The sequence below is a fragment of the Heteronotia binoei genome, chromosome 9 (genome assembly GCF_032191835.1).
Source record: "Heteronotia binoei isolate CCM8104 ecotype False Entrance Well chromosome 9, APGP_CSIRO_Hbin_v1, whole genome shotgun sequence".
NCBI lineage: Eukaryota > Metazoa > Chordata > Lepidosauria > Squamata > Gekkonidae > Heteronotia > Heteronotia binoei.
In genome coordinates this window covers 60,452,130-60,524,218 of record NC_083231.1, presented here as the reverse complement: position 1 = coordinate 60,524,218, position 72,089 = coordinate 60,452,130, and the positions used below count along the sequence as shown (strand labels likewise).

Here is a 72,089-nt window from a genome sequence, read left to right as displayed (position 1 = left end):
GGTTGCCAATCCCCAGGTGGGGGCAGGGGATTCCCCGGTTTGGAGACCCTCCCCCCGCTTCAGCGTCGTCAGAAAGCGGGGAGAGGGGAGGGAAATGTCTGCTGGGAACTCTATTATTCCCTAGGGAGATTTATTCCCATAGAAAATAATGGAGAATTGATCTGCGGGTATCTGGGGCTCTGGGGGGACTTTTATTTGAGGTAGAGGCACCAAATTTTCACTATAGCATCTAGTGCCTCTCCCCAAAATACCCCCCAAGTTTCAAAAATATTGGACCAGGGGGTCCAATTCTATGAGCCCCAAAAGAAGGTGCCCCTATCCTTCATTATTTCCTGTGGAAGGAAGGCATTGAAAAGGTGTGCCATCCCTTTAAATGTGATGGCCAGAACTCCCTTTGGAGTTCAATTATGCTTGTCACAGCCTTGATCTTGGCTCCACCCCTAATGTATCCTGGCTCCACCCCCAAAGTCTCCTGGCTCCACCCCCCAGGTCCCTAGATATTTCTTAAATTGGACTTGGCAACCCTACTTAGTCCTTCATTCGTTTCAGACTAAAGTCTGGGTGGTGATCTTCATTTGAGAGTCTTTTTCCTTCAGGTCACTCCCTGTCCCCAAGATCTTTGGCACTGATTATGTAGGCCGAGCATGGGGCTCTGAAGATAATTTAGCTATCTGGCTGGTATACCAGTGGCCTTGCACACCAGCAGATACCCTATTGAACCTCTTGGAGGTGGTGGTGGCGACCTGGACCTTGGAATACCCCAGATTAATAATCTTGGGGGACTTCAATGTCCACATTGATAATACTGCCTCCTCACAGGCTTCAGACCTGGTGTCTTCCATGGCAACACTGGGACTTTCTCAGTTTACATCAGGCCTCACACATCAAGCGAATCACATGCTGGATCTTTGGGATAGGGATGGATGTGGTCTGGAATGCCATTGATGCAGTACCATTGTGAGAACACTTTGTCTGAAGGCCCGGTCGAGTACCCCAGCCCCTCCCTGCTTAGGGAATGAGCTGATTTTTGCTCACCCGTGGAGACTAATGGTTTCCAGAATGCTCTGCAAGATCCAGCGCCACCTGGTGACTCATTAGATATGCTGTTAGAAGATTGGCATAGCCATCTTTCTAAAGTCATTGATGAAATCACTCCCCAGTGTTCTCCTTGCCCACCCCAAATTAGCACCTTGGTATACCTTGGATCTCTGGATGACGAAGCGGGAACTTAGATGGCTAGAGCAACTCTGGTAATGGACTTGTGACAAAGCTACAAGTACACTTTATAGGACCAGGGCTTTTTTTTTGTGCAAGAACACACAGGAATGCAGTTCCAGCTGGCTTGGTGTCAGGGGGTGTGGCCTAATATGCAAATGAGTTCTTGTTGGGCTTTTTCTACCAAAAAAGTCCTGTATAGGACATTTATGAAATCCTATGAGATGACAGTGAAAATCACAAAAAAAAGGAATTTTATGCAGCCTCCATTGCAACTGCTAGCTCTTGCCTAGCACAATTATATAGGGCAGGGATGGCCAACAGTAACTCTCCAGATGTTTTTTGCATACAACTCCCATCATCCCCAGCCATTGGCCATGCTGGCCGGGGCTGATGGGAGTTGTAGGCAAAAAAACATCTGGAGAGCTACCGTTGGCCACCCCTGATATAGGGTAATTAGGTCATTAGCCTCCCTCTCAGAAGGATACCAACAAATTGAAAATTCTGCAATTATCTGTGAGGCTTTTGCAAGCTATTTTGTGGGTAAAATCCTGTCACTCCACCAAGGCCTGCCTACAAACATCGATATAGTACAAGAGCTGGAGGCCTCTTGGCTGTCTTTGGATCCAGTAATGGACAAATGCTGCCAACTCTTTCAGGACAATGAGGATAGGATCCTGTGAGCTGTAAAGCCCACCACCTGCTTCCTTGACCTTGTCAATCATGTCTGGTGAAAGCCAGTATGGTGGCTCCTCTGGCTGATGTTATAAATCTATCCCTGAGCTCAGGGATATTTCCAGAGACTTTGAAGGAGGTGGTAGTGAGACTGCTCTTAAAGAAACCATCTCTGGATCCCATAGATCCATTCAACTATTGCCCAATTTCAAATCTTCCATTCCTGGGCAAAGTAGTTGAGAGAGCCATAGCTGAACAGCTCCAGGTGTTCCTGGATGACCCATTTCAGTCTGGCTTCTGCCCTGGCTATGGGATGGAGACAGCTCTGGTCATCCTTACAGATGACCTATGTAGACACCTGGATCAAGGTGAGTCAGTGCTGCTGGTTCGTCCCAATCTCACAGCAGCTTTTGACATTGGACCTGATGACCCATCACCTTGCCAATGTGGGTATTCGTGGGACAACCTTGTCTCATTCCCGCATGACCGGGGACAGCAGGTGGCACTTGGGGAGAGGGTTTCACCACAGTACACTTTGGTATGTGGTGTCCCACAGGGGACAATTATCTCCCCAATACTATTTAGCATTTATATGTGGCCTCTCACCCAACTGGTATGTAGGCTTGGGCTGGGTTGTCACCAGTATGCAGATGACAGCCAGCTTTATCTGTTAACGGATGGCCAGCTGAACATCACCCCAGATATTTTAGCTGAGGGTTTGGAGGCCATGGTTTGCTAGCTGAAACAGAATCAACTGAAATGAAATACTTCAAAAATGGAGGTCCTGGCCTCAACTTGATCTAGGGCCTTCTCAGCTTTAGTCCCAGCCTGGTGAAATGTTCTTCCAGATGAGATCCAAGCCCCACAAGACCTAATGCAGTTCTAGGCCTGTAAAACTGAAATGTTCTGCCAGGTGTATGGCAGAGGCAATGATAGCTTTTAGGTTAGCACCTTCCTTTCTTTCCAGCCACACAATGCACAACCCTTCCTGATGTGCAGTGGAGGGAGGGCTAGAAATCAGACAGACAGATTAGATAGATAGATGATAGATAGATAGATAGATAGATAGATAGATAGATAGATAGATAGATAGATAGATAGATAGATAGATAGATAGATAGATAGATAGATAGATAGATATTATGGTATCAGTAATGCTGTAGTGGTAATTCACAACTGCATGCTTGTCCACACAGGGTAATCCAGATACAAAAGACTGCTATAGTGCAATGACAGTGCCATAATGTGCAGATGCAGCTTTAGTGCTAAAATCCTAGAACAGATAAAGGAATTGCTGTGGTAACATGTGGGAGCTCCAGAGTGTCTATGGAAGAGCACAGTTCCACTATGCATATAGCCTCAGAGACCTTTGAATCATGCCAATTCAGTTTTTCTTGAACTAACTATAGAAGTTGCAATGTTATCCTGTGCAGATTTCTGCATTACAAGAGGCAGGGATGTTAACTTAAAAATGAAATAGATTCACTAGCAGCTTCGTGAGTAGTTTCTCTAAATATAATGGAAGCTGTTGGCTGAGGCAAAGTTAAGTGGATTGTATTTCCTACAAAAATATGTCACAAGCTCACATTTGTAAAATCACACAACTCATCGGTTTCCATTTTCTCCATTGACAGAATGCTGTTATATATCTATGCATGCATGATTAACTCAATCTTTTAAGTGGCAAAATTGGGAGCAAAAAATCAAATTCTTCTTTCTCCCCCCGCCCAGCTCAAGACCCTCAATTTCCAGACAAGACCCACAGTTTCTAATATTACAGGATTCCCTATTTTACAAACCTCAGTGATCACAAATCGTTTCTGTCACATGCACATACACATTGGTGTAATACTTTCTGGTTTATCCAAACATGTAGTCTGTATTTATTTATTTATTGAATGTTTGCTAGTTAGTTAAATACATGGGTTATCTGTCCTCATTTTTGTTGAAAAATTAACACTGGGGAAAATCGGAAAATCTGAACTCAGATCCAAAATTCAGTAGCACTATTCTTTGAGAATCTTTAGCCAACAATCTATGAAATATAACATCTGATCATTAGGTTTTTATGAGTTTTAGATTAATATATATTTTGGATCTAGATCCAGCTACCGAATGGTACAAGATAATCTGTATCTCAAGATGTTTCTCTTCCCAGAATAATCAGCAAGGCTGTCTCTTAAATAAAGTTTATGCAATGGAAGTCATTTATTGACTTGTGTAAAAGAAGCAATGTATTATTTGCAACCAAGCATACAGCTTGAAATTGGGTATTGATATGGAACAGAACAAAGCACCTCTCTCAGAGGATCTTCTGAAGGATGGTCTAAGTCAAAAACAGCCCATTTAGATGTATAGTTTTCTGAATTACAGACCAAAGCTGTACAAGCAAATACTTCAGTCAATATTTTGAATTAACCAAATATACAGTAAAATTGGTTTACCACCAAGCAATTATATTAAAAGCAGGTCTAAAAAGGAGTTGTTACATTTTTCATTGGCCTGTTTGTACAGGATCCAAAAGCAAAGATTTTCTACTAACAAGGCCTACTTTGTGATATAAAACAGTAGTTTGTCTCTGTCTTGAGCTCCTCTTAATATTGATAGTTATGCTTGGATGGCATTAATCAGAATGGATTTCAGGCTGAACACACCACCAAAGTTTTAATGGAAGACAGGCTTCTACTGTACTTTCTGCCAGTCACACTGTGCCTTGCAGGCAGTTAAAAGGCACTTTCCTGTTGGCTATGAATGATTAAGAAAGATATCTGAAATACAGCTGTCACTGTTGGGATTGTGTGGACAGGCATCTTTGTAATGCTTTGTAACACAACTCTCTTTTAAGCAGGGCTTTTTTTGTAGCAGGAACTTCTTTGTATATTAGGCCACACACCCATGATGTAGCCAATCCTCTTAGTACAGGGCCTACTGTAAGCTCCAGGAGAATTGGCTACATCAAGGGTGCGTGGCCTAATATGCAAAGGAGTTCCTGCTTCAAAAAATCCCTGCTTTTAAGTAGACGCAATCCTAGCACTACAGATAATAAGAAGCAATTAGAATCAGTTGCTGACCACCAAAAAAGACATAATGACTAGCTAACTGCTAGTCTCACTTGACTATTGGTATACTAAAAGGACTACCATTTGGTGGGAAAAGCAAGTAAGGGACCATCCTGCAACACTAGATTTCTCTCTATTTTTACTGAATTTCAAATATAATGTTGTGGCTATATATCATTTTAAGATTATACTTGGGCACAGTTATATCTATGAAAATAATACAAATTCTATTTTGCCTTTTTATCATTACTTTTACTGGACAAAATTAATATTATTAACATTTAGATTTAATTGCACTGAATTAAAGAATGTAGATTTAATTAAAGGATATGACTTTTTTTGAGCAGGAATGCACAGGAACACAGTTCTGGTTGGCTTGATGTCAGGGGTGTGGCCTAATATGCAAATGAGTTCCTGCTGGGCTTTTTCTACACACACACACATACCGTATTTTTCGGACCATAAGATGCACTTTTCTCCCCAAAAAAGTGTGGGGGGGGAAGTGTGTGCATCTTATGGTCCGAAGGTACGTACCTTCGGGGGGCAAGGGGGCGATCCGCTGCCTCTTCCTCCGATCCGGCGCTTCCCCCGCGCCTGCTTGCCTGGCTCCATCTTCTTCAGCAAGTGCTGGGATCGCTCCATGTGGCCCCAGCGCTTTGCAAGCACCGGCTGCGGAGGGGGCAGCGTGCTTCCTCCTTGCCTGGCTTCAGCTGTGATGTTTAAAGCAAGCGCTGGGATCGGAGGGGGGAGGGAGCGATCCCAGCGCTTGCTTTAAACATCACAGCTGAAGGCAGGCACACAGGCAAGGAGAAAGCACGCTGCCCTCTCCACAGCCAGCGCTCGCAAAGCGCTGCGTTTGCAGAGGGGACGAGTGCTTCCTACTTGCCTGTATTCCTGCCTTCAGCTGTGATGTTTAAAGCAAGCACTGGGATCGCTCCCTCCCCCCTCCGATCCCAGCGCTTGCTTTAAACATTGCGAGCGCTGGCTGTGGAGAGGGCAGCGTGCTTTCTCCTTGCCTGTGTGCCTGCCTTCAGCTGTGATGTTTAAAGCAAGCGCTGGGATCGCTCCCTCCCCCCTCCGATCCCAGCGCTTGCTTTAAACATCACAGCTGAAGCCAGGCAAGGAGGAAGCATGCTGCCCCCTCCGCAGCCGGCACTTGCGAAGCGCTGGGGCCACGTGGAGCGATCCCAGCGCTTGCTGAAAAAGATGGAGCCAGGCAAGCAGGCGCGGGGGAAGCGCCGGATTGGAGAAAGAGGCAGCGGATCGCCCCCCAGGAGGAAGGTGCGTCCTATCCTCCGGAGCGCCTTATGGTGCGAAAAATGCAGTAATTTTTTCATATGTGTGTGTGTATAAAATCATTCTAACTCATTGTTTGTAAGCCGAAATGCCCTCCAAACGAGGTTGGGGAATTAGTTAGGTGGGCACCTGGCTCACTAGGGATCTTTTCACCTATGTATACAAGATTAACCGAACCAGAGAGTGTTGCTTGAATAATGGGACTCTAATTTAGTAAAAACAATTATAATTTATTAAGAAAAATATAGTCTTCCATACAAGATAAAAATACACATCCAATCACACATATAGTCCTAGAAATATAGATAGATCGATAGGGGAACATAAAGGGGAGACACACAGGGTAATATTACCTATCGTAGTCTTCAAGGAAGGCTCCAATGGCGACAGAGAGGAAGTGGGTAAGGGACCCGAAACTGATCAGGAATCAGGGATGGATCTATGCAGCGGAAGGTGGGTTACTGCTAGAAGCACACCTGTGGGTAGCTAGTCCACAGGTTATAAGGACTCCCTTGAGCCCTCAGGGGATGGGAGGTATGAGGGAGGAGAAAGGGGAGGCTCTGCAGTGACCATGAGGGATGGACTATTGCAGAGCCAATAGAAAGTTCCTTGGTGGCACCTAATTGGGTACCTGCTCTTGACCAATGAACTTTGCCTGGGTTCTGTGTACCTGAAAGAACTTCCAGATTGCAACAGGCCCTGGGGCGGCTCCAAGGTGTCAGTCGGGAAGAAGAATGGAAGTGGCTACTGGGTGGGGAAATACTTAAGATTAGATTGACTTATCTGGGAAGGTGATAATAGGGAATCAAATATTGACCTAGGTATCCCCCGGTTTACACAAAAGACTTGGCTCTAGCAGGAGATGGTCTTCCTCTTTTCCTATCTTCTTCTGGGTAGGAGCCTTTGTCCAGGGTTTCGCTAGACAAAAGGAGCGACAGTTGAGTTGTTAATCCATTCATGGGGCAGACGGGCTGCTTGCAGGCTAAAGGTGACATCTGGTGGGTACGTGAGCCTTCCACTATGATGAGATGGAGTTCAGCCTGGCAGGAAGATGGCTACGAGTGGTGTTAGCGTTACACTGTGGATTCCATGTTCAGCGCTTCATAACCGATCGCCTGGATAGCTCCGTGGCGGCGCAGACTCTTCCGCTCCATGGCTGGCCCATGGGATGACGGGGAAATGTCCGTTTGTGTTAGCAGGCACTCTGTACCGGTTTAGAGTGCCTGGATAACTCATGGCGGCTTGTACCTATAAGTCCCTTATATTCCTGGATAGTTTTGTCCACACTCTCTGGCCAGACGTGTGCGAGCTCACTTCTCCAGGCGCCCTGGCAACCATACTGGTGATTACGATGTTCGGAAAAGGGGGCTTTTCCTCACATGTTAGAACCTAACACATGGTTGCCATGTCTGGTCAGATGTTCAGTGAGACCAATTAAGAGGCACTTTCTTGGCCCTGACTGATGGGCTTGTGCTGCTTAAGCCTGAAAGAGGGTTATGCATGTCTACATATGTGCTATACTCTCTGTTTATTGTCAGAATATACATAACAAAGTGTTATTGAAAATCAAATAGCTTAAATAGCATTGTATAACAGTTCAACATGCCATAGTAATGAGCTACTGCCATAGAAACGTTGCCTCAGTGTCAGACGTTGGAGCTCAAAGTAAACGGACCATCTTTTGTTGCAAAAGTAGTAGCGTTTATTTGATATCTCAAAGTTCTGAATAGGCAGTCATTGGAACTGATAGCAACCATTGAAACATACATGGGTTTTAAGGCCTTACATCAAAGCATTCATAAACAATCCTACATTCTCACACTCTAATGTTGCAAGTAACACTTTCCCTACTTCTTTCTCACGAAGGAGCCCTGCTGGCTCTCCTTGAGGCTTGCTATCTTCAAAGAGCTATTGCTTTGTTAGTGTTATGCAGAGGAATTCACAGCATGGGTTAGTAACATTTCTAAGACCATTTGATATGCAAGGTCTTCTGCTTTATAGTTAGTAATAGGAATTCAAAATGGAGTTAGTCATGTCGAGGAACAAGTTACAGAATACATTCAGCATAATGACACAGTAATATTCTTCAATGTCTGAAACTCAGTTCCATTGCTTGTACATAAGAACATAAGAGAAGCCATGTTAGATCAGGCCAATGGCCCATCCAGTCCAACACTCTGTGTCACACAGTGGCCCCCCAAAAATTTATACACACACACACACACACACACACATACACACTGTGGCTAATAGCCACTGATGGACCTCTGCTCCATATTTTTATCTAACCCCCTCTTGAAGGTGGCTATGCTTGTGGCCGCCACCACCTCCTGTGGCAGTGAATTCCACATGTTAATCACCCTTTGGGTGACGAAGTACTTCCTTTTATCCATTTTAACCTGTCTGCTCAGCAATTTCATTGAATGCCCACAAGTTCTTATAGCTGCAGCTGCCTCCTCATGAACCCCTCTTTACCTATGTTTGCATACGTACAGGGCATTAACCCATTACATCAGTAATCTTATAAAGTCAGAGGGAGCAAGTGTGCATGAGCACACCCATATGTACATACAACCCACATGGGCCCAGTGGGAGAGAACCATGTTACAAGAGAGATTAAAATAATAAGGAAAAGTTACTGATAGCTGAGATGCAAGGGATGATGTGATCAATTTAAATCATCAATAACCAATTATTTAATCAATGAGTATGCTGATATGAATAGTATCAAAGCACAGTTCACCCCAGCAAATGTGATCCCTTGGCCTGAACGCATTGCTTGATTTCCTTACTATAAACAACAATTATCCCAGATGTGCTGAGGCCATGCAGAGTGTCTGCCAGAGTTTGGCCATATCTGTAAGGGGCTGCTGACCTTTCAGTCCCCATTGTAAAACATTTTCCCCTGCACTAGTGCAGTGCATTTATTTATTTTTCTTTGTTAACCCAACCCTGTCTTTTCAAATCCTCATTATATGGTCATGTGCTCTAGAATGGTAATCCAATGTAAATCTATTTTAGATTAAGAATTTGGTAGAACTTCATTTCTCTGCAAACATATATAGGATTGGACTGGCAGGAAATTCAAAGGCCAGAGAAGGGAACAGAATAGAAATCAAATTATTCTTTATGATATAGTGCTGAGCTTGTCTAGCCTATTGCAGTTCATATATGCCCCCTGACATAATCAGATAGTAAAGGTTACATTACTCTTCTGCTTGGAATAGGCCTGTCAGAGCAGCCTGATCACTCATTAGAGGGGACGAGCATGACCTAGTGCTAAGGTTAATGCTAATATGTTCTTCTGGAGCCATGTCTATGGTTTCTCATTACTATCTTCTTCTGAAGATATATATATATACCACAGTTGTTGAGTACATCCTCCATTTTTGCCCCAGCACAGCCCTGTGAAATAGTGAGGCTGCAAGTGAGTGACTGGCTGAAAGTTACACAGTAGGGATTTGAACTCAGATCTCCCAGATCTTAATCTGATTTTCTACCCACTGAAGCACAATGGCTTCACTCAGCCAGCTTTCAGTCATGCATGCCAGGTCTGACTGCAAATTAGTGGCATGGAAGGTCATTAATGAGGTAATATGGTATGGTGATTAAATGTTGAATTTGAATATAAGAGGTCTAGGGTGGAATCAAGAAGGTCACAGGGTAACCTTGGTCTAGTTCTTTCATATCCTAATCTGCCTCAGATAATTGTGATGAAAGGAATGAAATGACTCATTCATGTGTGATGGTCTAAGATCCTTGGAGGAGGAGTGATATACAAATGTAAGGAATAAATGAATTATTTTATAGAGAGTTAGCAATTTACAGTACAGAGTTACACCCTAATAAATCTAACTGGATTTATGCACAAATTAAATTACATTTTAGAGATTCATATTGTTTTATTTATTTACTTCATTTACACACTGCCTTTCTCCCCAATGGACCTAAACTGATGTATCTTTTTCCTCTCCTCTCCTCACAACAATCCTGTGAAGCAGGTTAGGCTGTGACTGGCCCAAGGTCATCCAACAAAGTTCTATGGCAGAGTAGGGATTGTGAGGGATGTATAAATAAGGCCAGTTGTGAGGGAAAATACAATGGGCTGTAGAAAGAGGGTCTGGGCAATTGCCCCCCACCCTTGCTGTCTTCCCACCCAAGTGAAAGCATTCACTCCCCCCTCACCTCCAGGAGGGGTGATATCTGCCATCTGGAAAGCAATTGTAATTCTGAGTTCTCCAGCTCTCACCTGGAGATTGGCAACAGTGGTTCCCCAATAAATGGCTGGTTTGGAGAGTGAAGTTTATGACATTGTACCTGTCTGAAGTCCCACTCCTCCTCAAACCCACCCTGTCCAGGCTCCATTTCTCAAATCTCCAGGAATTTCCCAACCTGAAGTTGGCAATGGCTGTCACACTAATGTCATAGGGGACTGCTGCTGAAGAGCAGCAAGTAGCCAGGCCTACTTAAGTCATGCCAGTCAGGTGGCATCATATCACTCAGAGGGTGTTGACAGGCCTAGGTTAGCCAACCTCCAGGTGGAGTCTGAATATCTCGGGTATCACAACTGAACTCCAGATAACAGATATCTCTCCTCCTGGAGGAAATAATTGCTTTGGAGCATGGACTCTATGGCATTATATTCAGCCAAGGCCTCTCCTCTTCCCAAAGTGTGGCTTCTGTAGACTCCACCACAAAATCTCTAGGAATTTTCTATCAACTTGGAGCTGGCAACAGGCAACCATATACAGGAGTGGCCCCAATGGGTTCTTCCTCAAAGGCCAAAACAGGACTTGAAAGGGCCTCCCTCCCACCTTTTACCGTCAGAACCAAGTTGGTTGGCTAGCCACAGGCACTGAAGGGAAAGTTTGGTTTGGAATTTTTTTGTGAAAATGATAAAGAATATTGCTCTGCCTCATTTTATAACAAAACAATGCATGCTTGTCAATTACTAACTAGTGAGAACTCCTTTCCAATAACAAGTGTAATCCATGACAGTCATCATGTGAAAGATTGTTAGGTCCCTCTACTGTGACCCCCGCACTCCTGGTTAACATGTGCACATGAACACACACAAAACATAAGAACATAAGAGAAGCCATGTTGGATCAGGCCAATGGCCCATCCAGTCCAACACTCTGTGTCACACAGTGGCCAAAAAAATTAATAATGGCATTATATATATACACACACACACACATATATATATACACACTGTGGCTAATAGCCACTGATGGACCTCTGCTCCATATTTTTATCTAGCCCCCTCTTGAAGCTGGCTATGCTTGTAGCCGCCACCACCTCCTGTGGCAGTGAATTCCACATGTTAATCATCCTTTGGGTGAAGAAGTACCTCCTTTTATCCGTTTTAACCCGACTGCTCAGCAATTTCATTGAATGCCCACGAGTTCTTGTACTGTGAAAAGGGAGAAAAGTACTTCTTTCTCTGCTTTCTCCATCCCATGCATAATCTTGTAAACCTCTGTCATGTCACCCTGCAGTCGACGTTTCTCCAAGCTAAAGAGCCCCAAGCGTTTTAACCTTTCTTCATAGGGAAAGTATTCCAACCCTTTAATCATTCTAGTTGCCCTTTTCTGGACTTTTTCCAATGCTATAATATCCTTTTTGAGGTGCAGTGACCAGAATTGTACACAGTATTCCAAATGAGACCGCACCATCGATTTATACAGGGGCATTATGATACTGGCTGATTTGTTTTCAATTCCCTTCCTAATAATTCCCAGCATGGCGTTGGCCTTTTTTATTGCAATCGCACACTGTCTTGACATTTTCAGTGAGTTATCTACCACGACCCCAAGATCTCTCTCTTGGTCAGCCTCTGCCAGTTCACACCCCATCAACTTGTATTTGTAGCTGGGATTTTTGTCCCCAATGTGCATTACTTTGCACTTGGCCGCAATGAACCTCATCTGCCATGTTGACGCCCACTCACCCAGCCTCAACAGATCCCTTTGGAGTTCCTCACAATCCTCTCTGGTTCTCACCACCCTGAACAATTTAGTGTCATCTGCAAACTTGGCCACTTCACTGCTTATTCCCAACTCCAAATCATTTATGAACAAGTTAAAGAGCATGGGACCCAGTACTGGGCCCTGTGGCACCTCACTGCTTACCGTCCTCCACTGTGAAGACTGCCCATTTATACTCACTCTCTGCTTCCTATTAATTAGCCAGTTTTTGATCCACAAGAGGACCTGTCCTTTTACTCCATGACTCTCGAGCTTACTAAGGAGCCTTTGATGAAGAACTTTATCAAAAGCTTTCTGGAAGTCAAGGTAAACAACATCTATTGGGTCCCCTTTGTCCACATGTTTGTTCACCCCCTCAAAGAAATGTAACAGGTTAGTGAGGCAAGATCTTCCCTTACAGAACCCTTGCTGAGTCTTCCTCAGTAACTCGTGTTCATCAATGAGCCTACTCATTCTGTCCTTGATAATGGTTTCTACCAACTTTCCCGGTATTGAAGTCAGACTGATTGACCTGTAATTTTCCGGATCTCCTCTGGAACCCTTTTTAAAGATGGGGGTGACATTTGCTACCTTCCAGTCCTCAGGAACGGAGGCAGATTTCAATGAAAGATTACATATTTTTGTCAGAAGATCCACAAGTTCAACTTTGAGTTCTTTCAGAATTCTTGGATGTATGCCATCCGGACCTGGTGACTTATTAGTTTTTAATTTGTCTATCAGATGTAGGACCTCCTCTCTTGTCACCTCAATCTGACTCTGGTCTTTCAACACCCCTTCCAAAATAAGTGGTTCTGGAGCAGGCAAACACTTCTCATCTTCCACAGTGAAGACGGAGGCAAAAAATGCATTCAGCTTCTCAGCCATTTCCCTATTCTCCTTCAGTAAACCTTTTATCCCTTGGTCATCCAAGGGTCCGACTGCCTCCCAGGCTGGTTTCCTGCTTCTAATATATTTGAATAAATTTTTATTGTTGGTCTTTATGTTTTTTGCAATATGCTCCTCATAGTCCCTTTTTGCCTGCCTGATCACAGTCTTGCATTTGATTTGCCACAGCCTGTGTTCCCTTTTATTAATCTCACTTGGACTACCTTTCCACCGCTTAAAGAAGTCCTTCTTTCCTTTTACAGCTTCCATTACTTTGTTTGTTAACCATGCAGGCCTTTTTCTATACCTGTTTGTGCCTTTCCTAACTTGTGGTATATATTTTATTTGAGCTTCTAGGATTGTAGTTTTAAATAGCCTCCTAGCTTCCCCAAGGTTTTTGACTGTATTTACCTTTCCTTTCAGTTTCCTCTTCACATGCCTCCTCATCTCAGAGAATTTACCCCTTTTAAAGTTAAATGTGGTTGTGCTGGTCTTTTGGGGCAACTCTCTATTTATACAAATGGTGAAATCAATAACATTATGGTCACTGCTCCCAAACAGTACGATCACTTTTACATCTCTCACCAAGTCTTGGGCATTACTTAGGACCAAATCCAGGATCGCCCTGCCCCTGGTAGGTTCTGTTACCATCTGCTCCACAGCACAGTCATTGAGAGCATCTAGAAACTCAATCTCTTTCTCTCGACCTGAACACATATTGACCCAATCAATCTGCGGGTAGTTAAAATCACCTATTACAACACAGTTTTTACGTTTAGCCGGCATCTTTAATCCTTCCATCATATTATAATCGTCCTCCATCTTTTGATTTGGTGGGCGATAACAACTCCCATAGTTAAATTTCCTTTTGGGCCCTCTATTTCGACCCAAAGCATTTCTAGAAGGGAATCTAATTCTTTGACTTAAGTCTTACTGGACTGTATACCCTCTCTGACATACAGAGCCATCCCACCTCCAACCCTTCCCTCCCTATCCTTCCGATATAACTTATATCCAGGAATCACCATGTCCCACTGATTCTCCTCATTCCAAGTTTCTGAAATTCCCACAATGTCTATGTTTTCCTCCAACAATAAACATTCCAACTCACCAATTTTACTTCGAACACTTCTAGCATTTGTAGACAAACATCTATAATTTCCCAGGCAAGTTAGGCCCTCAGCCTTCCTCCTGCCGCTTCGAGACTTTGGCAGACATTCCATACTGTTTGTCACCATCTCAGTGGACAACTCTGATTCATTACCTGGTAGAAAAGTAGCTAACCCTTCATCTCTTTGAGATGAGTCCTCCTGAACCAGAGACATTTCATCTCCTGTCGGCTTTCCCCCAAGATTTAGTTTAAAATCGCTGTCAGCTTTTTGATTTTAAGCGCCAGTAGCCTGGTTCCATCTGGGGACAAGTGGAGACCGTCTCTTTTGTACAGCTCCTGCTTGTTCCAGGAAGCATCCCAGTGCCTAACAACTTAAACCCTTCCTCCTTAAACCATTGTCTCATCCACACATTGAGACTTCCAATTTGTGCCTGTCTCTCCAGCCCTGCACGTGGAACAGGTAGCACTTCTGAGAAGGCTACCTTGGAGGTCCTGGCCTTAAATCTCCCACCTAGCAGCCTAAATTTTTCCTCCAGGACCTCACGACTGCATTTCCCCACATCGTTGGTGCCAACATGCACCACGACCACTGGCTCCTCCCCAGCATTGTTCATCAGCCTATCTACTACATGCATAATGTCCGCTACCTTCGCACCAGGCAGGCAAATCACCATACGGTCAGTACACGGTTTTGCCACCCAGCTGTCTACTTGCCTAAGGTTTGAATCACCAACTACCAAGACCCCCCCTCTCTCCCTGCCCAGAGATGGTTCCTTGGCGCGAAACGATTCCCGCTCACCAACTGAAGAAGAGGTCCCTTCTGAGGGTGCATTCCCCTTATCCTCAGCACGGTACCGTGTTCCCTCTCGACCCTCATGCTCCCTGGCAGCAACGGGGCTGCCATGTTCAGAACAGGGCTCATCTAATTCGTCCCCGAGAGTTCCCCGAGTGCCTAACTGCTTCTTCAGGTCAGTCACCTCGGCTTCAAGGGTATGAACTTGTTCCCTGAGGACCAGGAGCTCCTTGCATCGAGAACACGCCCAAGACTTCTGTCCTGTGAGCAGATAGTCATACGTGTGACACTCAGTGCAAAACACTGGAAAGCCCCCACCCCCCTGCTGGCATTCTATCTTCATGATAGCTTTTTAAAAAATATATACAGTTCCCTTTAAATCCTGTTTGTTTATGTGGCTCCCCTTCTGGAGGGTCAACTTACCTTATTGGGAGCACAAGGAAATTAGGGATCTGGGTTCCTGGCCCTTACACAGCCCCAGGCTAAGAGCCACAGGCCAAGAGCCCTTTAGCTCTCACCCTTTGGCTCGCACCTCTGGCAAGGCTCAGCTTAATAATGCAAAGAGGGTGCGGAACAAAGCCACTCCTAATCAATCAGCAACAAACACCTTCAGTCTCCTTCACCTTCAGCCCACTCAAACCAAACAGACAGCAGATCCCCAGCAACCACAAACTCAGAATTTTCAGCAGTCACACAAACTCAGAAATTCTCAGCAGCTTCCCCAGCTGCTTAGCCAAACCTTATATCACTTATTCTCTGCTCTCTCTCAGAGCTTCTTTGCTCTCTCTCAGAACTCTCTGAAATGTGCTCAGCCTCTGGCAAGGCTCAGCTTAATAATGCAAAGAGGGTGGGGAACACAGTCACTCCTAATCAATCAGCAACAATCACCTTCACCTTCAGCTCACTCAAACCAAACAGACAGCAGTTCCTCAGCAACCACAAACTCAGAATTTTCAGCAGGCACACAAAATATCTAATAGGGAGAATTACACAAAATTGACCCTAATGTATGAGCAAAATCCATTTGGCATAAGTCCAAAAAACTGACAGCAGTTCACCCGTGACTCTCAAACAGTCAAGACTTTTTAAACTTTTTCCAGCAAAAGAATGCTGGAGAAGGGCTGAAAGATCACAAATTTAATGTTGTATTATTCAATGCCATCCCAAAAGAAGATATATTAAGAATGATCGCACTATAAAGTGCTTGTATTTGAACAACTAGATTCTAGTCCAGTAGCTTCCGTTATCAGATCTGACTCTCAAAAGCATATACTCCAAACATTTTGTTGGTCTGTAACATGTTACTAGATTCAAACTTTAGCTGTTCTACTGTAGGTCAACATGGCCACCCTCTGAAACTATCTTTATGACCCTTTTAACATTACCATTCCTAACTGGATGTCATTTGTTATTGACCCAATTTTGAGTAAAGAGATACAAGGATGAGCAGGGATCATTCTGTAGAAAAATAGGTGGTAGAGCTCATCCATGGATTGTTATGCAGCTGCACATACTATTCAATGAACAAGGAGGTGGAACTCTCAGAAGGAGAAGGCGGAACTCTCAGAAAGGTTCAGGAGCTGTGCTCCTGTGAGCTCCCACTGAATCTGAGGCCTGGGGATGAGGGTTTCATACAGCAAATTTCCTTCTGTTAATGAGCTGTCTCTGAAGTGCTAAGGTTATTTCAAACAGTGCCACTTTTCCTGCCCTTTTTTGCCATGACATCTTCCTCCGACTTTTAAAAAAACATTCTAAATTGAGCACTATAGCGCTAAACCAATATAGCACTTCAGTGCTATAGCAGCAGCATTGAGATGCCTTGACTCCATGGACGATTGCACAGTGAAAAAGGGTGTGTGTGGGGGGAGCAGCATTGTAGGAAACGCTATGGACATTTTAAACAGCACACCACAGCAATTCAAAACTGCAATGAAGGGGTAGAAAACAGAAGAAAGTTTCCCTCGAAAGCAGCTCAGCCACGCTTTGCTAACCAGATATAAGCCAGTTTGTATGAATAGGTAAATAAATTCCACTAGCAGCTGGTTACTAAAACAGGTCTGTCTGAAATGACAGGAAAAAATCTTAGCAACCAGTTACTAAAGCAGAATGCAAAGGCAGTTTGAAAAGGGCCTATGTTTGATTGCTCTCGAATGTTAAAAAAAACTCTGCCCCTGGAGAACAACATTCCCAATGTTCTAATTTTCTATTTGATACACTCTGAGCAAGCCCTAAGCCTACATGAGAACTCTTTATGGAATTCTGCCTGCATTCCGATGTCACACTGCTATGATTTATAAATATGAAGAAGACTTCAGATTTATACCCTTCCCTTCTCTCTCTATCAGAGACTCAAAACAGCTTACAATCTCCTATAACTTCTCCCCCCACAACAGACACCCTGTGAGGTGGATGGGGCTTAGAGGGCTGTCACAGCAGCTGCCCTTTCAAGAACAACTCCTGTGATAGCTATGGTTAACCCAAGGCCATTTAGTTATGGCTAACCCAAATATAGTTTAATTAAACCTTTGTTAGTTGTGACATCTGAATGAAGATCTGTGGGCACCAAATTGAAATCTCATACTAGAATGTGCTGGATTTGTAAATCACAGTTTGTGATAACTGTGGCTTATTATAATGTCTGAATCCACAAACCATAATTTGTTGAGTAGCACCATCTGGCCATATAGATGATTGTATAACTAAGGTACTAGAGGGTAAGGAGAGAGACAAGATAGAGTTCTCAACACTGTCTCAGCATATACTGGGAGATTTTGGAAGTAAAAGAAGAAGAGATTGGATTTATACCCCACCCTTCACTCGGAGTTGCAGAGCAGTTCATAACCTCCTTTCTGTTTCCCTTCCCACAACAGACACTCTGTGAGGTAGGTGTGGCTGAGACAGCTCTCCAAGAACGGGCAATGAGCAGAACAGCTCTGAGAGAGTTATGACTGACCCAAGGTCATTCCAGCAGGTGCATGTGGAGGAATGAGTTATCACATCCAGTTCTCTCAGATAAGAGTCTGTGCACTTAACCACTACACCAAGCTGGCTCTCCCTATAGAAGGTAGGGTTCGGGGAGAATGTGATGTCACTTCTGAATGACACTCTAAGCTACCCCCGCCCCCCGCCTGTATGGTTTACCATAGAGACTAGGGAAATACTTAGAGCAACACTGTGTGCAGTGTTGGTCTAAGTAAAAAATTTCACTCCTCAGTTCTTTGGGGACGGGAAGTTGAGGCCATAGGTAGGTAATTCCGAGCCCTAGATGGGTAAATGGAAGGCCTAGAATCAGGCAAACCAAGATGTTAGTTATCTGCTTGGTATCATATCTTGCCTTTTGATACTCCCAAGGTTAGTTTTATCTAGACCAGTGTGGGCAAACCTATGGCACGCGTGCCAGAGAGGGCACTCAGAGCCCTCTCTGTGGGCACGCGCACTGTCACACCAGCATGGCCGGATCTTTTCTCCCCTTCAAGTAAGTTCAACCCCCCCTTTGGACAAACCTCCGCCCAGCCCGCAGAGTCTTCAGTGGCCACCACGCGAGGGATTGAAGCTGGCTGCTATTGTGCCTGTGCTGCCCTGAGCTCACACAAGGAGGATGCCTAGGGGTCAGGGGCAGCCATGTGCACACATAGGGTGGCAGTGACTGCACAGTGAGAGCGCCTGTCTGCCTGCCAGGATCACTGCTTCGTTGGGCCCAGGTAAAGGGGAAGAGAGAAACCAGCGAGGAGGGAGGGCTCAAGCCCGGTGCTAAGGGTGGCTGCGCTCTTAAGCTGAACCATTTGCATTGAGGGGTACTCTAGAGGAACCCTCTATGCAAATGCACCCCCTCTCAACCTTCCCGCAGCACGGAAAGGCTGAGTGGGGCCAGATCCCCCCGTTTGCATTGAGGGATACTTTAGAGGAGCCCTCTATGCAAATGCCCCCCTCAACCTTCCCACGCTGAGAAGGGCCAGATCCCCCCCGTTTGCATTTAGGACTACTCTAGAGGAGCCCTTTATGCAAGCGCCCCCCCCCCCCCCGTCAACCTAGTGCAATGTTGGCACTTTGCAATAAATAAGTGGGTTTTGGGTTGCAGTTTGGGCACTTGGTCTCTAAAAGGTTCGCCATCACGGTCTAGACTATTCTTTACTTTAGCATCCTGCAGTTCATGCACCTCTACAGGAGGCCATTCTTCTGTCCTCAGAGTGTGTCTTCTTCCCTGATAAGCAGAATCTCTCTCTTTTTGAAAAATCAATTATTTGTGACCTTCTCTGGTTAAAAAAGGTCATTGGCATAGCAAACAGGTTCACTTTGGTGACTGTAGTTGTGCAAAGAGAAAAAAACAAATTAAAGTGCCCCAACAATGCATTCCCCCCTAAACATACCAACACCTCTTGTTAGAAGTGACATCATTGTACATTAAAGATATCATCTTTCCTTTCATATTAAAATGCCTGTCAGTTCTCTTGCTCAAAGGTTGTAAATCTACCATGGTAGCCAGGGTAAATGGAAGGTCTAGAAAATATGGAGATAAGAACTCTGATTTCATGTTCGAAGAGAAAAATATATAAGGCTACTTTAATGTGTGTGTGTAGGTGTGTGTGTGTATAGGTGTGTACTTTCTTAACTCTGCTATTATCTGGTTAGGGCAATTTTTCATGAGATATCTCAGAATTCAGAGAGCTGTTTTTAAAATATATATCCAGGTTTAAGAGCCTGAGGAATGTAGCATGAATATACAGTGCAGTAAAATGTATTAGCGCATACATTTTAAACTTGTTCATGCAGTAAATCATTACCCTCTCCCATTGACTTTAGCCCTCCAGCCTCAAAAGAAATGACATACGATAATTTAACCTGTTTCTTCATCTTTAAATCACACATAAAACAAAGCACCAAACAATGCTGTGTAGCCTCTAGGAAATGGCTGTAACAGTGTTCAACTATTATACACACTATTAAGGAATCTGATAGGAAAATTCTTTTTGAGCAGCGATAAAAATATAAATAATGTATCAGTCTCTGTCTTGAAGCATTCAGGCCTATGGTAATACTTACCTGCCTTCAATAAATTGATTGGAAATGACTTTCCAAAATGAAAATGAAACATGAAAGATTCAAAGACTTTCCTGAGCTACTGTTTCATCTTTTAGCAAATCACTTTCTCTCCACCTCAGTTCTCCACCTGTGAAATGGGCATGTAAGGAAGCAACGGTATGCAAAATTGGTTTGTGTCTTGTGACTTACTTCTGATTGAAAGACACGCATAGGATTGTGCTGTGATAGTTTTTCCAAAGCAATATTGTGAAGGTAAATGAGTAAAGCAATCCATGCTTGAAAAATAGAGATAAGGTAAAGATTAACAAAATCCTGAAGGAGAATGTAGGCTAAAAGAAGCACACTGATGACACATTGATTTTAATAGGAGAGGTTTAACCTTATAACAGATAGAATCCTCAGAGCAATGCAGTTCCCTAATTTTACTGAAAAATGGCACCCCTTATTAGACCACTGGGTAAACAAAAACTTTATACCTGTTGGTCGAGCATAGCTTCAGAGATGGGTATAAAATTGTTTTTCTAGGACATGTAATGTTAGGAATACTTTTTGTTGGTGTGATACTTTATACCTCTGTACCTCTACATAAACTATTTTAATGTGTATTGACTGTTAATAAAGTTAATTTTTATTTTAAAAAATGGTAATTTGGAGGGAAATTGCTGCATCTGCAACATTAAACTGAGAAATAATTTGCAAAAAGTACATGACCTGGTTTGGTTTTGCAACTTTTAAAAAACTATACGTACAGAAAAGTAATGGGAAAATGCCATGTTTTATTCCCCTTAAAATAGATGTAAAATGAATAAGGGACTGGTTCACAGATACATAGAGAGCATCATGGCTGAGCACTGATTTAACCAGAGTTTATTTTAAGAAAGCATAAGAGAAGCCATTTTGGATCAGGCCAATAGCCCATCCAGTCCAACACTCTGTCACACAGTGGCCAAAACCCCCCAGGTCTTTGATATCAACATTGCACCAACAATGCTAACATGAAATATTACTGGTACATAACAGATATATCAGTTTGAAGTCATACATTTTATTGCTATTTGATGATGCATGAGCAGAAACAGGTTTTCTTTCCCATGCATTCTCCACTAGAAGCACAAAAGGGAAGGCAGGAAGAATCCTACATCCAGCACCAGTATTATAGCACTGCACAGATGCTGGCAAATAAATGATAAATACTGTCAGCTCTGACAGCACTTTTAATCTATTGTGGGAAAAGGAAAAGGGAGGTGGGGACTGGACTGAATCCAACATTACTTTTCCTTCCATCTAACAGATTATTATAGGTGACAAGGCTGATAATCAGTTCCACCCTTCTTCAGGGTGAGCCTTGAACAAGCTGCAAGCATGCAAATTTCTGCTGTGCTCCAACATCTTTGGACTAAGGCCATTTGTGTTAGCTGAAGCTGCAAATAATCCACTCTGCTTGTTCAGAAATGATAGCTGTTAATTCTTTTATGCTTATATCTGCCTATATATTTTTTTTTATGAACTTTGAATTTCCAGTGAATGGTTCTATGTTATGGACTTGGCCTAAAATCTCATTCCGGGGGGGGGGGGGAATTAATCTCTTTAATGTATTTTAAATTGTTCACAGCCTTGAGGATCCAAATTGGATGAAAAGGCAAGATACAAATGTTTTAAATAAAATAAAAATTTAAAATTAATTATAATATAGTGGGTTCAATGCATGGCAGAGGCGAGGTGGTAGTGAATCATCATCTTGAGGCATACATATAAGACTGGCTAACTGGGCCCACAGGGCCAACTATATACACTCTCGTGTTCCCGCACAAGCATGTGACTGGACCATTCAACCCAGCAGGGGGCCTGTGATTGGAGCAGGGTTTTGGATCCTGCTGCCCATTGTTCCCAAGTCCCCAAACTCTGGCCATCTGGCTCCAATGAGCCTGGCAGGAGCACGCTTTCAGTTCTCACTTGAGTCCGCATACATTACATTAATGAAAATTAAAGCCTATGACAGAAATAATATTTCTTAATAACCTCAGTAGGCTTTGTGTGCTTGTAGAGTTGCCTACTTTGGGCAGGGAAATTCCGGGAGATTTTGTGGGTGGAACCTGGAGAGCGTGGGGTTTGGAGAGGGGAGTAACCTCACTGGGTTGTAATACCATACCTTTTCTAAAACAGCCATTTTCTCCAAGGGAACTGATCTCTGTCGCCTGGGGATCAACTGTAATTCTAAGAGATCTCCAGCCACCACCTGAAGGTTGGCAACCCTATGTGCTAGGCAATGGTTTTGCTGAAGGATACCTTTGGACTTGAGGATATATGGAATGGGGCAGATGGATGTGGCTAGGTGCTGCTTGGTTTTTCCATTTGGTGGCAGTTGATGTTCTCGTAGCTGAAGGGGCTGAAGGAAAGGGGCAGATGGATGTCTGTGAAAAAATGCAGTTTGGATTCTGGAAGAGACAGAGATGCAGACAGGGAGTGCTTTGTTTTGGCAGAAGCACCGTGGGAGTATCAGATCTCTTCCCCTGAAGATATAGTACACATGATGTGGGTTGAACCTACATTATTTACAAATGCACAAGTCAAGCCCCTGCTGTCCTAGGACTATCTCTTGCCTGTACCTATGCTTCATTTATGCATTTGTAACTAATTTAGATGTTATAAAGACATCTTAGGTCTCCACTGCTCCAAAGGAAACCAGCCCAGGTAAGCACTGCTCAAGGAACTTCTTACCACTTGGAGAACTGTGACGTGCATTAACAATACTAGTACACAGTAATGGCAAGCAGCAGAAGGCAGGTTATAGCAGTTCAGCCAGCTAGCCACAGGACTCTCTGAAACTCTGAACCCATCGTGCCACATCCTTGGCAGATAGCTTTGGGTTTCATCCAGACCACATGCATGCACCAATATGGCAGTTCTTTGTTTCTTAAGCCCCTATTTGTTTTCAGCAGATCTTCCATGCATCTTTTCTAGTCATGGGCAGTCATGGATTCACATTGGCAACTTCCTACTCGGGGGGGGGGGCGTCTTTTCTTTATGCATGCCCTATAGAATCATTAAAGATGTAAAATTTCTGGAAATTTTGAAGCCACAGGAAAATCTTTTTATGAGGGGGGAACAATTTTTTTTTTGGGGGGGATGAATATATGCAATATGTAGTATCTTACTGGACCTAAACTAATTGTATTGCTTTAGCAATATAAAATTCCTAATTTGTAACAGCATGGGATATTTGATATGTTTATGGAACATAAAAGTTATAAATGTCTTTTCTGCAAGCAAAACTGAAAATGTACGCAATACTTGAGAGAAAACTGCAAGCTGATGCACCCAGTGCTACGTTAACACATGTACCTTGATTTCTACTATCCAAAAATCAGGAAGGGGGGAATAGAGGTTAAACAGAGAACAAAAAGGGTCAATAATATTTGCTCAGTAATATGTAGTTCCAGTCAGATGCTATCTTCTTCCTTATGTGCCTACATCAGTTCTCAATGAAACTTTCAGAGTTTTCCTCTGAGGTTTTGGTATAGTTTCTGCCCCTTCCTCCTCCTGATTTTTTCCCTCCAGCAAGGTAGGGCAATAAACTACCTGTAACCCAGTCTGTGGGTATATGCGGTGGTTTGAGGGAAAGCTGAAAAAGTCAACTACAAGAGAAGAGTCAAATCAAGAGGACAACAGTTGAGAAGCTGTGCTACCCTCATGAAGATTATGTATATATCCTTCTAGGTGCAGAAATTCATCTTGTATTTAAGAGCTATATGTCTGCAACATGCCCTCCTTCTTTTTAAAAACATTTAACTGATTCTAAAAGAGAAATACTTTATAGGAGGGGTTGGGTTTCCCCCCCCCCCCCCCGCCAGAACTCCCCCAAATATCTACTTTATCTGTTGGAAAAACTGGGGTACAGGCCTTAGAAAAAATAGACCCCCCCCAAAAAAATGTTTCTGGTTTTCCCCCCATGGACCTTCACATCTTTAGTGATTATAACAATTCTATTAAAAATTGAAATGGATTTTGAAAAGAAAATTGTATTAAATATACATGCTTATAAATAAAACTCATAACAATTGACAATACTGGAAATGTTATTCAAATCAAAATTACCAAAAATGTGTATATTCCATTACTATTTAATCATATAATTTTACTATATATCTGTTCAAACATACACATATTATAATCTAAATGCCACTTTCAAAATACATCTTTATACTTGTCTTTAGTAACTCCATCCAATGAATAACTAAGTGACACAGTATATCTAATCTTTCTACATCATTGGCTTTTCGTAATGCTGCAAGTCTAATTAAACTGTACTACACTTACTATGCCATTCCTGGTTTTTTGGAAGAGCATTTTGCTTCCATTATTTAGCAAATGATAGTTGCCACTGTTAATAAATTAAGGATAATAACCTGCAGACTTTTAGGGGAATAAATGAAATAGATAAGTAGCAATAGATTGTTATAGCACTATAAATCAACAATGATTGATTTAAAAAAACACTCAAAAAGCCTTCAGGTGATACAGAAAAGGGGGGGGGAATGATGCAACATGGAAAGAACATTTGCTAGATAGGAGAATGTACATCATTCTTTCAAGATACAGTGCTAACTGACTTGGACTGAATTATTTCAAAGAAGTTTAAAGCAGTAGAACAAAGTTTGAGTCCAGTGGTACCTTTTAAGACCAACAAAGTTTAATTTTGGGTATAAGCTTTTGCTTTCAGGTGTTTTACCAGGACCCTCAGGTGTTTTACCAGGACACATTCCTCTCCCTCTAATTTTCAAGTGCTGTCAGCATTCCATGACCCCTGAAGTATACTGAGGCCTCATGCATTTTTGGATTGATTTAAAAAGTCTTATTATTTTGTAAACCCATGAAGCATCCTGAGTATGTAGAAGCCCCTACCTTTTCTGTGGGTAGTCTTGGATTTAGAAGGGCATAATTCTGTTTAAGATTACACTGTGACAGCACACTTTTAAATTTACCTATATGCCAAGAAAACTCCACAAACATGTAGGGGAGCATGCACAGTGGCTTCCCTTCAACTGTGCAATACCATGTCCCTCAAAGTCTTTCTAAAGTCCTGATGTAAGTGCCTTCAAATAGATGTCAGAATTCTAATTTCAATTGGTTCTGGGTGACCATGGAAAAATTGTGTGAATATGAAGTTCTAATATTGATAAAAATGTTACATTCTTCACCTCTCATTACAATGAGCATTTGAAATAGGATGGATTACAGATGATCAAATCAATATGTCCCTATGACACAATTTAATCCTCTGTGTAGCTCTGTTGATCCATGGAAAGCATTGCTATAAGTAGCTGTTATAAGTTCTTAGGCTTCAGTGTTTTGTACTTCAGTAAAAGGAGAACAAGAGAGACTATCAAACATCACTTTATGTTTTACAGTTGACCATAAACTTTTAATTGGGTCCTCTGCACAAAGATTCTGAAATCATTCCAGTTTTAGCACTCTGAAGTAGGTAAATGTTCCATTGTCTGGATTTCCATCATTAAGCCCAATTGACAAAGGCCAACACAACTCTTCTCATTGTACCTTTGTAACCATTTATGTTTGAGGTGAAGATGTTAATATGGAAATATGGCGAGCTAGGAAGGACTATGAATTCTATCTATGTGATTTATGACCTTTCAACTAATGCCCAATATAAAGGAAACTTCCATTGTTTTATATCTCAAGGCCAGTACCAGAGCAAATGTATGAAATTTGGAATGTTGCACATAAACTTTTATTGCCAAATTATAAATAATTTCTGCCACTTACAATGTTCACCTTTCAAGTTCATCTTGATTAAAAGACAAGGGCAGCTTCTGTCTGATCACAATGAATAATATGACTTGAAGAGCTTTGCTATAACTTACAGTGAAAGAATGAAGTGATATACCCAATCTTATCTAAATTCCTGTTTAAACTTAAATACACACACACACTGCTTGCCATCATCCAGGTGGGACCTGGAGATCTCTCAGGATCACAACTGATCTCCAGAGGACAGAGATCAATTCTCCTGGAGGAAAGGTTGGGTTTGGAGGGTGGACTGTATAGTATTATACCCTGCTGAAGTCCTACTGCTCCCCAAACCCCACGCTCCCCAGACTCCATCCCCAAATCTCCAGGAATCTCTCAAGCCAGAATTAGTGACTCTTAACACACACACACACACAAACAGGCTCCAGGCCTCAAACCATCTGCTCCCCAATGCAAGGTATGCCATTTCAGTATTTTTGTCTTACTTATGAAATCAAAACACCTTTTTTTCTGCATCCATAGTTCTGAACTGTTTAACAAGTCAGTGCATTATGGATTACGTCAGCTCTTTGAAGACTGCATCTTTGAGGTCATTTAGATTTTGTCACTCATTCTTAGTTTGCCCATTAACAGATGTGATTACATGATCTTTGTGGATATATTACGATTTAAGTTCAATCATCTAAAAAAAATTTCAACTGCTGTTTCCACCCTCCATTTGTTAATAATTAATATTCACTCTGCTTGATCAATAAAAGAGATAAGGCATACACCAACTGGTCTGTTGGCCCAGTGTTTTCCAAGATGCTTCAGATTACTCTCTTAAATTTGCAGCAGCTGCAGTATTGCAAGGAGCGGCAAATGGCCCAAGACTTCCAATGTTTGGCCAATATCATGGCACCTCAACTGCTGAAATTCCAGCTACAAAAATTCCAGTTATCTAAAATTTGTTCTGCACCTCTCATACGGCATCTTCTGAGCATTATGTCAATGCCTAAGAGCTCTTTTAGCTATAGAGATAAATTAGGCTGCATAGGAGAAATCCCTTATTAACTGGTTGTTAATGTATTATAATAAGCTTAAATTTTTAAAAGCTTAATTGAAGCTGGTTGGTTGATTAAATTTTGGTGGTTGTTGTATGTTTATAAGAGTTAGGTTTTGTTTTTAAAACATGTATTAGGGTTTGATTTGGTTTTAGCCATTTTTGTAAGCCACAGGAAAAAGGTGAACATAAACATTAGAAAAGCCATGTTGGATCAGGCCAGTGGCCCATCCAATCCAACACTCTGTGTCACACAGTGGCTAAAAAACACAGGTGCCATCAGGAGGTCCATCAGTGGGGCCAGGATACTTGAAGCCCTCCCACTGTGCCCCCCAAGCACCAAGAATACAGAGCATCACTGCCCCAGACAGAGAGTTCCAACAGTACGCTGTGACTAATAGCCACTGATGGACCTCTGCTCCATATGTTGATCCAATCCCCTCTTGAAGCTGTCTGTGCTTGCAGCCACCACCACCTCCTGTGGCAGTGAGTTCCATGTGTTGATCACCCTTTGGCTGAAGAAGTACTTCCTTTTATCTGTTCTAACCCGACTGCTCAGCAATTTCATTGAATGTCCACGAGTTCCCCTATTGTGAGAAAGGGAGAAAAGAACTTCTTTCCCTACCTTCTCTATGCATATTCTTGTTATAGTGCTATAAATCAACAATGGTTTGAATGGGATAAACATTTTTAAATAAACACAAACTATTTAAGAATGGTTGCTTTAAAAGACTAACTTTCATTTTATGTGCTTTTCAGTTTACAGATCAGAAATGTAGATAAATGTTTGACTGACTGGAATGTAACTTACTTCAAATTAAAATCATCTTCATGTCCAAATGTGAACATTAGAAGATGAAGAAAAGGGCAAATGTAGATCTCGGATTTAAGTTCAATTTTCCTGTCTTTGCTGCTCTCTGTTTGGGCTCCCCTTTATTGTAAAAAATCAATTCCCCAAAGCTGCTGAGGACCCAAGTCCTTAAAAACCTGAATGTGTAATTTGGCCCTTAGTTCCATCCTAGGGATTGCTATGCTATTTAAAGCTAGAATGGTGTGACTTGACTTAAAACTTTAGTCAAATATGTGTTCAGGAGCATGGATATTTGAAGAGTTGCCCAACCTGAGCTCCGAGTCTATTAGGGTTACCAGACTCCCAGGTGGAGTTGGGGTTCCTCTGCCTCTGGGCCCTGCCCTCAGCCTCTGATCAGCTGGCTGGCAGAGGGACTTACCAGTAGAAAGATGAAGGACCTGGGCCGTGTTGCCGGCATCACACAGGAAGTTACATCATCATGCCAATGACTTCTGGATGACTTGCTGGTATCTGGGTAAAAACTCCATGGTAGAAGACAGTTTAACCATGGAGTTTTTGCCCAAAACCCAGAACATCACTTGGAAGTTGCTGCCATAATGATGTCACTTCTTGTGTGACACCAGCTACTTGGCTCAGGCTTTTCTCTTTCTCCTGGTAAGTCTGCCCCTTCTCCTGGTTGCCAGGAGGGACCTGGCAATCCTGCTTTCTGTTTTCTGGAAGCAGCTGGTCATGTCACTGGTTTGTGGTGGTTCTGGATAGTTGCTTATTTGCGCCTTGCAGTACTTCTCAATAAAAAAGCCATTGGCTTTAATAATGCTGATACATGGCATTTGCATCATGCTTTTGAGTGTGCAAAGCACCTCATATGCATTGTCTTGTAACTCTGAAAAAACTGTAAGATTAGTGTTATCCCATGTTGCAGATGAGGTTTCAGTGTCTGAAAATGAGACAGGTCACTAAGACTATGGCAGAGGTAGAAAAAGAATAGAAGAGTAGGTTGTTATACCCTTCTTTTCTCTAACTTAAGGAGTCTCACAGCAGTTTACAATCTGCCTTCCTTCCTCGCCCCATAATAGGCACCTTGTGAGGTAGGTGGGGCTGAGAGGGTTCTGAGAGCTGACTGGGCCAAGGTCTTACTTTATGTGGAGGAGTGGGGAATTTAACCCGGTTTTCCAGTTTAATCTTCTGCTATGGACCACTACACCATGCTAGGTCTCAAACAAGAAACTTGCAGATTTGGAGCCCAGCCTCTTATACTATACTACTGTTCATTACATTTTACATTTTTCATTCCCCGTTCTGATTCCATATATTATTTTTTTTAATGAGAAGGCAGCTATAGTTAAAAAAAAATACAGTCAATAGTTTTAAATGAGAATTAGAACTAACTTTATGTAGTATGGTAGCTAAATGATTCTCAGGATTCTAGTCAGAGCTCTGGTATCATAATTTCCCCCTAGACAATACCAGAAAGATCCATTTGCTTGACTGCATGCTGCATTATGTAGAAAAGCAATGTACAGTATTAAACTGTAATAGGGAAACAGGAAGCAAGGCAGTGAGCTGTGATGAACTTTTGTCATTGTCGTTCAGTCGCACAGTTGAGTCCAACTCTTTGCGACCCCATGGACCAAGTCACGCCAAGCCCTCCTGTCTTCCACCATTCTCCAAAGTCTGCTCAAATTCGTGTTAGCCACATCAGTAACGCTGTCCAGCCATCTCATCTTTTGCCATCCCCTTCTTCTTTTGCCTTCTGTCTTTCCCAGCATTAGGATCTTCTCCAGGGAGTGCTCCCTTCTCATTTGGTGGCCAAAGTATTTGAGCTTCAGCATCTGACCTTCCAGGGAACAGTCAGGGTTGATTTCCCTTAAGACTGACTGATTTGATCTTTGACAGAGTTTTTATACGCGTAGGAAGGTGCCCCTGTATGAGTAGGTAGTAGAGTGCAACCCCAGAACACTGTGGTAAAGAAAACAAAACTCCAAGACAGCCGAGTAAACAGTTGTATTGGGTTAACACGTAAGAAGCAGTCTCAGGCAAGCCAATGGGTCATACACATTGAAGTCAGTCTGTCCAATATACAGTACCAATTCTAAGTCCAGGTAGAGAAGTCAAAATCCAGTCCATACCATTCAGTAGCCGTGCAATCCTCCAGAGCTTCAGTATACAAGCAAGATGTTACTCCTTCACTCACAACGTCCTTCTGCTCCTTCTATCATCAACCATCAACTACACCCACACAGGGCAAGGCTTTTCACTAATATAGTACAGCCCACCAATCATAACAGTGATTGTTTCATTAGCTGCACCTGACATTCTCGTTACTCCTGTATAGCTTAGTTACATAACAAAATGATTCAGCAGTTTTTAGTTGTCTTAAAGCAACTGAACACTGACAATCTTCTTGCAGTCCAAGGGACTCTCAAGATTCTTCTCCAGCATCACAGCTCAAAAGCATCTATTCTTTGGTGCTCGGCCTTCCTTATGGTCCAACTCTCACAGCCGTACATGCAATGAACTACCCAGGAAATAACCAAGAATTTTCCAATCACTTGGACTGAGCCAAGTTTCTCTCCAAGAAATTTTAATGTAGATGTTGGGAGGACACTTGCTGAGTGAAGCTACTGCTCAGTACATGATATTCCCTTGCCCTTTCTGGTTCTAAACATTCAACCTCAGCACAGTATTATGAAAGAATCTCTGTTATTTACAAATGTCAGCACTGAAAGCACTATCACAAATAATGCCAAATAGTGTTTTAATAAAAAAAAAATCCTGCTTTTTAAATGAAAGGCTGAATGGACACAGAAGATTACAGTCCTTGTAGCACAAGTCTGAGATACCGTGGGGAAGAACACATTATTCCTCTGCCTTTCCTGTGAAACCACCAATTGAACAGCTGCTATTGTTAAAGAAATTCTTTTGATATGCATCAAAGTTCTTATCAAAATCTGATAATATGTCTGGTGATGCCACAAATTCATTTTAAGCACTTCCCACTGACAAGAAAACAAGCATATTCCTCAGTAGAAAGAGAATATCTCAGTGGTTTTCAGATTAGCTAGGCACAATATTGTTAGGACTTTAATACCTCCTCTTTCACAGACCTTAAGGCTGTCTTACAGAGAAAAACAAAATAGAGGAATGAGTGTATTTGAAAGCATCATTTGCTTTTTTCTCTCCAGAAATCTATTTAGAGAAAATATTTTCCATGGCTAAAAATTCATTTTTATTTTTTCATGAGAATATAGAACTATTTATATACTATTAGCCACCCATGGCCTCCATCTGTGGATAGCAAAATCCGCAGGTAGGGGCCACATGAAGGCTAAAAAGATTTTTCTGTAAAGTCGGAGGACCCCCTAGGTTTGCAGAAAAATCTGTCAATTTGAAAAACGTATGTTGGGGTGTGTGTAAAATTGGCCCTCAAATTTTTAAGAAAGCATCTGCACATGCACAGACAGTGCTCCTATCAGCTCAGAAGGAGCCACTTCAGCCTGGCCTGGTAGTGGATATCAGCAGCCATGCCAGGTCTAGATGTGGTGGCAGAGGAGGCCAGCAGCAGAGCCAGGTCCAGTTGGATCACCAAAAGAGGCCAGCAGCTGCATCAGACTTGGCTGCAGTGGTGGAGGAGTCCATCAGCCATGCCAGGTCCAGCCGCATCAGCAAGACGCCAGCAACCATGTTGGACCTGGCCGCTAGGCTTCCCAACCCTCCCACCCTAACGGGGGACCCCAGGATTTCCACCCTCTTCCCCCGCTCCCCAAAAAAACAGAAGCGGGGGGAGGGGGGAAACGGCGCCGGGGAGCATGGCGAGCTGCCCGATCCTGGAGCGGGCGAGGCCGCCGCGCCGCTGCCGCCCCCTCCCAGCCCACCGCAGCTGCTCCTCCGAGATTGGCCCAGGCTGAGCCCATCTCGGAGGAGCAGCCAGAGCAGCGCAGCCAAAACCAAAGAAGGGGAGGGCGAGGCAGGCCAGGAGCATGGCGAGCCGCGAATCCGGGCCCTTCTAGGACCTGGACTTGTGGCTCTTCACACCCCCGGCCCGCCTCCACCCCCCCCTCCGCTTCCACCCCAGAGGCAGAGCAGGCGAGGCCGCCGCGCCGCTGCCGCCTCTTCTCCGCTCGCCGTGGCTGCTCCTCCGAGATGGGCTCAGGCTGAGCCCATCTCGGAGGAGCAGCCACGGCGAGCGGAGAAGAGGCGGCGGGGCGGCTTGCCACGCTCCCCGGCGCCGTTTCCCCCCTCCCCCTAGCTCCACCCCAGTGTCTCCTGGCTCCACCCCCAAAGTCTCCTGGCTCCACCCCCAAAGTCCCCAGATATTTCTGGGGTTGGACTTGGCAACCCTAGAACAGACTGTTGGCTAAGAGTACATGAATGGTCTACTTGGGTGTGGCTTTCTTGTGCACTTTGTAGTGTAGTACACTGTATTTTTCTATGAATATATTGCTATATAAATATTGTATTTCTAGAATTGGAGGCTGATTTGACGTGGATGTCCTTGTGGCTTTCCCCCCCTGCTCTACAATTTCACGTCACTCTTTTTGGTTGCTAAATTTCTAGGTGAAGGCAGGGAATCCCCCGATTTGGAGGCCCTCCCCCAAAGAAGGTTCCCACAACCTTCATTATTTCCAGTGGAGGGAAGGCATTTAAAAGGTGTGTGGTCCCTTTAAATGTGATGGCCAGAACTCCCTTTCGAGTTCAATTATGCTTGTCATGAACTTGCTCCTGGCTCCACCCCAATGTCTCCCGGCTCCATCCACAAATTCTCCTGGCTCCACCCCCAAAATCCCCAGATATTTTTTTAATTGGATCTGGCAACCCTACTGGCCGCAGCAGCGGGGACCAGCAGCCACACTGAGCCTGGTTGCGGTGGTGGAGGAGACTGCCAGCCACACCAGCAGAGGAGGCTGGCAGCTGTGCCAAGCCCCACCATGTCACTGGAGGGGTGTTCCACAAATCTATGGTCCAAGTGCCCCGTCCAATGGAAACACTCAGCAGTCTTCTTGACTGGTTAAACCTGGTTTGGACTCTAAGAACCCCCTACTACTATTGTTACTTAGAAACTCAGTAGAGATTCAGTAGGGCATAGTGAAAGTTATGTCCTGCTAAAGTAGGGTTGCCAAGTCCAATTAAAGAAAAATCTGGGGACTTTGGGGGCGGAGCCAGGAGACTTTGGGGGTGGAGCCAGGAACAAGGGTGTGACAAGCATAATTGAACTCCAAGGGAGTTCTGGCCATCACATTTAAAGGGACAGCACACCTTTTTAAATGCCTTTCTTCTATAGGAAATAATTAAGGATAAGGGCACCATCTTTTGGGGCTCATAGAATTGGACCCTATGGTCCAATCGTTTTGAAACTTGGGGGGGTATTTTGGGGAGAGGCACTAGTTGCTACACTAAAATTTTGGTGCCTCTACCTCAAAAAATAGCCCCCCCAGAGCCCCCAATACCCACGGATCAATTCCCTATTATTCCCTATGGGAATCGTTCTCCATAGGGAATAATAGAGTGCCCAGTAGACATTTCCCTCCCCCCACGCTTTCTAAAGCAGGGGGAGGGCCTCCAAACCAGGGAATCCCCTGCCTCCTCCCTCTCTCACACACACAAATACTTACTAGATCTTCTTCCTGCAGAACTTTGCTTGCTGTGAAAACGAAAGCAAAAGAAAGGGAGGAGCCGTTCTCCATGGAAAACTGGGTCAGGAAACTGTTACTGACCCTTTCCAATGAAGCCCTTCCTGTTTCCTGCGCAGCCTTAAAGGGGCACACATTTTACAAATGAATCAGTTTGCAGGTTTCTAAACCTGCAGGAGCTCTACAACTACATGATGCCTACACGCATGTTCTCTCCCCCCCCCCGCTTCTGGATTTTTGGAGAGCGGGGGAGGAGGCTGCAAATCGGGGGTCTGGCGGGGGGGGGCGGGTTGGGAAGCCTATGCTAAAGATAAGAATAGAATATTAGTTGTCTTCTGTCTTCTTTTCCAGAATGTGTGTTAACCCTTAAAGACGTTACTTCTGCAGGCTTGTGGCCTTCCTAACTAAAACTGTGTCCCACAGAGGCCAGTAGCTGCATGGGACCTGGCCCCAGCAGAGGAGGACACTAGGCTTGATGGTTGGTGTGGGAGCCTGGAGCTGTGCCAGGCTTGGAGACTGGGGGGATTTGGGAGTCTCCTCCCCCCACACTGAGCTGTTGGGATATGATGAGTTGTCAGTGATGGGTGGGAGGACTCTGCCCCCCCCATATCATGGGTCTCCACTTGTCTTGAACTAAGATTATATGTACTATATTTATTAAGCTAGAAGATGTTTGACCACTGCTGTATTTTTTGTCATATCTCATTATTCATACTAATGTCCTATATTTTATTTTCACATTTATTTTTTAAATATCTTACATTTTACCTATTTAGGTCCATCTTGATTTTTATAATTTTTCTGTGGTTGTTGTTGGCCTGCATTGTGCTGTGTATTTGGTCATGGACCGTAATAAAGCAAACTGAACTGAACTGATTATATAGCAATGCTTAAATCACATCAGTTTATTAAAACATGTTATACACAGCCCTGTTAATTGGCCATTGTGGAGAAATCTGCCCCACATTAGGTTGAACTGGGATTATGATCTTTTCATCTTTAGAGTTAATGAATGCTGCCCAACAACAACAAAAATCCAGTAGGTCTGAGTTGTTCTGTCACTGCCTAAAGCAGATGGATATCACACCCCTCTCCTTGTTACACAGGTGTTGGTCATAATTCCATAGGCGATTTAATGAGAACCGGAAATGCAGGACAGACTTCCTGCAAAAAGAAGGGACTGTGCACTATGACTGGCAGGGACCAAATATACTGAACCAAATCATAAGAACAATCCTCCTGCCCCAACATCCCTCCGTGATCTTATACTGTAATCTTAAACACCCATTAGAGAGTAACAACACAGTCAACAACAAGCAGAATTACAATCTTCTAAATCCATTGACCTAAATCCCTGTTGTGACCTGTCACACCTTAGAAGGGTGTACCACTGCTTAGAATGGCACTGCCAACAGCTGAGTTAGTGGGACTTGCTTCTGAGTCAGAGGGCACTATTAGATAAGGGATTGGGGGTGGGGGGGGCGGAATCCAACTTCTGCCTAATTCTCACTGAAGTGAGTAGGGATGGGACAGAGATATTGCAAAGGGGTTTGTGCAGAAGACTTCTGTATGAAGATCAATTCTATTTGAAAGCTCTTTTAAACTATACCAATAGTATTATTTCTGCTACTTCTTCTGGCCAGAAATGAAACTGCTTTTGCCACTAGAGTGTTTACTCCACCCTCCTGTTGACATCATTTCTCTAGGGAGCACTACTATAGCCATTCCGGGACTTCTTGCTTTGCTTGGCAAAGGAACAAAAAATCCTACAACAACCATGGAAATAGCAAGCTAACAAAAAAAAAACTTTCAGTCAATACCAGTTAAGTACTTCCATCATGTGACATTAGTCAAAAAGTCAGATGCCCAGTCAACCCATGATTAGTCAGGTATTCTATATGCAAAGATATCTCTGAATATCCATATAAAATATAGAAGCCTTCAGGCCTTGGAAGGCATCCAGAACTGGCCTGGACATTACAGGAATTGACTGTGTCATCTAATGCATACAGTGCTTTAACTTGGATGTATATTAGCTCACATGCAGTTTATTGATTCACATCCCTGTTATATTGCAAAGCAACTGTTTGTATTGTACTTGCTCCCTTTATTGCATTTCTATTATTATTTATTATTTATTTAATTTATAAATTGCCCAATTCCTGCTCTGGGCAATGTACAGAGGCATTAAAAACATTTGCCAGATAAAAAGAGAAAGTGAAATTAGAAGTATGATTCTATGATTTTAAGTACATTATAAAAACAGATGGTGAACAGTACATTAATTATCCAGATTTGCAAACTGCCAGCCACTTTGCAGGCCGGGAGGAGGGGTGAAGTGATCTTGGAGGGTGCCAGTCAAGATGGAAACCATCGCTGTGCTCAGCTCTGCCCTGCAGGGCCTGCTTGTCTCCTTGAAGCAGCCCAAACCTAGCTCACACAGTAACACAATGTATCATTTACCAGTTGGCTGATTTGAAAATTATCATCTATAAAGTCAACTTCAAGGATCCTAGATGACAGTCCTCGCCTTAGCCTGGCCAAGATGAGAGTATGTGCCATCTTTTAAACTGAATATTATCAGGACACCATTTGTCTAAACACCATCTTGTTAGGAGTTATCAGGGCATTATAGTTTTTATAAATTTTAATTCCTGATCTATTCTATTAATCCAATATTGTAATCCACCCTGAGCCCATTCATGAGAAGGGCAGGATAGAAACTGAATCAAATAAATAAATAACTCCCCACTCCCACCCCCAAGAGAGATACTGAGTTCCTCTCCTGTATCATACTTTGTATTAGGGTCCCCAACATGGTGCCCATGGGCACCACTGAAACCTTTCCTGGCTCTCACCAAATGTTTTTAGAAAGTGAGTGGAGCCAGGTAGGGCTTTTGCCCAGTAGGGCTTCTGACTGGTCACCGGAGATCTGATTGGCAGTTTAAAGGGCATCCTGTTAAACAAGGCTTCTGCCTGAGATCCTACAGAATTACTATTGAAGTTATGCATAACCTTACTCCTTGCCAGGGCTTTTTTTGAGCAGGAATGCAATTCTGGCTGGCTTGCACCAGGGGGTGTGGCCTAATATGCAAATGAGGTCCTGCTGTTTTTTTTCTACCAAAAAAAGTCAGTTCCCTGCCTTCTTGTGATTGTCTCTGCCCCTGGGCTGAGGCAGCCAATTTATGTGTGGCGATCTGATGGGCCCCATCATCACCCTCTGTCAGAATTAAGGTGCCCACAAACTCAAAACGTTTGGGGACCCAAAACTGGTCAATACTTGCTCTCATTTCTTTCATGATGAAAGAAAGGTGAAGACACAGTAGTTATTGTTGAGGAAGGTTTCTGAGTATAGTTTACTGAGTGAAATTTAATAGGGATTTTAGAAAATGTGTCTATAAATTGTCAGCCTAAGTTTGAGGGCAAAGAAAGAATCCTTTGATGGTCCAACTGCAGCTTTTTCTCCTGAAAGCTTGGAAACAATTTTATAAATAGATAGATAGGCAGGCAATAACATATAATTTCATTTTTTCTAATAGTATTATTATGGCACTATCCATCTTTTGTAACATTCTGAGCTGGCATAAATTTTTAAATTTGAAAACAAAACTCCTTTGCTCGTCTTTGGTGTAATGCATTCGGGGGTCGTTTGTAGAAAAAAAGGTGCAGGAGCTCAGTAGCATATCTAATTTGCATATGTCCTGGGATATGTGTGCAGTGGGGAGGGAACTCCCCACTATATGCAGACTCTGGCTGGAGGTTCAGGAGTTGTGCTCCTATGAGCTCTTGCTGAATTCAAGCCCTAAATGCATTTAAGTAAATTAAAGACTGCCTTTCAACTTTTGTCCGCTTTCTCTGTGACCACAGACTTCCAGGAAATAACAGCGGATTTATGGCAACTACCAGGTGTACCGTGGCGTGCCCCAGAGCACTTTGTCAAAGGCGCGCAGCGTTATCCTCCGTTAGCCTTCACGCCCCTGATGAAGAAGAGGGTTCTAGATCTAGCGATGCGGATGTCACATCACAAAGCCTTCACGGGGCCACCAGCCGCCTCTTTTGTTCGGCTAATCCCACAGACCCTCGGGAATCTGTTCCCCGGCAAACAAAACACAGACAAAACCCAGGAAGCGCCACGCAAAGTCCCCCTTCTCGAACATTTTGGCCAAATCCGGGAACCGTAGAGAGTGCTGAAGCCAAAGCGCTGATTGGTCCGAGGAGCGGCCCATCATCACTTGATCGAGAAACCGCCCGGAAAGCTAGAGAACGTGAGCCGACAGTGTGCGGGTGAGTGACTGAAGGCGGGCAAGGCAAGCAAGGGTGGAGGTTGAGGGCGGCAGCAGCAGCAGCAGCAGGAGAACTGGCGGCGGCCAGCGAAGGGCGGGCGGGGGGCCGCGCGCGCGCGTGTTTTTTTCTTCCTGGCGGAACATTCCAGGCGGCCTCCCCTTCCTTCAGGACCTTTCGGCTGAAAAAACAAGCCGGGGCCGTGGTTAGCTCGGCCTCTTCCTTCGTTCCCTCCCTCGCCTCTCTCTGCCAAAGGGGTCGCCATGCCTCGGCTTCGCTTAAGCGCTTTAGAGGCCTTTTCTAGATCGGGCGATAACGGGAGGTGTCTAGGATTTGCCTGAGGGGAATCGCCCCGCTTGTTTGTCGGGTTGTGCCAGCGAGGGGCTCACTCGGCGGCCCCTTCTTGAGCCTGGAGTGGAGAATTCGTCTCTCGTGCTCCTGCTTCTCCAGCCTGCCTCGCGGGGTATAGCCCAGCAGGGTCCCTGGGTGGACGGAGAGGGCGGTCAGGTGACACGCGCAGTAACGACGAGTGCTTGAGGGATATAAATCCAGGTGGGCAGCCGTGCTGGTCTGAAGCAGTAGAACAAAGTAGGAGTCCAGGGGCACCTTTAAGACCAACAAAGTTTTATTCAGAATGTACGCTTTCGTATGCATGCATACTTCTTCAGACCATGGAGTGGGGTACAGTGAGCAGAACTTACATATAGCTGGTGGGTAGTGGTTAAGAATGTAAAGTGATACAAAGTTAGGATCCAGTGGCAAAATAGTGAAATTAACAAATTGAAAGAGCATTTGGTCTGAATAGCATTTGCGTGGGAAACCAATAAAACAGTAACATGGAGAAAATAGAATAGGCCCTTTCCATATGCACTGGATAGTTCATAATAAAACATAGGCCAAAAGTGCAGGATTTTTTTGTGAAGAGGAGTGGCAAATTCTCGGGGAATAAAACATAAGAAAATCATACAAATGGTAATGGTCCTTTGGAACAGACTCCCCAAATTACAAGAATGGAGAGCAGATCCTAGATATCTTTTGGATTCTTATCAAGAAGTGCTCTGTGGAAAGTATAGTTACGGGAGTGGGGAATATTGTTGGAATGACCCGGTAGTGTCCCCCCCCCCAAAAAAATATATGCAACAGAAAATTACAATCCAAAGAAAAAGGGTAGTCTGCTTTTTCCTAGGTTACTGCTACAGAGTCTGTTTAAAAAGACAACGTTGTCATACCTATGTGCTGCCATATGTGCATATGTGACAGTTGTATCTTAGATGCACTTTGAGACTGCTTGCCCAGTTTCTTGCCATCTTGATACTTGCCTGAGGGGGAAAGACAGCCAAAATAAAGTGATTTCTCTCATGTGCATCCTAGTTAGTCTTGGGGAAAAAAACACTTGTAGATTGAAGATGAGAAACGTGGAAAGACATCAGATGGAGAACATGAATAGATGAATATTCTGTAAGAACACATGTGCCCTGCTGAATCAGACCTGAATCATCTGGTCCAGCCCCTTTCTCACAGGGCCAGCTAGCTGCATCTGAAAGACAACAAGCAGGCAAAGGAAACAAAAGCCTCCCCTGCAGCAGCTCATTGTAGAGGTACATTGCTTAGGGTTTCTATTTAGTTAACTTATCATGAATAGTAACCAGACCTGCTTGTTAATTTGTCTAACCCAGGGATGGGGAACAGTGGCTCTCCAGATTTTTTTGCCTACAACTCCCATCAGCCCCAGCCGTTGGCCATGCTGGCTGGGGCTGATGGGAGTTCTAGGCAAAAAATATCTGGAGAGCCCCCTCCCCTGGGCTAGCCATCTTCTAAAGTCATTTTAACTAATAGTTGCCACCACATCTCGTGGCAGTGAATTCCATTAAATAATTCTTCATTATGTGAAGAAGTGTTTCTATCACCCTGAATCAATTCACTGGGTGACTCTGAGTTCTAGAATGAGAGAGAAATTTCCCCCATTATTTCCACATAGTACATAATTTTATAGATCCAAGCGGGCAGCCGTGTTGGTCTGAAGCAGTTGAACAAAGCAGGAGTCAAGTTGCACCTTTAAGACCAACAAATTTTGATTTAGAACGTAAGCTTTCCTGTGCTCTTAAGCACACTTCATGAGACAAGGAATCCAGAACAGTGAGCAGAGCCATACATAGCTGGTAGGCACGTGACCCCTCTCATTTGTATCATTTAAATTAAAAAAGCCTAAATGCTTCCATTTTTCCCATGGAGAAGATGCTGTAGTGTATTATTTAATTTTACTTGGGTATATTTTTGGGGAGATAGGACAATCAACTCTTCATAATACTACTGGAAAAATCTAGCAGCTCCCCTATTATCCCTATGGCATAAAAAACTTCTAGAACACTATATGATGACAAAGATAACTGATTCTTTAAACTGTAAACCATTAGGCAAACAAATTGGGGTTTGAAACTGTTTGGAATCTTATTTTAGATAATTTAGAACAGCAAGGTGAAATCTTTTTGATCATATGAAAACTTTATCTATACTTTTGAATTGGTTATGTAGTATTTATAATTACCTTGGGAAGATGCATTTAAAACTTTAGGAAAATTAAAGGAAAAGGACACCCTATCTTACTACTATCACAACTGGTGGACACATACAAGAGCTTGGGTAAATGTAAAAGTGAACAGAGGGAAAATGCTGATTTGTAGTTTCTAAAATTTTAACTTTATATTTATGTGTGTGAAGAAGGCATACACACAAACATATATTCCTGGTATTTTCATCATTGTTTATAGGTGTTTCTGTATATACCTGATAATTTTTTAAAATTAAAAAAAGCACTACATAGTATTCTCATTGTGGCCACACCATATTTCCATGTGAAGATAATGCAATATTGGCTGTCTTTATTTTCAGTCAAGTCAAGTTAGCCTGTCAAATCTCAACCTGAAACTGATTTGATGTTAGTTTGACAGCTACAGTTAAGTCTTAAGTATGGTTTTGTGCAGTGTACAAATGTAGACATCTTGGCTTAATCCTTGTTTGATATTAATTGCTGCCCTCACACAGTTCACAGTTACAGAGACACCTGGCCGAAGTGAAGGCCTATGACAAACCAAGATTTGAGTAATCATCCACAAGCTGAATCTTGGTTTCACTAACTGACCATAGTTAAAATACATCTGAACTGACCCACTATTGGAACCAGTGTACTCCATGCTTTATGTACACGAGAGAAACACTCTTCAAAATGACCTTGTTCCCATGCACACTATGCAATTCTGACCACCTCTCCTAAAGAATAAATCCCTGAAGGCAATTGGTTCAAGTGAAGGTTTACAATAATTTTATAGATCCAAGCGGGCAGCCGTGTTGGTCTGAAGCAGTTGAACAAAGCAGGAGTCAAGTTGCACCTTTAAGACCAACAAATTTTGATTTAGAACGTAAGCTTTCCTGTGCTCTTAAGCACACTTCATGAGACAAGGAATCCAGAACAGTGAGCAGAGCCATACATAGCTGGTAGGCACGTGACCCCTCTCATTTGTATCATATAAATTAAAAAAGCCTAAATGCTTCCATTTTTCCCATGGAGAAGATGCTGTAGTGTATTATTTAATTTTACTTGGGTATATTTTTGGGGAGATAGGACAATCAACTCTTCATAATACTACTGGAAAAATCTAGCAGCTCCCCTATTATCCCTATGGCATAAAAAACTTCTAGAACACTATATGATGACAAAGATAACTGATTCTTTAAACTGTAAACCATTAGGCAAACAAATTGGGGTTTGAAACTGTTTGGAATCTTATTTTAGATAATTTAGAACAGCAAGGTGAAATCTTTTTGATCATATGAAAACTTTATCTATACTTTTGAATTGGTTATGTAGTATTTATAATTACCTTGGGAAGATGCATTTAAAACTTTAGGAAAATTAAAGGAAAAGGACACCCTATCTTACTACTATCACAACTGGTGGACACATACAAGAGCTTGGGTAAATGTAAAAGTGAACAGAGGGAAAATGCTGATTTGTAGTTTCTAAAATTTTAACTTTATATTTATGTGTGTGAAGAAGGCATACACACAAACATATATTCCTGGTATTTTCATCATTGTTTATAGGTGTTTCTGTATATACCTGATAATTTTTTAAAATTAAAAAAAGCACTACATAGTATTCTCATTGTGGCCACACCATATTTCTATGTGAAGATAATGCAATATTGGCTGTCTTTATTTTCAGTCAAGTCAAGTTAGCCTGTCAAATCTCAACCTGAAACTGATTTGATGTTAGTTTGACAGCTACAGTTAAGTCTTAAGTATGGTTTTGTGCAGTGTACAAATGTAGACATCTTGGCTTAATCCTTGTTTGATATTAATTGCTGCCCTCACACAGTTCACAGTTACAGAGACACCTGGCCGAAGTGAAGGCCTATGACAAACCAAGATTTGAGTAATCATCCACAAGCTGAATCTTGGTTTCACTAACTGACCATAGTTAAAATACATCTGAACTGACCCACTATTGGAACCAGTGTACTCCATGCTTTATGTACACGAGAGAAACACTCTTCAAAATGACCTTGTTCCCATGCACACTATGCAATTCTGACCACCTCTCCTAAAGAATAAATCCCTGAAGGCAATTGGTTCAAGTGAAGGTTTACAATATTAAACTGCTCTTTATTTTCTGCTGTAGAAGCTGTGAAATACATTGCTATTTTTGTTTGACTGGTAGTCTTAAATTAGAAAGGATATTTAAAATTAATGCAGATTTAGAGACTTTTATTCATGTAGGGACATTATAATAGATCATATTGAGATATTGGAGAAAATACATCCATTGCTGAGTCATGCTTCTAGGAGACCACTTTATCCAAACAATTGCGCAAAAAAAAATTGCGCAAAAAAAAAGTAACGGGAATTACCATACTCAAAGTGTTTTCACCAAATACTGGAAAGCCTGATGGTTATTTAGTATGTATAATATGTTACATGTTTTTAGACAATGCATTTCTGCCATTCAACTTTGTGAACTTAATCATCTCTCATTGAGTTATAGTAGCGAGAAACCTGAATAGCTGTGGGTGTAGGTTGAGCGTGCCTGTTTGTGTATTTCTTAGATTAGCTATTTATATATAATTCATATCCAGAATGCTAAAAACAATCTGGATTACTCAGTACTGTGTTTTTTGTAAGAAATTTCATATGGAAAATAAAAGCCATTCCTGACTGCTTTGAATGTTTCAAGTGATGGTGTGTGGTGAACAGATGTCTTAGATAATCATAGACAAAGCTTATTAAGAATATCAAACTGCATGTGGTATAGAGGGTAGTTTTGTACAATGAAGGTACTGTTGCAGTTTTAAGTCTGTGTTCAACAAAGATTTCTCTTTTTTATTTTGCTGTTTGATGTTTATTTCCCTAGAGAACACTTTTAAGAACCACCACATTTGCTGAGCGCTTGTTTGTGATCTACTTTTCAGCCATTTCCCTATTTTTCTGTTTTTTTTATGTAGCTTCTCATTCTGTCAAAATGAGTCTACGGAAACAAACCCCAAGTGATTTCTTGAAACAAATAATAGGAAGACCAGTTGTTGTGAAATTAAATTCTGGAGTTGATTATAGAGGTAAGTTTTCCTAACCTCCTTTTCTGGACATGTTGATATATTTGTAATCTTTCAGTTAGGGAAAAGTATAGTTCAGTTAGGAAAAAATATAGTTCATTAATATAGTTTTTGTGATGTTGAGTTCTTTTACATTCTAAACCTAGGATCATGGGTTATAACAAAGGTAAGAACATGTAAATTAATAAATTAATACATGTAAATTAATACAAACTAGGTACTTTTGCCATGTTTATCTTGCCTTATTTTTTGCAGCCTTCATACAGTCACTCATCTGATTAGTGTTTAAATTCTATAAAGAGACTTAGTAGTCTGAAATCAGTAATCTTTATGATTTCTTTTATTTACAAAATGTATGTCCCGCTTTTCTGTCTCTACAAGGTAACTAACAATTTAAAGCATACATGATAAAATCACATTTTAAAATGTAATTAATTACTAATTTTAATTAATTCACTTTTATACCCCACCATTTTTCCCAGTAGAAAGCCCAAAGCGACTTTCATCATTCTCCTTTTCCCCACCTTATCCTCACGATAACCCTGTGAAGTAGCCACCCAGCAAACTTTCATAACAGAGTGGGAATTCAAACCTGGGCTTCTCAGATCCCAGTCCAGCACTCTAACCACTACACCACACTGGCTGTCATTAAAATCAACCTCCCAACACATCACTAAAACAAATTAAAAAGCAGAGTTAAAGTATGTATGAAGACATAAAAACAACATTAAAAACTTTGGTTAGAAAGGAAGGATCACTGGGGGAATGCCAAATGAAACAAAAAAAGTGTTCAGAGTGTTTCTCATCAACACATTCACAAGTGACAAGAAATGCTTGATACTAAAGCAAAATGCTTGGATTACCTTGGTATAAAAGTTACATCTTGAAGGGTTCAGAAATCTTGGTCAGAAGGAGCTTCTGATATTCATTTGCAAGAGATCAAAACAGTTGATGTTAGCACAAAAGGACATCAGAAGACTAAGTCCCAAGGATAAAACACAGGAGCCACTTTCTCCTTTTTCTGCTCTTTTAAGGCTACATATGAGAAGGACTGGTGATTGACTAATGATAAAATCTGTAATCAATCCCAGGTCTTTCTGAAGTTGCCTCATGTAAATCAAATGTACAAACTTTCCAAATATTAGTGGCAATTAAATTCCTATACAAAATCTTTTTAAGATCTAACATGGGAGCTAAATTTTGTATATCGCGCATTGATTCTGCTCAGAAATTTGGGTAGCTGAACTCTCCATATCAAAGAAGAGTCACTGAAGAGTAGACAGGTCAGTTGTTCTGGAAGGGAGCTAGTTAGTTTAACAAAGGGAGTGCTGCTTGGGTGGGGGAGGAGAGGTAGCAGTATATGACCACCTTTCCCCACTCCCTCACTCTGAGGCAAGATATTTCCTCTTTTTCCTTCCCTTTCTAACTGAGCAGCCCCTTCTGTCTGTTTTCTTATCTGAAGATCTGTGGCTGTCACAGTATGGTATTTTGCTCCTGGCTCAGACCAGGAACTTGAGGGAATGGACAAGATCACCCTCTTAAACTTCTGAAATGGCACACTAGAGGCTTTTTAAAGGTCAAAAATAACAAAATATTTTATTCAACATGGAAGGGGAACAGTCAGCTGAAATCAGGGATAAAATGTTTGAGGTAAATCAATAATGAACTCTAAAGTAAATCAGTAAACCGCCCTGAGCCACTTCGGTGGGAAGGGTGGGATATAAATCAAAATATAAATAAATAAATAAATATAGGCACAGACTGCAGTTCATATGTATCAAGCAGTTGAGTTTCTTAAGTTTTTCCACATAGTCTTAGAATTTTTAAGATTAGAAGCTTTTGTTTAAGTGTTTCCTAAATACTCCAGTATACTTTCTTGAGTATTAAGGACTTTTTGGTTTCCACAAAGCAGTCTCTAAACTCACTAGATCAAGGATCACTCCACTTCTTAGAGCTATCTTCCTTTTTAACTAGATAGAGAATGTCTTCGCTCACTAGAAGATCTTTGCCTTTTTCTGGCCCAAATGGGAGTCTTCACCGATCTATCCACTCCTCCTTGCCAGCCTTCCCAGTTCCCATTGCTCTCAGTCAGGACTAAACACAAACTCAGCATCTAATACTTCTATTAGGGCTAGATTCAAACTGAGTTCCCTTCAGCATTCAGCTCTGAAGTCTTTTCTGCTGAACTGATGCTAACCAATCAAATTTCTTTGAGCAATCTGTCACTCAAGCTCTCTGGCTCTGTGAGGCATTAACCCTTAACAGCCATTGCATATTTTCACAGCACTTCTGAGCTTTAAAAGTGCAGTCTGTCAAACAGGTAGGTTTTGTTAATTTGTAGTCTAGGTTCATGTGAAGATACAATACTGTTTCTCTGATTTTCACAATAACAGAAAAGATAATAATTACGTATTTCTGCACAGGATAACAGTTAGATGTTCACAGTGCTTATCTGTAATGTTTTCTCATAATTCATTCAGGATGGATTTTTTCTCCATCCCCAAGAACTGTTTGAACTATGGAGTGATAAATCTAGATAGTTTCAGGATCTATCTAATTGTAACAAAACTGGAGTGAGATCTGTAAACATTCCTTGCAGAAATAAATATCCTCTTGATACACATAGAGAAATATTCTGTGAGTTAACTCATGCACCTTTGATGTTTTCCGGGAATGTAGACTAAACTGTGTAGTGATAGTTTTTGCCAACAGAAGTTCAAGTGATTTTAACATACTGTTAAACAAGGGAGTACAGAATTATAAAAATGTGGTTTCAGCAAGCTGCTTAACTGAAACAATTGACTGGATTCTTTCATATTCCTTGAACCCTGACAAAATGCATAGATGTTTTAATAAATAAAAATTAAAATTCGTCTTTAGAATTATTTTAGTTTGGTGTCTTTTTGCAGCTGTTCTGATTTTAAGCTCAGATGGATTGTCTATGTCCATCACTATTATTCAGAAGGCTGTAGATGGTTGAACTGTGCCACCTACTTTCAACCTCTGGAATCATTGGTCCTTGGTTTATGAGTTCACAGTGAACAGTATTTTGCCTCAAAGAAGAAATGATCCAGGAACTGGATCTGGTCCGGATAGGAAACTTTTCCCACTAGAGACAACTATTGTGGCTTGGCAGTGGGCTTCCTCAAGGACTGTTTTTTCTGTGCTCACTGTGATCTCCCAAACACTTACAAACTATAATATTAGCCCCTCCCCCCCCAGTGTTTCCTTTAGTTGCTGCTCCCCTAAAAGATGAGCTGGGAACATCATTCATCTGAAAATGTTTGTTGTGTACACCCCTAAAAGATGAGCCAGGAGCATTGTTCATCTGAACATGTTTGTTGAATTGTTTTAATATGTTCTAATCTACATTGGAGGTTATTTCCTCAAATCATGAAGTGTTCATCTTTAAGTTAAATGATAAATATAGAACATACATCATTGTGACATTGCACAAAGGTAGGACTGCTGTTCTCATGATGCTAGCCTCTCTTTAGACAGCCAGAATCTTCCCCATTTGAAAGACAGAAAACAGAAGTTAAAAAGGCAAAGTCATCAGCAAAGTTAAGCTGCATAGTAACAGCCAGCCTCAGGTATTGATCTATGTGCCTACTTCCAGGGTAAAACATAATTTACATCAAAATATGTAAGTAACAGTATACACTTTCTAACACTTTGGGAGCTCTTAAAAGGCATTCAAGATTTTGTCCAGTTAAAGACTTTGCTTAAACTTGTAGAGGTGTTCATTCATTTGGTGTTCTTGATTGTAATTGAAGTTATTTAGAATTGAAGTCTGACATTTACTTAACATCCGTATCGGCATATCTGGTCATGATGCCATTAACAGCACTGTATGATTTCATATAACATCAATCCTATCCTGGTAAAACAATTAGGAATGTGTGTACTTTGAGAAAGTGATTGTGTTGTTAATTGTTATTTTTTAAGGTTTAAAGACCAGTATTCTGATGTTAAGCACATTTACCTAAAATTGTTTTAAATCAGCTGGATTTGCTTTCATGTAAATGTGGTTATAATGTGCCTTTTAAATCATTTGACTTCTAACAATATTAATATGCATAATAAATCTAATGTAATATGTATTTTTCCAAACAATTTCCTAAATCCTAGTCAACTTTCTACTTGAATTCTATATTTAAACAGGGCAGCTGTGATTCATTCTGTGGAACTGGAAAAGGGGTTCTTGAATAAATAAGGTTTTTAATAACTACATAACTGGAATAAACTTCTGGCAGAGAATGTTTTAAGAGTATGAATATATCTGTACTGTTGTATATAGCCTTGTGTACAGGGCTGCTTCTTCCCATTATTCTGGTGTTCCTGTGCCTTTCAAATTCATGGCTATTTGCTGCAGAATATTCTCATCAGAATTCATAAGTGAAAGAATAGCATTTCCAGCTTTCATAAGAAAAGCTATAGATCTTCTGACAAAGGGTTGTGCTGCAATGATTTTCTGTTTCATATACCAAATGGTGGATAATGACTTCATGACTTCACAGTGTGGATGAGGGTATGGTGTCAGTTGTCCCACACCTATCCCATATTCTCACTTGCTGTGTGTTACAGTCATTTCCCCTAACTTGCAATTAATACCATGTTTGATTTGGAAAATTGTTCTGAAATCTAAGCTGTTTTGTGGGATTTGTTTTTACTAGGTGTTCTGGCTTGTCTGGATGGGTACATGAACATAGCTTTGGAACAAACAGAAGAATATGTAAATGGGCAACTGAAGAATAAATACGGGGATGCATTTATCAGAGGAAACAATGGTAACTATGCTCAGTCCTCATAGTTGAGAACAAATTATACAGCTAAGCCATAAGTTCTCATAACTCCCCTCTACCCTGCCTAATTTTTGTCAGCTCACACTTTCCACTAGTTTTACAAGATTGTTCCTGGATTTGGACCAGGTTTTTTTCAAAGGGGAGGAGAACTGGAAGGTGAGTAAGGAAGGCAGCGATTCTTCTTGAATGCTGTGCCAGTGAAGCTTTTTTTTAGGTATGATAGCAAGAGAGGATTAATTTAGGAGCGGGTTGTGGGAAGTGTTTGTATGTTTTAAGGCTTTATGGTACAGGAATTGAAAGCAGCTCCTCCAGCACAGTTGCTCATTTTGTTGCAGTTAGCTTTTGGGGGGCAGGGGAAGTACTCCATTCTGTGCATAGAAGTGTACATATTTAAGAATAATCAGATTCATACTTTCAGTATGAGAGAGGAGCAAACACAGTGAGAATGATCCAGCTGGTGTTAAGTGTTCTCGGTGAGAGAGTTATGCATATGATTAAACCTCTTGCACTGTAGTCAGTATGCCTAACAGTGCTTAACTGTTGCCTAAACCATCTCTTTAGTGAGCTACATGATGGAGTTTGGCTTACTGCTGAGATTTATCTTTTTTAGCACTTGTGGCAGTAATTATAAACCGGTGGAAAAAATTATACTGAAAATAATGTTGAATGGTTTGTGGAATGCTGTTTATACAGGTAGTTCTTATCTGTCACATACTATTAGATGTCTGTAAAGCATCTTTACCATTTGCCATTCTTGTTTTGTTTTTTACAGTTTTGTATATAAGTACACAGAAGAGGAGAATGTGAATATACCTGAAGGTGGAAAATTTTGAATTGCAACTTTTGTTTCTTAACCAAGTTTTATTTGTTGTTGGTGATTCGTAATGATGTTTTGTTGCCTTTTGCTGTAAAGCTACATACCCTGTATGAAAGTCTGGACCATTTTTTAATATGTGTATTAACAAAATAGAATGTTTTCTGACAAATGCTTTGGAACACTTTATGTTACAGTTGAATTAAACAAAAATGGAAAAGAATTTGATCTCTGTTTATGCCATAAAACTAACGTTAAACATCATCTGGTTAGGTTAGAAAATCATGCCACACTGGAATTGTATGAGCTGCCACTGTGTAGAAGTCAGCTTTCCAGTTTGTATGATTGGCTAGGTAAGTAAGACAAGTTATGGTTTTAATAGCATTCTCACAAAAATCTTTAAAGGAGGTGGTGCTATCAGTGAAGGCTATGGGAAATAACAGATGGGATGGTATATCCAGAGCTTGGCACTGTGCCAGCTATGGCAGTAAGCATCAGAACTTAGAAACTTTTGTCTGTGCCAGTACTCCCAAATCCCAGCAACTTCCCTCTTTACCCTTACCTGCAGTTAGCTTTCTCTTCTACTTCCACCTACCTGCAGACAAGGAGACTTTGTTCATCTGCTTGGCTGTTGTTGCATTGCAGAGTTAGACATTTTATACATTGTGCAGAAGCTTAACAGTGATGCTTAGGCTTTTGGTTTTTTAATGATATATCGTTCAGGACAAATAAAATGAATTGATAGTTTTTATCCCATATCAGAATATGGAAGTCCTGTGTTGGGTTGCTGTGATGAAATTTCTGGGGACTTACCTTGTGTAATTATTAACCACTCTTACCAAAAGATCTGGTGGAAAGTCACAGACCTAATTCCCTTACGAGCTCCTGTTATAAACTTCTTGAGAGGCTAATCTTGAACAGAATCAGTGACAGAATTTACAAACATATCCCTATAGAGCAAGCAAGATTTAGACCCCATTGCAGTTGTGAGGTCCAGGTTCTCAGCTTAACAACTTTCATTGAGGCAGGGTATCAGAAATGTCTTCAGACATCAGCAGTTTCTGTCTGTCTCACTGCCGCTTATGATGCAGTCTGGAGGGATGGTCTACTGTGCAAATTTTTACAAGTTTTCCTCTGCAGAACATTATTTTGACTCCTAAATAACATGCTGAGTGATAGAACTTTCCAAGTAATTATGGGTCAGTTAATCAGCAAGCAGAAGAAATTAAATAACAGTCTACTCCAGGGCTCAGTCCTCCAGTGCTTTTCAATCTATTCATCTCTCATGTTCCCAAGATGATATCCAGGAAGATGACATGGCAATTGTAGTAAGGCACAAATCAATTGAAAGGACTGAGGAAGTACTGACTAGGGACATCAAAATTTTGGCCAAATACTACCTTAAATAGCAGTGCATCCCAAGGAAAAACAGGAACAGTCCTATTTCCATCTCGATAACAAACTTGTCAACCATGAACTGAATGTGTACCTTAATGGCACCCAACTTATAACCATACACCAAAGTACTTTGGCATTACCCTGGCCAGGATGTTGACCATCTTACCAATGTAGCAGCAAAAATACACATACAAAACCACATTCTCCAGAAATTATGTAGTACAGCTTGGGGTGTGTCTGCTACAACACTTTGATGCTCAGCTTTGGGACTGGTATATGATAGTGTGGAATATGGTGCGTCAGTGTGGCTCAACAGCTGCCAGGTCCACAGCTCAATACAACAGAACCATCAGATGTATTAAACCCACTCCAGCCTTTTGACTACCCACATTGTGCCACGTTGCTCCCCCACATCTCCAAAGAGATGCTCTTTGTGAATATAGAAAGATAATTGAAAACAGAGTTGCCCATCCACAAAGACATGGCTGACATGGGCCTATCCAGACTAAGACCTAACACCCAGCTATAAGAGCTGCACAGCTCCTGCAATCACAAAATTTCAATCTAGAGAATGAATGACTGCAAACATGGATGCAGTCAGTTCCACCTGGCATCCGTAATTTGATAAACACCAACAGGAGGCCTGCAGGATTTGACCTGCCACATAAAGTATGGAAGAAAACTAATAGAATATGAACAGGCTTTGGTAGCTCTGCAGACCTGTGGTTTAAGTGGGGCAAACACAATTGTACAGCCCACCAAACTATTTTCCACCTGTCATAGGAATGTGAGCATTGTGCTTTCCAGGGAGATGTGACAGACCTCTTTGAACTCTTCCAGCTGTGACTGAGTGGACTGAAAAATTCGATATTAATATGTAGAGGGATTGGCTAAATGGTCTGCATACCTACTGTATTAACTTGGTTCTGTATTTATATACTTGTGTATAACTGTGTGTATGATAAATAGTTTTGCCCTTTTTCTTTCAAACACTTGTGACAATATGTTCAGCTTGGCGGCTAATACATTAACTTGAGAAAATGCAGCAGTTCTATAAAAATATCAGAGTGTTATATAGCAGTTTGTTAACCACTAAAACACTAAGATTTTATTTGAAAATCTACACATTTTTCCGTTTGTTGTAACTATTGAGTTTACAAAGAGATTCCCCCCCTCCCCCCCAAAAAACAGTTTCAGGGAAGCTGCAGAAGAGTACATCAATGCAGTGTTTAAAATATTGCTTCTTGTAAGGTTACAAAGCCCTTCAGCGTGGGGTATATTGTCCAGCTTATTATTCTGTGAGCAGTTTAATGCTGCCTTTAAGAACAGCACAAACTTTTCAGCTGTGCATGAATGAACATTATACAATTGTGTGAATGCAGCAGTGACCCATCCTCTCAGGTATCAAACTACTTTTAATGAAAGGAAGGAACAGCAACACTTGAAGAGGAAAAATTAATAGTTGTTAAAACTTCATGTGGCTTTGCACTGTATGCCAAGAAGATACCATTTTATAGTATGCTGCAGTTATTTATAATTTTGACATGGGCTTAAGATCCAGCATATAAATCACAAATACAGGCATTTATTTTTTAAAAAGAAAAAGTAAATGTGCCTCCCAAGTTTACTGCTCAGTTTTTAATTTGTTTTGGAGAAGGTATATACAGGGTTGCTTCATCCCTTCATTTCCTAAAGTGGCTTTTGAAAAAAGCTTTCTGTTTTGTTTCCAAAAATCTGTTACACAGTATTCGTGGAAATTTATTTTAAACAACCCTTTATTTTATTCTCAGTCTACATTTGTTTACTCCTCTTGGCAATTACGGTTTTATGCAAGAGCCCTGATCCAGACTTGGCATATGCACAACCATGCACCTATACCACAAGACGGGGTTTGGGGTTTCACATCCCCACCTGCAATACAGGAAATGAAAAATGCATCCCTGTAGGGTGCTGGAGGGGGTGTCATCTGATGCCCTAGATCTGGATGTATAACAACTACTTTAAAATGGCCAAACTGGTAAATTTCTCTATAGATAGAAGTGTTGATGATAAAGATGAAAGAACTGTCTTCATATAGAATTTTGGCAGCAGGGATTGTCATAAATACCAATTGATTTAGTTTGGTTTTCCATCACCTTTGGATTCTGCTCTATTAAGAGGGTGAGTTAATGGAAGGGCAACAGTGAACGATATCTTAACCATCAAGAGTGCGTCCAACAAAGATCTGTCTCTAATTACCCTTAGGAGCCCATAACAATCCTCTCTATTTTTATTCTGCTTGAACCAGATAATAGTATGAGGGAACAAATAAATAGAACAGCCTTCCACTGGACTTTTGAAGCACTAATGTTTGTATTTTAAAATAATTGTTTACAACTTTAAAAAAAAGGTTGCTTCCATACGTTGCTCTTGGGATTGAATCTACTTTAGTGAGACTATAGTCAAGAAATACGGTAAAAATAAACTTTATACTGCTTACGCTCCAGTGATCTGAACACCTGTTCTGAAGCTTCAGCTAATACTTGCAGTTTTCACACTAAGAATGGGATTTTCTGGGCATGACCTGTATTCTTGGCTGGAGTCACTGACATCATCCAGAAGATAAATGAAGAACAGGGAGACAGATCAGGTGGTAACTTTCCCCCTTTCGGTTCTTAAGCCTTCATTGTGTTGAAGCTGGATATTTGAGTTTATTTTAATACTGAGTGGACTGAACTTGTTTAGAATTTTTCTCCTTCCCAGTGTATTTCTACTTTTGCTGTAGAGTTATATACATGGAACTACGTAGGACATGTCCCATAGTGTGCAGAAGAAAATTCCTCTTTCTTTGCTGTACAGATGAAAGGAGAGGGGAGGCCCTTACCTATCATCTGTTTCCCAACACAAACCCTGGATGATTCCCCAATTTTTCTTTTTCTTTCCCTATATTTATGGTTGCAATTCTGTGTTCACTTATGAGTAGATACTTCCAAGTATAAATGTGTAGAGCATCGTAAACATACATTGTATTTTTGTTACACAAAGCACTTGGTGGGGCTTTTTTGTCTTTTTTCAAAGAGGATGAGTAGACTGTGAAGAAAACTAACATGATTAAAACTGGATTTGAACACTGACAGAGTTCCTGTAGGTATTAAGAATTAGCAGTAGCAGCTGTTGCACTCCCCATTAGTGGAGAAAGCAAAGAATTTTTGCTTTAAAGGATGTTTGCCTGACAGGCTGAAGGAGAAAATTGCTGGGAGCCTGAAGGATCATGTGGCCCAAGGTAAGTGACTGGCAGTGTCAGAGACTGGAATTTCAGATGTACTTCTGGTATCTGATATCTAGGAGAGGGGGTTGGGGGGCAGGGTTGGGCATCAAGTCACTCCCAACTTATGACAACCCTACAGGGTTTTCAAGGCAAGAAATATTCAGATGTGGTTTGCCATTGTCTGCCTCTGCATAGTGGCCCTGAAATTCCTTGCTCGTTCCCCATGCAAATACTGACCAGGAACAACTGGCTCAGACAAAACAGGGAAATTCAGGAGATATAACTTAACGCATATCAGAAGTAAGACAATTTATTAGTAAAGCAGGTAAATTCTCGGAAGCTATTTGTAGACGGATTATCTTGCTAGTGCATAAATAGTTGCAAATATAGTTTGGGCAAAAAAGCTCCACTAAAATCAGTCTTTACCTGTATGTTCTCTGCTTAAAGTTAAGGAGTATCTTAATATTTAGTGGCATTCAAAGGGGCAAATTTCAAGGTGATGGAAAAGCATATATGTTTTGGAGAGTAAGAGTATACAGAAAATTTTTTTTAGAGGGATTACAAAATGTTGGTGCATCAATGGGTGTCTTTTCTGGTGTTCATAGTGCTAGATTTAAATGGCCTGATTGGCACTGAATACTGAAGCTTTAAATATGCCTGTAAAAAGTCTTTTAACACCAAATCAGCACCTACATAGCTGAGAGTAGGTCTTGCATTGCTGCTCGGTAATTTGTAGGAAGCACCAGCCACTAGGGAGTATGTATTTTTCATTACACCATGTTGGCAATATTTAGAAAATCAGGGTGTAAATTAAATGGCTAAATATGTGCCTACAAACATTTCTCACAATGGCTGTGCTATTTATCTTCCAGCAATTCAGTGCCATGGTTTGAATGCTGGAGGGGGGTGGGAATTGAAGTCTCTAGCATTGTTTGTGCTGTGCACAAAAATTGGGCTGCTGCTGCTGTGTGAAAAACACTGACTGAAAAGGGTCCTATATATTACTGGTTTTGCTTCTCCATTGACAACTCACTTCTTGCAACATAGCCACAGTGTTGAAGAGTGCATGCACTGCTAGATTGGTGTGAGCCAGAAGTGTATTGGCATACTAGTAGAGGTCACAACCCTGCCAGGATGGCTTTTGAAAACATTCCGGAATAAGTCAAAGCCCGCTTTGTTCTTGAAATGTTTTATTTTGTGGTTTAACCAGGGCAGAGCTCCACAGATGACTAAACCTCCTTTCTAGCAGTCCAAAGTGTTTGAAAGCCTTGGTTTCAACTAAATCTGGAATTCAGAAGTGTCGCTAGCATAACTTCACACTGGCTACATTTTTACAGAGGTTATTACTGTGCTTTCAGTCCAATGTCTTTTTTCTGATAGGTAGAAGATGAGATGAAAGCCCAGGCTCTTTTTGTTGTGTGGACCTTTACAGTTCTTTGCTTGGTTTCATACTCTGCTGCATTCTCCCATGGTGCCAGTCTTTCTGCATGTACTGACATGAGACCCAAACACATCAGAGCTCACCTTCAGGACCAGCACAATAACTATATTACCCTCCACACCAATATGTCTCTCTTCTTTCCAGGTGACAAAGTACCGGGTAAGGAGCAGCAGTTGTCAATGTTAGTGGCGAGAAAGACAGGCTTACTGCAAGGGCTTAGGTGGAGTGTATTTAATGTTTCTTTCTGCTCAGCATATTGGGAAATATTTCTCAAATGCTCTCTGCTGCCATGGGTCATATGCATTTGCCAAAGTTCCACTTGCTTTCCAGTGGCTAGACATAATGGTAGTAAGCAGATGTAACAGAAAGAGAAACTTTGCAGCACTGATTGAAATAGTTGGGGCAGCTTTCCAAATGCAAATACTTGCGTGAGTGATGCCTCACAGTAATGAGCACTTGCAAAGTGAGGTTGGGAAGTTATACTACTTAGGGAGAAACATTTTGATTGTAAAATTGAGCATGGTAGTTCTAGAGTGCAGTCTCATATTGTGTCAGTCTTTGTGTGATCCCCCAGAAAGTGTTATGCTGCTGTGTGTGCATATATTACAAGAGTTGCAGCTTGTACATGGTACTGCTTGAAATACACATAGATCACTGCCATTTCCACTATGCTGCTGGCCCTTGCCAAAGGAACAGACTAGCCCCCTCCAATAGAAGCATCAGTATCTTCTCTCTCCAGTAGCAACTGATGCCCCATGTCACAGGAGCAAAAGTCTAGTGTGGTGCTATCTTAAGCAGAGTGACACCCTGTGAGCCACATAGAAGCACATTCAGTGGCACTGCTAGGGGCCCTGTTTGTTATGGGGCTTGAGATGAGAGAAGATCTGTATTCCTACTGGGTTGGAGGTGTGTTGTGACTCTTGCTGTGCTTTAATCAATCAATGATTTGTAATGTCAAAACCACAAGTCATAATAATAACAGAATTCAATAAAATGGCACCAAATAAACCCCACAGGTACTGCTCATTATCACTGTAACCATGTGCTGGTGTTACCGAATGGCCAGTCCCATAGAGAAAAGGGAGTTTGGAAGCCATCAATAAATATGCATTCTTTCCTTACAAACAGTAGTTTAAAATGAGACAGAGGGGCTATACTTAGGGCCAGCCATAGACTGTCAGGCACCCTAGGCATGGCTAACTTCTCCACCCCCCCCCCTGCACTGATGACGTCACCAAGTCACATGGGGAGCACCCAGTTCGGTGCCCCCAGAAGGCTAGTGCCCTAGGCAATCACCTAGTTTGCCTAGTGGCAGGACTGGCCCTCTACTTAGATTCCATGCAAGGGGCTATGCCAGGGGTGGCCAATGGTAGCTCTCCAGATATTTTTTGCCTACAACTCCCATCAGCCGCAACCAGCATGGCCAATGGCTGGGGCTGATGGGAGTTGTAGGCAAAAAAACATCTGGAGAGCTACCGTTGGCCACCCCTGGACTATGCATCTAGCGATCCAAGCAAAAATAATCTCCTTTGCTTCCTGCTCAGCAAAGTCTAAGTGTGTCCCTTATCCACTGTCTTTCCCCTTCAAGTCATGATGGCACTGGAGCTATGTCTTGCTATAGGATTCAGCCATGCAGCATTTTGAAAAATGTCCAGCCTCCCTGGATTGCTGGTGACTTTTGGGGGGGGGGGACTTGCTCTTGTGATGGAGGGTAATGGAGGCTTTCCCTGCTAGCCACCAGAATTAAGCTTCAGTTTCCCAGTAGCTACCAGGCAACCATATTTGCAGACCCCCTGGTCAGCTGGGAAAAGTTAATTAACACAAGAGTGATGAGGCAAAGAAGTGTACCAGGAAGTCTCTGACCGAAATTTTGTGTCTCTGCTATGAAACTGGCAGAAGGTCTTTTAAAAAGCTACTGCCTCAGTCTCAATTCAACATCTGTAATCTGGATAACAATATTGATTGACCTTAAAGGGCTGTCACACAGATTACTGAAATAATGTATGTGAAAATGCCTTGAATTTCTTAATCAAAGTATATAAATGCTAATATTGCTGTGATTTATAATCACACCACTACCATCAAAGATGCAGAGTTTTTCAGATAAACAGACACATTACTTGGAGGTTAGTGAAGACATTTCATATTTTTCATTTTTAACAATACTTGATTCTACAGAGCAGAACGGAGTATCTTGCAAGGGTTTAAATAAGATCACAACCTGTAGTTTCAGTTCTTTAGCTGTAACTTCCCAACAGTTCTGGTTACTTCATCCTAACTAGTTTGAGGATTAAACCCCATGTTATTAAAACTGGAGCCGATAATGATGTTGATCAACAAATAACATCTGTGTAAACAAGCTGATTCCTGCATAAAGTGAAAATTCTTGAAAGCATTACAGCATTCACTTTTTTGGATAGAGGTGAGAAGGGACAAAACTAGAGGCAGAACTTGATGGAAAGAGGGGAAGTGCTAAGTTACACCTGTATTATTGTACCTGTGGAGAAACAAAATCTTTTTTGTGTGTGATTTTAAATCATAAAGGGGTTTTTGACCCAGGGTACTTCCTTCCCCTAGGACTGTGGCCCCAATCTAAATTTGACTTTCATTGATTGATTGATTGATTTACTTAATTTATACCCTGCCTTTTCCCCCACTGGGACCCATTGTGCTTTCCTCCAGTTTATCCACACAACAATCCTGTCAAGTAGGTTAAGGTGAGAATGTGCGATTGGCCCCACAGTCACCCAGCAAGCTTCCATGGCAGAGTGAGGATATGACCTGGGTCTCCCAGATCCTAGTCCAGCACTTTATCCACTATACCACATGAGTTCTTGACCTCCACATCCTTTAATTTAAAACAAACAAACAAAAGGATCTGATCATTGATTTCTTGCCGTTCTGTCTAGTTTGACTCAGAGACTCTGTATCCAGGAGGGGAGGCTGGTGAAAGGCAATCCTGAGAGATAGTCATCAAATGGGTGAAGACTGGCTGGATTGAGGACCTTTGGGTGTGCCTCCATACTCATCCTAACCATGCTCCTGCTTAATACAATTGCAAAGATTGTGTAATTTTTAAAATAAAAAGCAATATCAATCACATTTTCTATCCCAGAGTGTAGATGCAAAATTTCTCAGTACAAATATTAAAACTGATTTCCAAAGGTTGACATTCTTTTGTAACTTCTTCTTTGCCTTCAGTCACAGTGAGAAGCACACGCGATTTCATGGGCTTTATGCTGCAAGCTCGCAGAGTATCGAATGATCAAATTGCTGGCATTTTTGTTTACATTCCTCCTGGCTCCAAACTCCTGACTTGTTTTGAAGATGGTGATACTGTTACCCACTCAGACAAGTCACTGAAAAGAAACCTGTCCTTCGTGTGGAAGGCCCCTGATCAGCCTGTTGGAGACATCCGGTTCTTGTAAGAAATTCTTGCTTGATCTCTTTTTGAGGAAGTCTTCTGGTGGACAACCAAGGGAAGGTGGTTGGTTAGCTGTTTGCAGTATTCACTGAAAGACAGAGATCTGGTATGGATTCTAGGCACACACCCACATACATATACGAGATCCATTCTGAACGTTTTTATTTACACGTTCTGGCCTTTGACTTGGTTTTACATGTTGGAAATTAGTTCTTGATTTAGCTGAATGTAGATCTATATCAACACTAGTTAACCATGTGGTCAAAGGGAAATATCTCATGTTCAGTGTGAATCCATATTTGGCTGTGCAAATGTACCCCATGATAAGTGATTTCAATGTGCAGTCAGTTACACTTCCCCCACTGTAGGATGTTGCTTCCTGCTACAGCCACAGTTTCAAGGCTGTAGGATGTTGCTTCCTGCTACAGCCACAGTTTCAAGGCTGACTCAAAAAAAGGTTTTAGCTTCTTCTCTGACTGCATCTGGTAAATTTGTGTTTTTACTGGCATCTTTCTTTCTTCTGGTTGCACATAAACAACCTTAACAACTGCACAGTAGGCAGAAATGCAACAGAGATGCTTTCCCCAGCATTGCAGTGCAGTGATGGGAAAAGCTTTATTTAGTTTCCTTTGATATTCAGCAGGTAGTAACCTTCATTTTAGTTAGGCCAGGAGGCAGAGTGACCACCTGGCATGGTCCTACAAGTCAGCATCTTTGATGTCTTTATACATGATGTGACACTGCGCTTGGTTTGATGGCAGTGGGCGCAGTGCTTGCTGTTGTGTGGCGTTTTGTTTCTTTGGGTGCTTTTACTTATCACCATGTTTTTTTTCTAACTAAGGTACCCTAATGCTGATCAGAATCTCATATTTTATCATTTTTTTAAAAAAATAAGCAAATTGTAGGAAACTTTGATGATCTGTGGCCTGGAGTATAAAACATAGCTACCATACAATTGACTATGAAATGACATCCTCATATGTTCAGTAGCTTAGATCAAAACTTCTGTGATTTATGGATATTTGTGCAGTTAGATAAAATTAAGTCTGAACAAATCATATCCTGTAACATAACAGACAACAGCAAAGACATAGACATTGGATGTGTTGTGAAAATATATAGCTCAGATTCATTAAGTAAATTTAAGGAGTAGTCCTAAGGAGGTCTATACAGAGGTTAAGTCTAATGCTATTTAGAGGGGCTTACTTCCAGGAAAGTGGCCTTAATTTACCCTGCCTCCTTCCTTGGTTCTTGCTTGTGTATTTAACCAAATTTTTTCAAATGGAGCCATTTTTTGTCAAATGAATTTTTAAAAAGCTGATGAAATTAGAGAGCCAGTCTACAAATTGCATTTTGATGAGCTCTGACTCTTAAGTGACTTTTCTTACAGTCCTTTCACTATGGTTTCAATTGGTTATTTGTTGTTACTCCGATATAAAAAGTGTTACAGGCTAATCCTTTAATGTCCTTTGCACTAATTCTGTTTGTAAATTTTTAAAAATTCCTTTTGATTTACCAAATGTTCTGATGATTTATTAATGGGACAGAATAACTAAATCCATGCTTCAAATACTTGTTTTTGTTCTCTAAAAAAACACCGCAACAGTTTATCAGTAGTCCAGTCCTACTTTGTTTACTGGGCAAGAATTGAGTCTTCTACAGTGTATCAACAAATGCAAAACAGAACCATGGCTGACCACAGTGTAGCCTCCAGTGCTATAAAGCCAACACTTTTTCAGGAGCCTATTGATCTGGAAGGAGGATCTACTACAGGTAAAAGCATGTTTCTCTTGTACCTATTTCCCAGAAGGCTTCCATCTTGTTTCACATTTCTCTCATCTTTTATCTATCACATGACATAAATTAGGCTACTGCATTTCACCAGATTCTATATTCATTGATTTGGAAATAAATCCCATGATTTAAGAGGACCTGATCTACAAATAAATGTCTTTAAGATTACAGCCTTAGGATTCAATCCATATTCCATTAATTAGTGAACGGAACTGATTTAGGTTATGCACTTTATTTTTAGTTTTCATTTCTGGGTAGCATGAACCACTGCCTTAGATCTATTTCAAATGTTGAATTATTGATCTCACCTGCTTATGCATCTCATCTACAATGAAGCATGAGTCTTTAATGACTTCTAGTTCTCACAGTGGGTCCTTCTTTGGATGTAGGGTTGCCAGCCTCCAGGTGGGGCCTGGAGATCTCCCAGTTTTAGAACTGATCTCCAGCTGGCAGAGATCAGCACCCCTGGAGAAAATGGCTGCTTTGAAGGGTGAGCTCTATGGCTTTGTACCATGCTGAGGACCTTTCCCTCCCCAAACCCCACCCTCTCCCAGATCCACCCCCAAAGTCTCCAGGTATTTTCCAACCCAGATCTGACAACTGCATTTGGAAAAGATGTGGAAAATAGAAGGGCAAGTCATTCTTAGTTTCCCTTATGCTTCCTGGTAACATTGAGGATTAAATTCTTGATTGATTCAGTGGCAAGCAACTTGCTTGCTATTGAGAACAATGTGGAGAATGTAGTCTCTCACAATAAATATTGTAGCTTATGAAATTATTTGCCTTAGTATCCTGGTATTTGAATACCATCACCCTCATACTCTATTCATAAGCTCCTAGAGGCATCCAGTAGACGACTGTCTAAATCCATAATGGGTTAGGTGCACCATTCTCAGTCCAGAGTTATGGCTACTGAATACATGGTTCAAATACATGGTTGGAAGGCACATGATGCAGCCAGTTAGTTGGCTGAAGCTAAGCAGGTCTGGGTGATGCCTAGGTTGGAAGGAAGCTCCCCTTGGAACCCTTTGTGCGCTTCTTGAATTCTGCAGCAGAAGTGGATGACTGTGGTCATACAAAAGTACTTTGTAAGTTTATATTATCTATAAAAATATATTCAGTAGTGTCAAATCTATTTCCTGATATTCTCAGTATTTTATGTTCAACATTTTGCATTGGATTTTTCTTAAAGGTTCCTCTCCATACACCATCTCAACTCAGTTTGCGAATGTATCATCTACCAGTCTGACTCAGACTGCAGCAACACTGGTTTTGGATCCAGCTTATAGCAGACAGCAAACATCGGAGCTCTCTAGCAATGGAAGTCTTCTGTCTGAATCCCTAGTAGATTCTGTCACTTCACGTGCCGTCAGGCAAACTGGAGAAAGGCAACACAATGGAAGTGGCGTAGCTGGTGATCTGCTGGAATCCTCCCTTCAGTTTCAGGACCTTGGCTTCAGAACACGAGATTATTTCTCTACACACAGCACATTCAACAGGTACTATGTAGCCATTAGGTGTCATCTTGTAGGTACAAAAGCTGAGGAATGTGGGATTCACCAAACATAATGCAATCCTCAAAGACCTTTACTCTACATTGTGAACACATACTCTCTCTCCCCTTCTTCTCACCCACATATGTGTACATTATTTTAACTATGTCAATATCACAATCAATTATAACAACAACAGATCAACAGCTTTGCAGCACAGAAGTTTTTGTTCACGAAACTTGTCCAAGATGGGCCCAGAAAAGTTGTTTTTGGTGATACAAACTTGCTAATGGGGAGGGGAGGTGGAATCTGTCCCCTGAAGGCTCACTGAGATTGTACTCATGTAAATGGCTCCTTTACGCCATGTGTAGTTTGCCTATATATTCCTGCATAGTGTGCTGTTGATGGTTTGTAGGTCTTGAGCGCACCAAGTGCATACAATTTAAATGGCTGCCATAGAGAGGCCATTTTCCATGAAAGAAGCCTGATTTTATGAGAGTTCTTTAGTGAACGAGGTAGAGTTTGACCCCGCTAAGGTCATTTTCTTTAATGCATAAATAGTCTCATAAACACACAAAAAGAATCTCATTAAGACCAGCAGAAAGAGATAGAGAGAGATTCTTAAGTAAGCTTTGGCTTGTGTCTCATGGATAACCCCTAGCAGCAGTGTCTTGAACTATTTGTTTTTTAATGGTGTGCATGCAAGTACATACATAAAGATGTACAAGTGAGGGTGTAATATATTAATGGGAAAGGTGTGTGTTTAAAATTATTAAGCTACTTTCATATAGCCTTAGAAGGCTGAGATTTGGGACCCATCTATCACAACACCTTGACTACATCTAAGAGTAAAAATATAGGCTAGCACAAGGGAAGGCAGTCCCAGAACAGAGCAAGCCAAACTGAGCAGAAACCAATGATGTGTTGCAGGAATTCATTTGGTACTTTGTACAACTCAATGAGTCTTGAGGGAATTTCCAGTGGTAGCCAGGAAAGCACCTCTGGGCATGTTCAGAATATAACTGAATTTATTAGTATGAAATATAATCAATTTACATTTCCCCATCCCAATATTTTAGGACAGAAAATGCCTCCAGTATTCCCAAGTCATCACTGTGTTCAGCGTGTACAGACGGCACAGAGGTAAGCACTGGAGTAGATGGCATTTGATGGGCTTTCAAGGAAGATCTTTGGTAGCACATAGCAATTTTTCTGCAATGTTGTGTGTTTTGCACATGCTAGAAATTATTCATTTATTTGAACTGGTACCATGCTAGGCTCAGAAAGCACAGCAGTATTTTAAAATTATACAGTCTGTAATAACTCTGTGGAAATAGCCACACGTAAGAATCTTATGACTAAAATTAGAACCACCTATCAAACACTGGGGAAGACAATGGCAAACCACCTCATTAAAAGTCTGCCATGAAAATGTCATGATGCGACGTCACCCCAGAGTTAGTTAGTTAGTTTATTCACAACAAAGCCAGCAAAAAACAATTTAGATAAAACCATTGCCGGTTACAGTAACCCATATAAATTGTGCTGAGAGAACAAAGCTAAAATTGCTATAATCAATTATAAAAACATACATGCATACATACAGTTAATAATGGGATTAAACATTTTAAAAACTATCAACTAAGAGAAAGAGGAAGAAAATGCCTAGCTATTTCCCTTCAGAGCTATGAGTGACTTTCTAGTTCTGGTGGCAAGCCAGCCAAATTTAGCTAATTTGAGTATAACCCTAGGGTTCCTGTCATTCAAAAGATCCTTCAGTTGTTGCATTTTTTGATTAAGAGTTGTAGGCAAGATTGCAGGAAAAGGAAGGATTTCACGGTGAATGCTGTACGCCTTGCAGTCATACAGGACATGCACTAAAGATTCTATCCCTTCATTACAGCAGGGGCATATACTATCTTCAAAAGGTATTTTGTTATATCTGCCCTCCAAGACCCACCTCATGAGGGTAAAAATTCGCCTGTACTGATAATTTTCCAGCTGGTATACGTAAGGCATGGGTGCTATTCTATTAACTGGTTCTACAAGGACTCGCCATGTTGAGGTACTATTAAGATCATTCTGTCTGTCACCCCAGAGATAGAAACGACTGGTACTGATAGAAACGACTACCTTTACCTCTATCAAACACAAATTCAGATTAAAAATGCCTCATAGGCTGTTTTCTGCATCACCATTACCATGAGGATAATAGTTGTGTTTCGAAAGAATCATACACAGCTGTTTAGGGCACATCTAAGTGCTCTAAATTCAGTGAGAACTGCATCATGATCTAATATGTGTTTCAGTTGTGATCATGTGTGAGCCTAAAAACAATGTTCAGTTCCCAGCTGCGTGCAGAGAGAAGAAATTGGGTGTTGAGCTTACAGAAGTCTTGAACACAGTTTTGTGCTGTATGTTGTTAGTGGGAGAAGACAATAGTACCTGACTCTGTACTCCTGTGATACTAGGAAGAGCCTTTAGGGAATGTACTGCTCTGATGTAATTCTTTTCCGTTAAAGGAATGGTCACTCCAGTAGTCCTTTGAGTTGCAGAGAACTGTGTGTGTACATGTCCTTATAATGTATATGATTTTCATTCCACATAAATTCAGTTCTTTGCCACTAGATTCCCCACCTTCTTGTGTAGAGCGCAGGCCAGTGTTTTATTCTCACAGCAGCCTTTGAGGCTGGTGAAGCTAAGGAAGACTGTTCCAAGGTCACCCCTTGAGCTTTCATGGCAGGGAAAGGATTCCGGCCTGGGTCTCCATTATCATAATCTGACCACTGCACCACACTGCTTCTCCATTACTTGACCCCTACTGCAACTAAAGAGGATCCATTAAACGGCTTTATTCTTTCAAAGACTGGAATATTAACCTCATATAGACTAGGGATGCTGCAAATTTTGCAGTGAACACATATGTCTGTCAAACTCACACTGCAATCCTAAAAACTCTTTCCTGGGTGTAAGTCCTGTTGAGCAGACTTTAGTAGAACTCTGAGTACACCTTCTTGGGATTGCACTGTTAGTGCACAAAGGTGGTGATCAGACATGAGCCAGCCACTTGGTCTGTTTGGGTTGTGCTGAGCAGTCATAAACACCTGCTGAACCAGGTTTTTGCAAAACTGCGCATGCTCAGAGGCACTGCCCATTCAAACTGATCAGCACCCATTAGCATTACTAAGCACTACTTAGACAAAAACTGAAGGGTAGGATTTTATTGAAACACAGCATTTATTTTTGCCCAATTTATATCGCAGTGAGTGATCTAATTGTCTATTTAAACAATTGCCTGCTGAGCAGAGCAGTTATGGGAGAGGTCCTACAACTCAGTCTGTGTGAGAATGTGCATGTGCAACAAGCCAGCTGCATGATGAAGAAGGAGTACAATGAAGGAAGCTGCCAAACATCCACAAACAGGTTAATTCAGTATTGAACTGATCACTGAAAAATCAGGTCTTTTTGCAACCAGTGAACAAGGCATGAGCCCAGCTAGTGTATGTTTGAGCATATTTAAAATTAGGTCTTTTTTTGTAGCAGGAACACCTTTGCATATTAGGCCACACCCCTGATGTAGCCAATCCTCCAAGAGCTTACAGGATGCTTAGTACAGGGTGTACTGTAAGTTCCAAGAGGATTGGCTACATCAGGAGTGTGTAGCCTAATATGCAACGGAGTTCCTGCTACAAAAAAAGCCCTGCCTAAAATGGACAGCCCTGGATCTTAATTATATTTCCCTCTAACATAAGACAATTCTGCCAGCACAGTAACACTTGTCAATTCTCCCCTCTCACTGCAGACAGCCATGTCACCCCTCCATGCTGCTCTCAGGAGTCCCCTTTCCCCGGGGAGGGGGAGGGCTTTGGGATGCATGGGTGGGCTGCAGTGGGAGAGGTGAGAAAGTTTCCTCTCACAAATGCTATGGCACTCACAGAGCACTGGGTCCAAATCTTCGTGATAAGAGCAATCCTAGGCATGTGTATGGAGAATCTTACTCAGGTCTGTTCAGTGAGGCAACAGAAAATGTTAATGTCTTTTAGCAAGCATGGATTACCAACCCTGCTGCACTTAATGAGTTGTGACCCAGTTGGCTTAAAAAGTTGCCTGAAGGCCAGGCTCCCACCGCTGGTTTGGTGCAGCCACAGAATGAATAGAAACAGAGAACAGGGTAAACAATGGTGATTTTTTCCTTGAGGTTCCTGGATTGCATGTCAGACAAAAATGGTAAGTGATATCACAGAAGCCAATTTTAATATTCGGTAAAACTGTGAGCATAGAACTGATATATCCTTGACTACAAAACTGTATTCTGTTCTTGTATGAAAAACTGAACAGTTGCGGCCTGCTTTCCAGCCAGATGCAGATCATTTATCTTCTTCAATTCAGTGGGCTGAGGCTTAACTAAGTGTTATTCTCACTTATCCCGGTTAGAGGGCAGTAGATGCTCTGAAATCCCCCTGATGTGAAGGAAACTCTCCCTTGTGTCTGTAGTCCTCAGTTCAAAGCACTTGGTTTTTAAATGTGCCTCTGAAGCCAGTTCTTCTTGAGGCTGTTGTGTTGCCAGGAAACAACTGGCCACGACTTACATTTTGCAAACAATTATTAGTCTGCTGCAGCAGAAACAAACAGAAATTGTGTGGCACCTTAAAAATTTAATAAATTATTCCAGCATAAATGTTCATGTTAGAGGTATTTTTAAAAGGAACCTTCCAACATAAATATTCTGCCTAGTGAGGAATCACTCCATTGCCTCTGAAAAAGTGGGCTCTGGTCCCTGAAAAACTTGTGCTGAAATAATATTCTGTTAGTCTTTAAGGTGCCACAAAATGCCTGTTTATTTCCACAGTGTGTGCCTTCCACTCATTGAAAAAGGGCTGCAGTGGAAAAAGAGAAAACCTGCCTTGCTATTTGTTGCTGGGGAGCAGTCCAGATGGGCATGCTCTTTCTTCTATCTCAGCTTTCAGTACTGCTAGTACTATAGGGACTATTGCTGCCAACCTTTCTTATACTGGTGGTCAGCTGGAAACTGCAGAATACAGAGCAGACGAGGAGGACTTATGATTCATGTTAAAGGGGCAAGACTAGGATGTGGGGCAGTGGATTGCATTGGTTATGTGAATGGGGGAAGAGCAAGAAGCAGGACACATCAGAGGGAGCAATCCTAAACAGGTCGACTCAGAGGCAATACTGCCTCTAAGCTACAAAGTCTTGTGAGCAAAAATTCTACTTCGTGAGCTACTGGCATTAAAATTGTGAGCTACTGCATAAATTGGTTTGCTCTGGAGCCATTTTTCCTGAGCTAAGGCACAAATGTGTGAGCCAGAGGCTAAAAAAAAAGTGAGCTAGCTCACACTAACTCAGCTTAGAGGAAACAGTGCTCAGAGGCAAGTTTGGCTGGATCCAGGTTGGACTTTCCCTAACCCAAACCTATTTCTGTTGTGATTGGTGCTATTCTTACTGGGGTTCATTGCCTCAGTGTCTAACAGGCAGACTTATTTTGGCACCATATGTACACAGTCGTTACTCTTGCATTGCATTTGGTCCAGATGCAGTCTTGTCAAGGCATTTCACTTTTTCCAGCACCCGATGAGTTGGTTTTGCACCTGGGAAAATATCATTCTTCCCCAGATGGTGGAGGCATGACTATTGCAACTGGCATGAATGGATAAAAACCTAACGTCTTTCCTCCATTCTTTTCTGATTTGATGTAATTTTTCTAGTAGTCCAGAGGCTGTGCAGCAGTATTTGCCCAGACCTATCATGAGGCAAACACTAGCCAGCCTACTTTATCCCACACCAGGGCTCTGCCATTTTGTCCTTTGGAATTGCAGGCTGTCCAGTAAGCCAATGATCGTGTTCCTTGGAAGACAATAAGGAATTAAAAATTAGTTTGCCCCAATATGTATAGTCAAAGGACAACAGCAAGTCTCAGGCATGGTATGTATGTTTTATTTAAAGCATTCTTCTTTTTTCTGTTTTTAAGGTGGTTTCTAGATCTTCTATCCTGGGTTTATGGAATTCTGCACTCCCCATGACAGCTTCACCTTTGATCCAACTTTGGGACTCTTCATTGCTTTCAGGAGTGGGAGCAACATCAGGACATTTAGGTAAAGAAAAGGACTCTGATTCCTCCCAGGGTTTATCAGCATCATGGCAAATGGTGAAGGAAAACCCAGTGACACAGAAAGGTCCAGCCAACTTCCTGCCTCAGGCAGAATTTACTGCTCATGGCCAGGAAAAAAAGGAGAAAGAGGTGAATACACTCCTGAAGGTAACAACAGCAGCAACTAAAGCCAGTGTTCCTGGAGATGGAGGCGCAAAGCCAGGCCGAAAACCACAGCTGGTTGCTGCTCAACTTGGTGTCCTCCTTGGATGTTCTGTTGTCCTTGGCATGGTAGTGGCTATCAGTTTGCGTTGCATCCACTCCCAGTACTGTCATAAGCGAACAGAGGTGTCTTTTAGTGAGCCAGAGAACAATGTGATTGCCTTGAGAGAGAGTGGGGAGATGATGCATTTCAGAAAGATACGAGAAAACAGCTTTGTCCTGGTCCAGGCAGAGTACAACTGGATCAATCCATCCAGTAGTGGTAAAAAAGCTGTCATCTAGGTGTCTGCCCAGTTACCTTTTTATATTCTTGATGAGCTGAGCCTTTGATAAAAAAAAAAATGAATAAAAATTAAGAAAACCAAATTTGGAGCAATTGCCTAATGCCATTTAAGCAAATATAGTCAAAAGTGAGGAAAGATACACATATTTTTATTACAATGCAGAGACATCTTAGCTTGATTGCAGATAACATGTAGATGTTTTGAGTTTTGGACCTCATTTAAATAGGAACAGATGCTTTGTTTAAAATCTTATACTTAATACAATTAATATTGAATGCTTGCTCATTAAACTGGATTGTTGCAGCCATTACGTTTCCTTTGTTGCCTTGAGGTACGGTCCAAAACAAACAGCGATTCTTTCTCAGCAATCCAGTGTCATCTGCTATTTAGTCTCTGTCAAAAGTTTCAGCTGTTGTTCTTCTTTTCAAGCCCTCGCCCCTCTTCTCACTTCAGAAGTGATGCTTTTGGGTTGCTGTGTGTGATTTCTCAAATCGGTAAAATGTTTGCCACTTGAACTGACTTCCCTATTTAGAAAAACAAATCTGAGTGCAACACAACAGTTAAGAGAATTGATCTGCGGAAGGCAAATGCTGGCTGGCCGTATTGTGAATTGATCTCTGGGAAGGAAACAAAGACACAGCAAATGCCACCTTTGGGGAGAGGAACATGGCTCCTCATCAGGTGCAAATGGAGAGGAAGCTTCTCCCGGCCATTTGCACCTCGATCAACTGGCTTGTTTAATCCTGACACACAGCTGGCACATGCTTTGTTCTCTGCTTCAGGTCAGTTTCCGATACAGGGACTGGCATAAAAAGTCTACTGACAAGTGGAGCCCTGGGGTCACTTCAGGGGAACCCTAACAAGGGTCCTGTCAAAACTCCCGCAAGCCTTTTTGCACTCTGAACGTCACAAAGAACTTTTGTTCATATTCAGGTGGTGGGTGTGGTGGCTGAAGGAAATCCCTGGGAAGGTCTGACCATGTTCAGAGATTTAGATTTGATGGAATATTTCCCTTTCTGCTTGGAATAAACATAAATGGTATATATTGCTTTTACTTCATAAAATGAAGCACTTTTCCATAGTGGAAGTGACCGTGGAAATGTAATAGTGCCAAATGCACTTGGCACATGCTTTTCTTGCCCCACAGATTGCCTGCCTGTACAGCTGTAACCACAATGGGTCGCATTCACCCACAGCTTCTCTTTCAAACTAAAGGCCTGGCTGGGATTCCATGAGTTGTATAAACGTAGCATGAGAATATAAACCAAGTCATGAGGCAGGAGCCAAATGCACACTGATGTCCCCCAGATTAAGCTGTGTTCTTCAGGGATATTTGATAAAATAAAACAACATTTGAAACTTGGGGGAAAAACATGTCAGTAGAAATTTATTTTAAGAAATACTCTTACATTGCCTATTAGTGTAGCGGTTAAGAGTAGCAGACTCTAATCTGGAGAACCAGAACAGATTCCCCACTCCTCCTCCACATGAAGCCTGCTGGGTGACCTTGGGCCAGTCACAGTTCCCTCAGAACACTCTCTGCCTCAGCTACCTCACAAGGTGCCTGTTGTGGGGTGAGGAAGTAAGCCACTTTGAGGAGTGAGGAACATATGAACATATGATGCTGCCTTATACTGAATCAGACATTTGGTCCATCAAAGTCAGTATTGTCTTCTCAGACTGGCAGCGGCTCTCCAGGGTCTCAAGCTGAGGTTTTTCACACCTATTTGTCTGGACCCTTTTTTTGGAGATGCCAGGGACTGAACCTGGGACTTTCTGCTTCCCAAGCAGATGCTCTACCACTGAGCCACCGTCCCTCCCCTCAAACTAAAGTAAACCACTCTCCTTAGGGTAGAGAAAAGTGGGGTATAAAAACCAATTCTTCTCCTCCTCTAGGAGAATTATTCTAAAAGTAGATGCTTAATAGACTCATCAGCCATTCCTGGTAATAGAAAAAGACAAATTTTCTGGAAGCCTTCCAAGCAGAACTGCACAAGTTTGCCAAACTCTCTCCTCTCATTTTTGTCTGCTAATAACCTTGACTTTTATCCTTCTTTCTCAAGGTGCTGAAGTAGAACAGAACTGACATACTGTTTGGAGAAACTCTATTGACAAGAGTTGTCCCTCCAGTTGCCCAGTTGTCTGAGGTGTCCCCAGAAATATCTAGGTTAGGTCATGTGTAACTGATATGTACATTTTTCTTGCTGATCATCAGTGTTGACCTGAATTTGCTATGCCTTATGCTAATCTAAAATTTTGGTCTTGAATTGCACAATGTGCATAATACACGCCACAGACATTGATTCAGATTCAGTTTCCCCCAAAGAAAAGAATCACTTTGTTCCTTTGCAAAAAAGACATATTTTTTGTATGCCAGTATTCAGCAGAATGAAGGATCTGTTAGATTATTAAATCACATTCCAGCAAATTCTGCATTAAATACAAAAGTGTATTTTTCTTGAATTATGCTCCCAGCAAAAACTCCAGGCACATTGACGGTTTCAGCTTAACCATGGCAATAAACAATTTCACTGACAAAATTTGATGAAGTGCAATAAACTAATAATTCCATTTGATCAGAAGCAAATGGTTACAAAGTCTTTCACTGTGAAATTAATCAGGTCATGAATGGAACACTTCTACAAGCAACAAATGTGCAGCAGAAGTCAATAAAATTGTTACAAAACCAGAAAGGATCGCAAAATGAATGTTTTTCTTATGTTCATTATGCTCGTTTAGCAAAATCCTTTGAAGGTGTCTATTGATTAACAGGAAAAATGACATATTTCTGCAATATCTCTTCCATACTTTTTGTTGGGGGGCCTTTTAAGCTGAATTCTCCATCTGTGGCTTCACTGAACAAAACAAAAACTTTGACTAACCCATAATAGTTCGGTGCTTATTTTTAAAAGCTGCCTATATTCAATACATTGTTAATGCAATCCCTAATTAACTGAGAAAATAGGTCAACAAGCTGTTAAATATTTAAACAACTATCACATTTCATTTAAAAAGTTTGCTATGATGGCTTAGCAGTTTATGAATAAATTACAAATTCTCATGTCCTCTGCACTATTTCTCTTTCTGTTTAATAATACTGGATTAATTACAGTTTAGGGTGCAGGGTGATTTCTGCCCCCCCCCCCCAGTTTATTCCCATCTTGAGAACAAAGGTGAAATATGCAAACCAAAGTTTATCTAGCTAAATGGAAATCATTGGGGAGCCTCTCTGAATTAATCTGGGGGCAGTTGAGTTTAGTGAAGAGGGAGCAAGATGGCAAAGAAGGTTTGAGGAAGTGGCCAGAATTATTTCCAATTTTTTGCACAGTGAGTATGATATCCCACCTCACAGTATCCTCTTCTCTTATTCTGTGAACTAAACACAAATCTTGTGATCCAAAAGAGACAGGGCCAGGGTGTTGTAGGCTGTGGTTAGAAGGTTGGATTGGGGACGTGGCGTTGGCGCCAAAGGAGATGGACGCCTAATTTAGTGCTCTGCTTCCTCAGCCCCCTTAAACCAAATAAATAAGCAATCTGAACTTTTAAATACCTATCTCTGACATGGGAAGTAAGAAGGCAAACAAGTCAGGGCCAGCTTTAAAGGATTCTAAATATATTCCTGATCTTTATGCCCGAGCTTCTGAGGGTTTTGTCAGTGAGGAGAGTGAAGAAGAAAGCAACAACATGGTGACAGAACAAGCCCTGGTAAGCCCGCAGCCCCCCCATCGCAAGATGAGATTTTTACCTCACTGTTTAATAAAATGGAACAGAAGCTGATGGCCAACATGTTAGCTCTTATTATGCCACTTTCAGAGCAACTGACTGAATTAAAAATATCGATACAAACTGTTACACAAAAAGCAGACTCAGCATATGAAA

General features: G+C 41.7%; 2 protein-coding genes across 2 annotated transcripts; both read left to right on the top strand.

The window, feature by feature from the left end:
• Positions 1-37,448: 37,448 nt before the first annotated feature.
• LSM6 (LSM6 homolog, U6 small nuclear RNA and mRNA degradation associated) lies at positions 37,449-49,024 on the top strand. The gene is made up of 4 exons (XM_060246681.1): positions 37,449-37,579; positions 43,075-43,185; positions 47,859-47,972; positions 48,760-49,024. The coding sequence occupies exons 2-4, from the start codon at positions 43,092-43,094 to the stop codon at positions 48,792-48,794; spliced, it is 243 nt and encodes an 80-aa protein (XP_060102664.1). The 5' UTR covers positions 37,449-37,579; positions 43,075-43,091; the 3' UTR covers positions 48,795-49,024.
• Positions 49,025-53,267: 4,243 nt separating this feature from the next.
• REELD1 (reeler domain containing 1) lies at positions 53,268-68,513 on the top strand. Its single transcript, XM_060246680.1, has 7 exons — positions 53,268-53,461; positions 54,827-55,046; positions 58,089-58,311; positions 59,918-60,084; positions 61,298-61,604; positions 62,678-62,741; positions 67,585-68,513. Exons 1-7 carry the CDS (start codon positions 53,450-53,452, stop codon positions 68,206-68,208), a joined length of 1,617 nt encoding a protein of 538 aa, XP_060102663.1. The 5' UTR covers positions 53,268-53,449; the 3' UTR covers positions 68,209-68,513.
• The last annotated feature ends 3,576 nt before the right edge of the window (positions 68,514-72,089 follow it).

Coding starts and splice junctions, on each gene's coding strand:
- LSM6 (XM_060246681.1), top strand. CDS start 43,092: ATGAGTCTACGGAAACAAACCCCAAGTGATTTCTTGAAACAAATAATA. Junction 43,186..47,858: donor TTCTGGAGTTGATTATAGAG/GTAAGTTTTCCT, acceptor TGTTTTTACTAG/GTGTTCTGGCTTGTCTGGAT. Junction 47,973..48,759: donor ATTTATCAGAGGAAACAATG/GTAACTATGCTC, acceptor TGTTTTTTACAG/TTTTGTATATAAGTACACAG.
- REELD1 (XM_060246680.1), top strand. Junction 58,312..59,917: donor GTTGGAGACATCCGGTTCTT/GTAAGAAATTCT, acceptor ACACCGCAACAG/TTTATCAGTAGTCCAGTCCT. Junction 61,605..62,677: donor ACACACAGCACATTCAACAG/GTACTATGTAGC, acceptor CCAATATTTTAG/GACAGAAAATGCCTCCAGTA.